Raw genomic sequence first — 71668 nt, 5'->3', positions numbered from 1 at the left:
CAGGCCAGGCTGGACGGGGCTCTGAGCAACCTGATCTAGTTGCAGATGTCCCTGCTCATTGCAGGGGCTTGGACTGGATGACCTTTGAAGGTCCCTTCCAACCCAGACTATTCTATGATTCTTTGAAATTAGTGGGGCTGGAGTGTTCTGGCTAAATGAGTTCATGGGTTTCAACTCTTGCCATGGTGCTCTTTCTTCCCTCTTCCCCTGTCAGCATCTCCCAGAGCTGCTACAGTGCCAGTTTTTAAAAGGTCTGGGTCCTCCCACTGCATCTGCATGGGCCTGACCCCTCTTCCCAGGGGGACTCTGCTTTGTTTCCTGGGCAGGGGCCCTGACATGCACACTGTGAAGAACACCATGACTTAGAAACACTCAGTCCCTGCCTGTTTGGCCTCCCCTGGCCAGGGTCCTTGCTGCTCCCTGTCCTTCATCTGCAAGCGGAGAGGTGTGGGTGCCTCAGGGAGCAACCTGTGGCTGGCTGGCACCAGTCCCACCTGCAAGCAGCTGAAGTGGGTGCCCACTTACCCCTGGGGCTGCAAGCAGCTGCCCCTGCATGTCACCCCACAAGTGCTTCTGGAGGGGTTTTGTACAGAGGTTTTTCACCTAAGCCATGAATCTGCATAAATCATAGAATCATAGAATGCTAGGGATTGGAAGGGACCTCGAAAGATCATCTAGTCCAATCCCCCTGCCGGAGCAGGAGCACCTAGATGAGGCTACACAGGAATGTGTCCAGGCAGGTTTTGAATGTCTCCAGAGCAACAAGGCTCTGTGTGAGCCTCAGCCCTGCCCAAAACCCAGCTCAGCAGGGCTTTAATCCGAAGCACCATTTGTCTGGAGAGATGCCCACACACTCTTTTTATATCCTGTCAACCAACATTAGCTCAGAAAGGATGCAGGATGGAAGGTATGGAGGGCAGAGGAATTCCTGCCTGGTTTCCAGGTGTCGCAGCCTCACAGCTGGCACAACATAAGAAACTTCTCCTCATCCCCATGCTCTATATCCCTCACCATCGGAGTCAGACAGGTTTGCAATGCAGCTCTGCTCTTGCCTTCCCCTTTTGTGATTGTTTCAGCAGCACAGTGAGGGATACAACATCATGCCCTCTAAAAGCAGCCTGCTAAATGCGCCCTGGGAAAGAGTTACACAGTGGGAAGCAAATCAAGGCATTAGATATCAGACTAAAAAACCTGCGGAGCTACTTCCTAACACCTCCCAGCATTATTTTCTCACCTGTGAGAATTTGCTTCTGGTCATCTATAATGTATTTCTCCCTTTTCCCCCAAATTAGGGCATAGAAGGAAGATGAACCACAGGTGAGAATGACTCATTAATTGCTCAGGTGACTCACTGATGAGGAGAAAAAGTTGCCAATAAAAAGGTTCAGCCTCAAGGGTAAAGGGAACTATATTCTATAGCTTGCTATAGGAAAGCACAGCCTAGGTCAAGGTAAGAAATTCTAAAGGTAATAGGATATGTTTTTCATTTATAATACACAGTAAAAGATTTGAGGTGATTATGAGCTTCATGTTATTTTGTAAGTTAGCTGCATTTGTAGCACAGTATGCCTGTTGTAGGAATAATCAGAATATGAAAATTGTTGTCTGATAATAAAGATAAAGAATTATGGCTTGGTTTACTTGGAGTTTATCATGGACTGAGCTATTTTATTTTTGTTCCTCTCTCTGACATTTTATTATGATTTTTCTTAAATATTTAATTCTCTCTATAAAAACAAAACAAACAAACAAAAGACCCCTTATATGTCAATCTGGTGATGGATGTTCTTGGGAATTGGAAAGAGCTGTGCTGGAAGATAACTATTCAACTTACTCATAGATTAGAAATGTTATTTAAATGAGTATTTTTGCTACTCCAACTGTAAGAGTACTCTAACTGGACTGAATTTCCTAATTCTGGAGTAAATAGATGGTAATTTCTATTCTTTAGTCTGCATTGTGCTGTCCAAGTCAATTCTTTGTTTTTCTGGTGCAGAACATCTCCAGTTCTATTGTAGCAGCCAGAGATTATCCCTTGGGGAATTAATTGAGAACTTCGTGTAAAAACCTCTTGGAGTTTGGTTTGGTGATGTTTTTTTGGTTTTTGCTGTTTTGGTTTTTGTTGTTGTGGGTTTGTTTGGGGTTTTTTTTTGTGTGTGTGTGTAAGATGCTGTGGGCTGCAGGAATTCTTCAATTGCTAGAAGATTTAAGATTTAAAGATTTAAAATGAAAGGAAGATCTAACTTGATAATGGTAGAAGTCAGAATACAAATTTTTCTTGGAAGAAGAGGCAGGCTTGGGCTCAAGTGAGCTTTGAGGTAACAGTTACAGAGTTTAAGAAAAATATAATTGAAGAAGACCTGCTGTGCATCTATGTCAAATACATTCCAGGTAGTAGGGGAAAATCCTCTCTTATTTTGGGCTCTTCATATCTACTTCAATGAGCCTTTCTTGACAAGTTATCAGATCATGTTGGTTTTATGAGGCTTCTCTCATGAAAGGTAGGCTGTAACAGGCTAGTAGTTAAAATCTGAGCTCTGCTGTTAATGAACTGTGATGTGTAGCTCCGTCTCCTCAAGTAAAGAACAAGCTTTCTTCTTTATGTGGAGGAGCCAAAAGTGTAATTCACCTTGCTGTTGTCTCCTCTTGCCATCAGCTATCTGTACCCCGAGTACCTGGTTAATTTGAAGATCTCCAACCCTTTGTGTGTCCTCACTCATCAGAATGTCTGGACGTGGCAAGAAACATGCAGCAGCTGGCAAACCTGAAGCTGCACCGAAGAAAAACAAATCGGCCATGGCTGGTCTGCAGTTCCCCGTGGGCCGTATCTACGGGCTCCTCAAAAGGGGCAACTACACGGACAGGATCAGTCTTGGTGCTGCTGTCTACCTGGCTGCGGTGCTGGAGTATCTGACTGCAGAGATCATAGAGCTGGCAGGGAACGCTGCAGAGGAAAACAAGAAGAAAAGGATCACGCCCAGGCACATCCAGCTGGCTGTGAGAAATGATGATGAGCTGAACAAGGTCCTCTGCTGTGTGACCATCGCTGAAGGAGGAGTGTTGCCGAATATCCTTTCCCAGCTCCTTCCCAGTAAAACTGCCGGAGATTCTGTTTCTTCTCAGCAACTAGATGATCAGAAGTGAAATTTGCTTTTCCTGGTCTGTGCATGTATAGATGATTGGACTCAATAGCACTTATTTATGTGTTTACTTCTTTGTCATGTATTTTTCATGCTAGTTTTAATACATTTTTAAAGCTTGTAATAAAGTTCCTAGAAAGCAACACTGCTCTTTTTCTTTCTTTTCTCGGCTCCCCTTCTAGGGATGCAATAACACAGAAAACGTCCAAAAGCATCTAGCATATCACCCAAATAGCTCTTTAAAAAGTCAAGTACATGTTTACTTTTGAAAATGTGTTACGAGTAACTGTTGTGGAGCAGCCAGAGTCATCCAGATGTGTGCTGCTATTCATGTGAACTTTTCCTCCACCATGGATTCATAGTGCAATTTGTTCAGTGTCTCAGAGGTTGTTTAACTCTACTTTCAAAGTTAGTAATTCTGTGCTTTAAAGTCTTATTGCTTATAAAGCTGAAAGCAGTACTGAACAACTACCTCTCTGTAGGCTGCTCTAGTGTGACACTAAACCTGTATCCCCTCCGTCTCGTTGTAACAACTACAGGCAGTTTACTTAAAATCCGGTGCAATATTTGTGCTGTTGGTAGAGGTGACTGTCTTGCTTCTGTCTATAAGTGCAGGAAAACTAGAAGTTTCTATATCCAAACAAACCCCCAGGCTTTTCCTGAGTTGGTTATCAAAAGTCTTCTTCTGTTCGTAGTGGGTACCTGAGGCATGTTGTTGAGCTGGAAGCCAGGGGTCTGATGCAGCTGCATTAGGATCAATCTACCCCTAAGGCCACCACACCTGACAGATTTCATAGCATCTCACAGAGAGAAGAGCTGGTTAGAACCAGCTTCCTAAACTGTAGCTGGAGCATGAACTTTTTATTTGAAAATAAATCTGTCTGTCCTGTTGAGTTTGACTTAGCTCCTTCACCCCCTTAAAGCATGACGGTGTCAGAGCCTACTGGCTGGGTTTTAGGATGCTGATAGACATCATATCTGTGTGCAGCTGAGTTAATGACTCATGCCAAGCTTTGCTTACACAGAAATGGGAAGAGAGGATAACTGGCTGAGCAGACACTGATTTCAGGGTGGTGGGCAGCTGGAACAGTCATTGTATGCTGCCTGGTTTTCAAAAGCAACTATATGAGATATTGGGTGGCCTGCAATTAACCCAGTGAAGTGAGAAAAAGTGGAGGATGCTGTAGCAATGAGAAGTAAATAAACATCTGAGGGCAGATCTTAAGCTTTGTCTATATAGTGAAGATGTGCTACATATAACTAGCCTTGTGCTGAGTGTTTACACCTGTGAATGGGGAAGGAAAAAAAAAAGCTTTAAAAAAGGTACATGAGAAATGAACACATGAAACTCAAATTATTTTCTCCGTTTGACCATGACAAGGGAAAGCAGGCTTTAGAATGATTATTTCTTTGGACTAAAGCAAAATTCTAAGGGTTTGAAGTAATGGTAGAAGACTCAAGCAAGGTACTAGTTTTGTGCCATTTTAAACATAGCGCTTACAGCACCCTTTGCTAATCTGGAGAACAGTGTGTCAGTCATCATGCTGCTCCTTGATGCAAGATGCTCCTGTGAACCTGCTCTGCACCACGCCAAATAGACCCTGCAAGGCATGGCCAGTGCTCAAGTAGCTTCTAGAAATGCCTTCACCTGCCATTTTCTGTGAGATAAAGAATACAGCTCTGTCGCCCTACCTCTACTTACAGCCAAAGGCAGAGTTTGTGGTGAAGTATGGGTCCAATTAAAAAGTGAATTTTTTGGAAGAATTTCTTTGATCAAGAGCAATCTTCTTTGCTTTCTTCTAGCCAGTAGCTCAACTCGTTTGTAAATTAACCAGATAGCGTAGTGATCTGAAAACTCACCTCTCTGGCTTCACAGTAACAAAGGGTAAATATCTCCTAATCCAGATGCTCAGCAAAAGTTTATTTTGGGCCAGGGCTCAACTTTCTAGCACTCGTATATTAAAGAAAAAAATATTCAGCTGTCACCAGAACCTTGACTCTAGAAAAGACATACCCTGCAACACAGCTGTGCATGACTTTGGAATACAACTGGACTGTGTGACAGATGGGGACAACTCCTAGAAGAGAGAGAACCTGTTGTCAGAGATCCTGAGTTTTACCTCGGCTCTGCAGCATGATCACAAAGTGGTTTGGCTACTACTGGCAGCACAAAGAACAGTGGTACAGGTTCCCAGTTTTAATCCTTGATGCCTGTAGCAAGATGAGCTGTGCCCCCTTCCAGCTGTAAGAAATTAACTGCCAATCAGAGAAACTGAAGTTCCCTGAGGCAGTAAATATTAGGCTTGTTTCTAGAGAAGATCAGTTAACAAGGTGCTAAGCAGCTCTGTGAGGAGTAGTGACAAATTCTGATGCTCTCAGAGATTGTACTGAGTTGCTCTTGTGTTGGGACCTTGATTGTTTTTTATTTTGAGTGGCTGAATTATTGCTCACCCAGAAGGTATTAAGTGGTGCAAGAGCTGGTAGTGATATGGCTATCACTGTGGAGTTTAAAAGGGGTAGTGCTTGCCAGAAGTTGTGGTTTGGGGGATTTGGGTATTGGTATTGTTGAAAAAGAGACTAAGTCAATAGCTTATTTGGGTGAGAATTTGTTATATAAAAAATGACAGCATGTTTTCTTTGTGTTAGATAAACTCCTGCATTTGTAGTATCCTGATGTACAGTGTGCTGAGTGGAGCAATTAAGGCATCTGGTGTAAAACATATCTTCCCTTCTTCCCGTAAATCTCATTCCTGATTGTGGCCTGCTATCTTGCTGCAATAGGTCCCCTCACTTCTGGAAAGAAAGATCAATTTGAAGTGATATCCAGTAGATGAAGTTCTTTCCTGTTGTTCTTATTTCAGACAAAGAGATGGATTTCTAGCTCTGACTATCCCAAGTTGATGATTGAAGAAGCTGCGTAGGTTCTTACCAGGGGTAAGTTCAATGATGCTTCCCTGTGTGGTTTCTCAACACTTGTAACTATCCTGAAGCCTAGTTTGTTTAACCTTTCTCCTTAACAGAAGTTCTCCTTTGATACTGGGTCAGAAGACCTTGCTCCTAAGTTCTACCTTCCTCTCTTGAAGACTTTTTGGAAATGTAGCAGATGGCTGACCTGCTGCTCTGGCTGAGTTTGTAGATTTCTCTTGCCCGGGAACTTGTCAGGCTCTCCTAGAGCAGAGCCTGACCCATCTGCTCCTTTAGACAGAAGTATGAACAACTAGCAAAGTTTCTGAGTGGGGAAAACTGACTTGTAAGGTTCTTTGGAAGGCAGTGGAATGAGGAGGAAGAAAGGACTTAAATGCTTGATTTCTGTGTCTGTTTTTGTTTTTTCAATTCTTGCTCTTTTTATAATAGATTGGTATTGGAATGTCTGAACATGGGAAGAAAACCACAGACCTCCTCCTTGTACCAAGGAAAACCAAATCAGTGAGGGCTGGTCTGCACTTCCCTGTGGGTCTTGTCTACAGGCTCCTTAAAAGAGGCAACTACACTGACAGGATCAGTCACGGTGCTGCCATTTACGTGGCTGCGGTGCTGGAGTATCTGATCACAGAGATCATGGAGCTGGCGGTGATCGCTGCACGGGAAAACAAGAAAGCCAGGATCACACCCAGGAACATCCAGCTGGCTGTGAGAAATGATGATGAGCTGCATGAGGTCTTCTCCGGTGTGACCATTGCTGAAGGAGAGGTGTTACCTAATGTTCTTCCAGAACTTCTTCCTAAGAAGACCACATCACTTAAACGACCCCACAGATATGTCCAGTTGCAGGAGTTCTAGCTGCCACCAGGCTCCTGACCTTGTGGTATTGTTAGCACTGGCTTTCTTCACAGCTCAGAGTTTTTTCATGCTGCTTAGCATTTTTGATCTAAATTGGTGTGTGTGTAACTGTGCACATGTCTGGAAAGCTGCTAAAGATGGGGTTGCTAGTTAAGTTTTCATAGGTAGGTCCTTCAAAAACAAAAAGTCAGCTGATGACTACTATGAATAAATGAGCACTCAAACGACTCATGTCCTTCTTATTCCCTTCTATAAAATATTTGTTGCACTGAACAGAAGATTTTTTTTCTTTGGTAGCGTACTTATCTAAGGAAACCTGCTCTATGATCTTTAAAGCTTGTGTCTCCATGTGCGTGGCTGGAATCTCCTTATTTTGTATGAGCAGAAGTCTGCTTCAGACTTCATCATGGGCACAGTTAACTACTCAGGGTAAGTAGATGCACCTGGAAAACTTAAACTGGACTGCCTTATAATGAGGATAAAGTTGATGAATTATCTTCTCTAACATCTGGATACAAGGTAGAGCTGTGCTGTAACTCAAGAATGTTGCTGCACACACCTTGGTCCAAAGATTGTGTTGGAATTGTCCTGAGTTTCTGCATTAATGGAGTACAATCCAAGGAGTCTTCTACAGACAGTAGATAAACCTTGTCAGTGCTTGAGCCTTAAAGATCTTCTAGAAACTGTTCTTAAGAAAGAAATTATGTTTGGATTCAGTCTCTCTGGTACTGAGAATCCCCTTTACTACTTTGAGGCTTGTTCCATTAGGATCCAGATCAAGGAAACCTGTGCGTTAAAAGGCAATTCAGGGAGTAACCTTCTCCAGGAGCCTCCAAAACACTTGTCTTCCCCCGAAGCAGTTTGAAAGGCTACCTGAGCCCTATTAGATTTGCCCTCAGGATTGCAATGTTATGGTGGACACACACTAGTACTAATCTGTTGTGCTGTGGAGAATTTTGTTTAACAGCTTCACCAGCAGGATGCCACTCGAGCTTTATAAGTGCATTACTAGGCGTTTGAATTATTCTGTTCATAACACAGAACAGGAAAGAAAAGGAATGCCCTGGTGTCCTCCAGCTTCAGATGTAGTAATTCAGCCAGGTAAAAAGGCTATTTAGAGAACTCCATCAAGACTGACCATACCAGCTCAAGGTTTGAAAGATTCTGTTTCCTATATCTGCCCATATCTGCCTATATCATACCCATAGTGTGCTGCTGCTTTTTCTCCAGTAACTCCAATATCTCCCTGGTTTTCTGGTCTTGTGAGAACTGGGACCTTTTGAAGAATGGGCTGCAGAGTTCACCTCTTTGTATAGGCAGGCTAGGGAATTTAAACGAAGGGCAAGAAGCCAGGAATGAGGTTTTGTGGGACTGCAGCCAGAGGACTTTCTGTATGAGAAACCTCTAGCGTGTGTGTAAGCTGCAAATACCTACTAGAGGTCATGCTATGAGAAGGCAAAGAGAGAAGAGTGTTAGTATTGGGTCAGCCCCAGTATGAGTGGCTGCTGTGGGCTCTGCAGGTAGGTGATTTATAGTGTGAACAGTAGACAAATGTAGTTCTGAGGGCAGCCACAAGATCAGCTGTTGCTGCCTGTGGCAACTTTGGCTACAGATCTAGAGGGTGAAATGGTGCTGAAGTGCTGACCTGCACCATAAACCAAACCCTCCAGCTGGTGTCTTGGAAAGCAAGAGCAGCTCCTTAGGGGGCTGCTGCATGTTCTTCTGCAGCAGTTTTGATCAACACTGGCCATATGAGCTGCATCTGAAGAAAAACAGTCCCATTTCCCTGTCAGGCTGACAGTTACATTGTGCACTGTGTTGTCTCAGAGGGCTGCTCCTGGCCTGTCCAAGCCAGCCAGCCACAGCACAGGTGCCCAGTGGCAGCATGGGCTCCTGCAGCTTCTGCCACACTGTACTGTTCCCTCTACTGTGCCAACACAGCTGCTTATGGCACCTGCTGCAAACCAGCTGCTGCTAGGCTCAGGTGTTAAACCTTTTCTTCTTTTCAAAAAGCAGAACTCATGTCAAACTACATGTGTGTGCCTTTCACAATGGTTCTGGTACAACTCCAGGGTTTGCATGGGAGCAGGAAGAAGAGGTTGAGGGTGGGATGATGGCTGGAGCTGCTGAGGCAAAGATTGCCTCCAGTGCCTCCACAGCATGGGCTCTGACTGAGAAGTTCTGTGGGCATTTCAAAGGCCTCTGCCTGGAGAGAAGCTGTATCACACCAGGTGTGTGAGTTGAAATGACCCATGGAACGGGAGGTTTCAGCAAACCCCTGTGCTTGTAGAAAAAATACCAAAAAAGGGAAAATTAATGGAGACCTTTCCCCAAGTCTCAGCTCTTCCACAGAGGAAGCAAAGCTTGACCCTGGCTTCTGTAAGGGGTTGCCCCCAGTCTTGAGAAGCTGTATGGCCTGTGCTGGGACAAGCTGGCCAAGAGGTGCTGCTGCTCAGGGTACAGGACTCAGCCTGAGACCCAGTCAGAAGGAAAGCAACTATTTGGGTGGTGCTGGCTGGTCTCGCTGTCTTTGTTGCCAAATAACTAATTTAATACATCTTATGTTAAACTGATCTAGCTTTACCAGAAAGTTTATGTAGGTTTAAGCATGACTGCAGGGTGGCTGTCAAACTCAAAGCATCCTGTTGCTCTAGAAGCAGCAAGCTTGGGAAGATGTGGTCTGTCATGGCTGAGTGCCCAATAGATGCTCAGGTGTCTGCAGCTCACATCTGTGAAACTGCAAGGTAGGGAGAGGCATCACCTTCAGCAGTGGCTCGCCCTCGCTTTCTCGGTAAAACTTAACAGATAAGAACAAACTGCAGGAATACAGGCATGGGAAAGGGGTGTGGGGCACGGGGCAGTGACAGGTCCAGGGAGAACCACAGGGAAAGAGCATCCCTGGAGTGCACAGGAGTCCCAGCAGCCATCAGACATCTCTGCTTTGTCTTTAACAATTGGAGCTGACCTACAGACATACTAGTCCTGAAAAATGCCTCGCTGTGGCTGTCCTGATCCCTTTGCTCACTACTACAGCTTGTATGTTGCACTTCTAAATGTAGAGCCACCAGTGCATTTGTTCTTGCTTTTTTTTTGGTGATGTTTCAAGACAATTGAAAAGATAATGCCTAATGCTAAGATATTAATTTTGGGGAACTCAGCCTCCCAGTTCTGTTTCTCTCCTGCAGCTGTGAAGCCTATTTTGTCTTTCTTTTGGAGATACATGTGCTTACAAAATTATGCATGCTTCAATGGGGTATGTTTAATCTTTGATTGAAAATATTCAGTCAGTTTAAATACATAATAAAACTTCTATTCCATCTTCTTGTGTATCCTTAGACCTATTCATTACCAGGTTGTGCACTGCTCTACTCCAAATGTATACATGGATTAATATGTGAAGCACATGGTTTGAGAAGGCTGTCCTAGCAGCTGGGTCAGACTCTGCTTCTGTTTCTGCCACTGCTGCCAGCTTCACTTGGGAGGTTGGGCCAGATGACTAGATGACCTTTGAAGGTCCATTCCAACCCAGACTACTCTATGATTCTCTTTTAAATTTTAGATGCCTGTAACAGCTTGGCAGCTGGGGAGAGGAGTCAGTCATGCTCTTAGAAATGATGAACCATTTCTAAGAACGATGGTTCATCTAGAACAATGAACCAGCAAAATATGCAAACTGACCTTATGTTACCTCTGTGTTCTGATATTCCTTGAAAACAGTGAATGGAGGACATGGTCAATAGGCTGAGCTAGATTTTTAAATGCATTTGTCAAAGCAGCAGACCCACAAAGAGCATTCATGGCATAAATTTGCTAGCTGCATCCTGTGTCAGAGTGAAAGCTCCAGAACTGCCAAACTAAGGAAGGTGTATATGTTTTCAAACATTTCCAGGTTTGGGTGTACCTGTCTTCTTCCAAAGTACCACAGTTTAGATGCCTTTCTACTCATGCCCTGATCCAAAAAGTTTTCATGAAGCTGCCTAAGGTTCAGTTTGGCTGCTGTTCTTTCTGTTAGCCCAAGGCATTAGTAATTTCTATTGCTAACAGCCTGCCCTGGAGCTATGTTAGCTCCTTGCTGCGTATCACTTGTTAAATCCAAGGCTCTGAACTGCCACAAATTTATTTTTCCTTTTTCCAATGTCTAGTCCAGATGTGATCTCAGCCCATAAGTACGCCTCTAGGTATCATGGCATGTAGAGATAAAAGGCAGAGTTGACAGGCTTACCTTGCATAATGCAGCACACAAGAGATGTGAAAGTCAGTAACATGAAAATAGCTGGTTTTCATCTATGTCAGAGGAGAAACTTGTATCTGTCTTCTTGTAGCATGCACTGAATCCACGGCACTGGTTAAGCTGGAATTAATGACACAAAGGAGGAAACAGTGAGGCACTGTGTCAAGCCATCACAGCACTTGGCGAAGTTTTTCTTTTGAAACTCAGATATAACTGAGTCTTTCAGACATGCCCAGAAAACAGCGAAGATTGCTGCTTGAACTAGAAAACAGAATTTTTTATTAGCTTCTCTATTCATTCAAACATCACGCTGTTGTTTGATGAGGCTTAAATCATACTTCGCTAGCTGAATTCACCAAGGAAGGTGCCCATTGCTGTAAGGGAACTCAAACATAGCTCATCATGCATCTGTTGGGAAAACATTAAGCATCTGTCACATATTCCAGTCCCTCTTCCTTCCTTCCTTCCTTCCTTCCTTCCTCTTCCTTTAACATCCTTACTCATTTCAGATTTACTTTTCCTTTACTGATCTCTCCTATCAGGGTCATTGTAACACAGCAGATAACCTACCTAGGACACAACCTGTCCAGGGTATCCTAAACACACACCCTGCTCACGGGGACACCATCCAGCAGTAGGCCTGGAAAGCTTGTCTCAGCGTGCTTCATATTTACCAGTCTGGGAGCTTCTTTCTACATGTTATTGCGCAGGCCTTATTCTCACTTATTATTCACTTGTTGCTAAGTGAAGCATTCTTCTGAGAAATTCAATGATGTGCACATTAGGACTCCTCCTGTCTTTAAACTTTCTCTTTGCAGGTCACTCCCACTTCAGGTAGACCTAGTCTTCCTTCCTTTGAAATCCTGGCAAAAGATCCAGAAACTGGTGGAGCTTTGTCTTCTCTTTTAACACAGATTGCAAATTCAGTACTGGTCTGTGGCAGAAATAAGTATGCAAGTTATTAAGAACCTTAGGAAGGGGTCTACACTTCCTTCTACCTCCTGTAAGCTATCTCTTCCTCCACAGATTAAAAAAAAATAAAATAATAGTAATTTTTGTGATTTTTTTTTTTTTAAGTAAAATTACTCTTCCACATTCAGGGGTTTTAACTATCTCTCACTACATTCATTATCTACAGTTCCTTTCAAAGGAAACTTGCTCCAGTACCTGCTTCACAGCATGTTCCTCCACAGAATACATCCTTTGCCACCTTTGTCTGGACCAGGACACAGAGCAAACAGAGGAGGAAGGGCTGAGGTAGAAGTTGTTGGGGGAAATCGTGCTGGAGCGACGAGAAACTATTAAATGGGAGAACTGAGAAGAAAATGCTGTAAAAATAGAAACATGGATAGTGAAGGAAAGAACAGCATAGATGTCAGCAGGAAGTGAACATAAAATTTGTTGTGTGAAGTAGCATTTAATCATAGAATAAAGCAAAACAAAGAATAATTCCCTTGGTGACAGGAATTACTGGGTGATGTTCTTTCGTTTATGCTATAAAGGTTCTCAAGCAAGATGAATGTCAGGGCACTTTCCATCCGTTCTGGCAGTGTATTTGTACCTGCTGTCCCATTACTCAAGAGGACCACTGATATTTTCCAGGCATATCGTTCCTTCCACAGGACTTGTTAGAAGTGAATGCAACTCATTAAGCATCATACCAGCCCTGGCAAGGGCCACCAAGAGATCAAAAGTCTGCTGCTGAAGAGGAGACAAACACATTTATGACATTTCACTGCTACCTTACAATGCATCAGCAGAGAAATGAGAGATACTCAGAAACCTTGGTATAGAACAACAAGAAAAGGGTTTTTTTCATTAGATGTATTACTGCTGTGAACAGGATGAATACAGAACTGGGCTTTGGCACATGGTTTCACAAAATGTACAGTGAGGAGTACTTAAACATTTACTGGAGGAACGCTAATTACACTGATGAATAATGATGCATTAAGGTAATAACTGCTTTTATTTGAGGATAATCTAAATGTAAGGATAAATTCTCTCATTTGATTAGAAGATAAACTCTGTGAATTACTCTGTCTATTACAGGAATTAATGTCATTATTTATTCTAGATATAGTGATTGGGAACAAATTCAGACAAATATCCAGATCATCAACATTTGGCTTCCTTGGAAGGTCGGGGGTTTATCCACATTGATTAATAGGCACTCTTGGGGATTTTGAAGCTATTTCTGAACAGAAACAAGGTAGGTATCATAGCAAAACTTTGAGGCTAAGTGACCATACCCTTGTTTCATGAAGGGAGAAGCTGAGTCAGGTGGAAAGGTGCCATTTCGGTAGTGCCCATGCTTCACTTCGTACCCCTGGGTAAGCCTCTGTTCAACAAAGAGATTGGTAAGTATGGAAATCTCTCTCTTAAGTGGTTCAGTGAAATGTAGAGTTACCATTATATATCAAGAGAGACAGAACTAGAGTTCGGACATCCAATTTCCCATTTTATACACTCCCTACTCACCTCCCTTACTCTCTTCAATTTTTGGCCTTCCTGCTAAGAAAACAACAGTTATGGCAGCACACCATTTCCTTGCTAGTCCATTTGTCCTCCTCTATTGACTTCTGAATCTGCTGAACAGGTCTAAGCAAATATGATGGAGACATGAAGCCACAAGCTGATTCCTAGCAGTTTCATGGAAATAAGTAGCTCTGTAAAGGAAAGAGCTCCAGTGTATGCTCTGACAGAAATAAGGGCCACAGCATGAAATTATACTAATGAAATGGTAATAAAAACTGTCTTTCATTAGATACAATCGAGGTGATCCTTCTTGAAGTAAAATATGATAGAAATAACTTTGCTAGTCCTGTTGATCACAGAAGTGCTCATTTATTTTGGTAAAACAAGACATTAGTTGCATGGTAGTTTGCACATGACTAGTTCTCTCATATTCCATGTTACAGATTTCAGCTTAGGTCTAGCCACCGGTAGCCGAGGCTGGTACGTGTCTTAGTTGTAAAGCAAAGCAATGAAAAATTTCAAAACACATCTCCTCTGCCACCTCTTCTTGTTACTGGTGCTGCAAAATGCATTTATCTTAATGTAGCATTGCTTTCCTAACTTAACTGTGCTATGGTGCAATTTTCTTTCAAGGAAAATGGATGTTTTCAATAACACACTTTAGAAAATGTGTCTACGTGGTACTCCACAATTCAATGAAGCTGTGGGCAGATGGAAGCATGGAAATGAAATGATGCCTGGAAAAGCTCATCTTCATTTTACCTGCCTAGAGGACTGATGTTGTTGATGGATGTCTCATTGTGCACAGTGCCTGCAGTTCACTCTGCGCTGAGATTTGTGTGTGTTTACAAGCCTGCTTTCTTCTGTCACCTTCACTTTCTTTGTAAGGAGAGGAAACATCCCAAGTTATGGCCTCGGAGAGCTTTGTCCAGGTGGGTACAAGAGCTGCGTAAAGTCTGAAGTCATTTGTTACTGGAGTCAGGAACAGATCAAACACAGAGCACCAACAGCCACTGCTCAGCAGAGCAGGATAGGGCCCGGCGTGCCTCTGCTTTGAGCATCGTAAATTTGATATTAGCGTTGCCCTCTGCTGACCAGTCCCAATATTGCAATGCTAAACATCCTGGTCCTCTTGGGAGTCAAGTGCGTGCTCTACTACAAGTCACAAACCAGAGACTTTGGGTTATCTTAGCTTATGCATAGGCTGTGGAACTATACACAACCATGGTAATGAAGGAAAAGGTGTGCTATAAGACTCCCAAGTTATAATCAAAGGCTTTTCTTTGGTGTTTATTAACATAGCAGAATCTCCAGTCTAGTCCCCGGAGAGGCCACGCTGCCCAGGAGGGTGGGTGGCTGTGGCACATCCTTCCACTTTGAGGTCTCAGGAGGGAACATGAGCTCGGTCCTACACTGAATGAGGCTCTGGATTTTGTTACTTTTCTGATGGGTCACACGTGATTGCCGGTCCTTTGTGATCTGTTCATGTGTATGTTCTAGTTCATGTTTAGGTGTTTTTGTTTAGATAGCTATACTCCAGAAGCATGTATTTATGTGCATCCATACCCCCATGCAGTAATTCAGCAGGCATTATCTGTACTGCTGTATAGAAACCCCTGGGTGCAAAAGCTTTGTGGGAAAGCTATTCAAAGCTTCCTTCTTTCAAGTTTGCTATATGTTGTCCTTCAGACTTTCTCTATTGATCTCTCAGCAAGTTTAAGGCTAATAGATAGATGATGTTTGGTGTACGAGGTTCTTTGTCCCAGAGAAATGTCGACATTTTAGGTGGTGAATCACAACCAGCTATGAGATCAGTCACATTTTTGTTTCTGCGCTGTGAAGTAGAACCAGAAATTACCAGAGAAGGAAATGTGGCAGCCACTTCTAGTTCAGTGCAGAAATCTATCAGGGTGATAGATGTTTAGATTAAGACAGTTTATGCAGGCCAGCCCTGTCAAACATACGCCTTTATCCTATTTTATATGGTAGAAGGGTGGCAATTGCAATGTGTGAGTTGTCTGGAACAGATAAGTAAGACAAGTCTTCAGAGCAATCTCCACATAAACATCCATCTCAGCCACCAGTAGAGATCCTGCAGTCACTGTTTGACTCTAATATCCCAGCAAAGAAATAAACAGTTTATTGCTGTATTTAGAACAATAAGCATATCCACCTTGTCACTAGAGTTCAGTTGGCAGCCTCACGTGCACTCAGGAAAGCTGGAATGGGATGCTGGCAGCTTTTGGCCAGCCTGTCAAGCAGCTGCATATTATCTGCCAAACTGGCTATGTTAAGCAAATGGTTTTAAATCTCCAGCAGATAGATTTGCAATTTTTGCACCCACTTCTGTCTCATTACGTGTTGAACTATGAAGATGAGACAAGCAGTTAGCTGATGTGGTTTTAGTTCCTAGATGATATTTCATGCCATGCATACACAGCAGTTAACTCACTTGGCATTGGTCAGTCCTCATTGCCATTCACCTGAATCCACTCTCCATTTTCAAAGGACTCCAGTTTGTGTACAGTCCCAATTTGCAGGCCATGAATGGGCTTTTTTTTATTTTTCTTTTTTTCTTTTTTTCTTTTTTTTTCTTTTTTTTCTTTTTTTTTTTCTTTTGTAATCCATATTATTCTTTTTTCCAGGCCAGAATGTTTTCTCCCATTTTACACAATTTTACACAATCATTCCATAAGCCAAGACAATGGCCTTCCCAGGGCTGCCCTGCAGCTCCAGGTACATAAAGCTCTGGGCATCAAATGCTACTTGTCACATATGTTAGTAACATGAAGTAAAAAGTATGTAAAGTGCTGGAATCTCTAAGACTGAATCTTCCACTTCTCCAGAAGCAGCCAGAGCAAATTCTATCTGAATTATGGTAAATATTCTACAAAATAATTGTCCTTATCTTCTATTAAATGAAACATAGTTAGGAGTAAACATTGCACCATGATGTAACACTGAAGAGAAAAAATGCTGCTGCAGTTTTTTCAAAGCTGGAACTTTTGTAACTTGGAGCCCGAGTGAGGTGTCACTTCCCCTGGAGAATTTTTATGACCAAGAAAAAGTAACTCTGCCTATCAATCAGTGTTAATTCTCCTGATTGTCAGATTTGATGTGAATCTTTCTTCATTTTAAGCTTACCTCTCCCAGCTGTATCCATCCATGGGCATGGTGGATGCTGCCAGGAATGGTAAGCTTGAAATGAATCATTTGATCTTTCCCTCTTGCAAACCAGCCCCGCTTTATTCAGGGTACTGACTTTCCTTAGCCTCTGCCTTTACTCTCTGCTGGGCTCTCTCCTTTTGGTCCCTCTCTTCCTTCTCCAGTGCTGCTTTGTACATGAAGTCCCGACAATCAGCAGTGCTACACCTTCCGTGTCAGAGTCTCTACAGCTTCTTATTCATTCCACATCGTATTTTTGTGTTCTTTCCAACACCGTGATACTTGACTGTCTACAGTTACCCATCCCCTTTGCTCCAAAGCTGCAGCTGATTATTCTTCAGTGTGTATAAGTGAGCAGTGAGCCATAAGTATTTTTTTCCAGATGCATCTTTGCCAAGACCACTCTGAACGCTGACTCTGTCCTTCAGTACTTGCTGTCCCTCACAGCTTGCCGCCGCCTGGAGATTTAGTAAGTGTGCTCTTCCCTGTAGGAGCCAAGAATAGAGCGAGGCTGCCCAAGAAGTAAATCATCAAGAGAACTTTCCTCTCCAGCCTCGTGGTTGAGCAGCAGGTCGTGAGACCAGGCAGCACTTGCTCCCCCACCGGTGAACACATTTCCAGGTCCCTCACTGTGCGCTCTGCTGAGCAATGCCTTGTTGAGTCCAGCTTGAGAAAGCCAGGCTTTTAACACAGGAGGTTCTAGGCCAGCCTGAAGTGATTTCTGAGGCAAGTTAGGCGTCATGGAGATGTGTGCTCCTGACTGTGCCTGCCTTCCCAAGAATGAAATATAACAGAGAAAAGTGTAGTGTATTGCATCTGGGCAGGAACAACCCCAGGTTCCAGTATAAGTTGGGGAATGACCTGTTAGAGAGCAGTGTAGGGGAAAGGGACCTGGGGGTCCTGGTGGACAGCAGGATGACCATGAGCCAGCACTGTGCCCCTGTGGCCAGGAAAGCCAATGGCATCCTGAGGTGTATTAGAAGTGGGGTGGTTAGTAGGTCAAGAGAGGTTCTCCTTCCCCTCTGCTGTGCCCTGGGGAGACCACACCTGGAATATTGTGTCCAGTTCTGGGCCCCTCAGTTCCAGAAGGACAGGGAACTGCTTGAGAGAGTCCAGTGCAGGGCAACAAAGATGATTAAGGGAGTGGAACATCTCCCTTATGAGGAAAGGCTGAGGGAGCTGGGTCTCTGTAGCTGGGAGAAGAGGAGACTGAGGGGTGACCTTATTAATGTTTACAAATAGACAAAGGGTGAGTGTCACGAGGATGGAGCCAGGCTCTTCTCGGTGACAACCAATGGTAGGACAAGGGGTAATGGGTTCAAACTGGAACACAAGAGGTTGCACTTAAATTTGAGAAGAAACTTCTTCTCAGTGAGGGTGACAGAGCACTGGAACAGGCTGCCCAGGGAGGTTGTGGAGTCTCCTACTCTGGAGACATTCAAAACCCACCTGGACACATTCCTGTGTAACCTCATCTAAGTGTTCCTGCTCCTGTAGGGGGATTGGACTGGATGATCTTTTAAGGTCCCTTCCAATCCCAAACATTCTGTGATTCTGTGAACCGGCAGAGCCGTCTCTCACTGCACAATCTAAGCTATGGCAACCACTTTTGGGAGTTTATTAAGTCTTAGAAAAAGCATTCCCCTTTGTGGCTTAAATGTATTGCTTCTCAGTGTAATTGAGTCTCCCTCTTTGCTCCTTTTTATTACAAGAGGATAGATAAGTGTCAGATTTACTCTCCTAAACACACTCATTACTTTGTATACCTTCTCATGTTGCTCTCAATTTGTTTCTTTTCTTGCTGACAATGGGAACTGAGCTTTTACTTCATTTTCTTGCAGAAATTTTTCTGTGCTTCTAATTGTTATTTTTACCTGTGTTTGTGGTCCTCAGTTTCTGCTATGAGTTTTGCAGTGGGATATTCAGAAATAGTTTCAGGCCAGTGATGATCTTTACATTTCAATATTATTACTCTGATGTTTGTATTGCTCCAGGGAGCAAAGGTTTCCACTGAGCAGTGAACATGAGATCTCCTGTGTGCTCTACAAAGGAGCCATTGTCACTACAGAAGTACAGCTGAGGAGCCTAAGCTAGTTCCTTACCTGCAAATTACCACCTATTTATCAGTTTTATTTAACCACTTTTAAGGCCCAAGTATATGTTATCATTGAAACCTGCTGGAGGTGGAGGAAGACACTGCTAATAGTGAGGGCACAGCATGGGTTGCCTATGGTACAGTATTGCTGTGGTTTAACTCCAGCCAGCAGCTCAGCCCCACGCAGCCACTCATTCACTATCCCCTGATGGGATGGGGGAGAGAGCTGAAAGGGTAGAAGTAAGAAAACTTGTAGTTTGAGATACAGACAGTTTAACAGGTAAAGCAAAAGCCACTCATGCAAGGCAAAACAGGGAATTCATTCACCACTTCCCATGGGCAGGCAGGTGTTCAGCCATTTCTAGGAAAGCTGGGGTCCATCATGCATAACAGTTACTTGGGAAGACAAACACCATCATTCCAAATGTCCTCCTGTTCCTCCTTCTTCCCTCAGCTATATATACTGAGTATGACATCTTATGGTGTGGAATATCCCTTTGGTCGGTTGGGGTCAGCTGTCCCAGCTGTTTCTCCTCCCACCTACTGAAACACATCACCCCACTCCATGCAATGTGAGCACAATTGCCTGCACCACAGGTTTAAATGCATTATTTCAGTGAAAAAGGGCAGATGGTCAGGGCATCTCTCTCATAAGTGACTCATTTGTACTTTATGATACCCAGTGAGGTGAGGCTGAAAAAAATACAACTGATGTAACGGTGTCTGTGTGTAACAGCAATACTTGTTCCCCTTCTTTCAAAGTGCTTTGGAGTCATCAGGTATCACACTCAACACCTTAATTATTCAAACTAAGAATTAAATTGTTAACATGTCCATGATGTTTTTAATATCTTACCATACTGTTTGGAATGCATGTTCTGAAATGCTGGTGAAATATTTTCTAGTCAAAATGGCAAGTTTACAATCCCTGACCATATTAAAGATGTTATTAATATAAAATGTACTATTGGATTTGAAAATTGTCAATATTCAGATGATCAATTTCTTTTGGATACAGTTGGAACCAGGCAATGCTACATTACAACCCAATGAAATCTAGTACCCATTCCAATAAAAAAAGGACAACAAGAATAATTAATGATTGCAAATTTATTACATGGAACAGCAAATTCCAGACAACTGAGTCACATAATAGACAGCCAGTGCAATGGGGAGTCTCTTTTCTATATGTAAACCAAGTCATCAAGCTGGTAAATTGACCCAGGAACTTCAAATTCCATGATGTTCTGAAACAAATTAACAGAGTGTCATATTTTATGTTGAAATGTTGAAATAATATGACTTAGTATTCAGTTCTATATGTCTTGTCCTTCTCAAAAGTTAGGAAGGCAATAGCTTCAAATTCTAGCACCAGAAGATTAAGATCAATTAAAGCCCGAAAGTTTGGATAAGGGCTCAGATCTGTTATTTGTACTCAAACACAAATCCTCCTTCACACAGTACTCCTCTCTCCACCATGTCCTAACCCCACCATCCTCCTTTTAGAGGTACGGAGGCATGGAGTGCATCTTCCAAGCAGGCTGGCTCAGGGTGCTGAGCTGGAGATAAAATCTGCTACTGTATGTAAAGCCAGGGCATGATTACAGAGTAGTGGCTTCTACATGAGCACTTTCATGAGAACTGGTTGATAGCTCAGCAATGCTCCAGCCCAGAGTACTGGAGTACTCTGCATAGGGTACTTTGATGCAAATTTATTGTAATTGGTTTTGAACTGTTTTGCCCAAAAGCTATAGGGACTCTCTACCCGTTCGTTTTATCTTAGTGGTTATGAGCTCATGCTTCCAGTTACTCTGAACAAATCTGGGCAGCACTACCTGTTCCTACATGCAAAACATCTCCCACGCACATGCACACCTAAAAACGCAAGAACAGCTGCACTGGCTAAAACCAAAGATGCATCTAGTTCCTTATCTTCCTTTCATCCATGACAAACAATGTATTCCCAGAGCAGTGATGCTGCCCTGCAACACTCTTCCAAGTCTTTGGTTCCTTTCTTCCTGAAATTGTTTGATCCTGAATATACAGCAGAGTACAACAAAGGTATTCTTTGTGTGTGTTTTCTTTGCAGTTTTCCTTTCCTATCTTCCTGGCCTGATCCAGAACAAAACAAAATAAGTCAAATAAAAGATAACCCTTCCAGAGAACAGTTGGGAATAATTCTTACATCGCAAACACAAAATGGTGATCTTTTATCCTGAGGTAAAAGACTGGAAAAAGGAGGGGACACATGTACATTTATTGTCTTGTCCACTTCCCACTGAAGCTCACTAAGATCTTCAATAGACACTTTCAAAGATGGATATGTAAGTGCTAGGTGATGATATTAGATTTTACTGTCTTGTATCCTTACATCCCCACCCCTGCTCTTCCTGTTTAATGCTTACCCCAAGAGAGGTCCCTAGTTCTAATGTAAGAATGACTCCCACCTGCATGCAGAGATCTGTCTTAGTGGGCTTCTACATGACATTAGGTGACTGAAGGTCTCTCAGAGGAGAGAGGAGTTCATGTGAAGCTTTTGTGTTCCAAGTGCAACTTACACCCTCTGTTTTTAAACTTTGTCATTTCTGTACCATTTCTATCATTTTGCAGAGGATGAAAGCTCCTCCTTACTGAACCTTAAAGAGGGAAGAAAACAATCCTTTCATCAAAAAAGTACGAAGCAGGTCTCTCAGACTGAAGAAAAGCATTTCTGCCCAGACACCTCCCAATGACCATATGAAACATCCAAGTAGGTATTTAGGTTTGTGTTACATTTGCAGTACTTCTCAGTAACTCCTTCTGTTATGAGGATCATCATTATTGAAAAAAACAGAACAAATTCTTGCCACTTTTGGATGCCTACTTACCACCATTTTCAATAGTTCTTCCATTTCGAGGCTGAAAAATATAATAATTATATCGTTGTACAGAAGCATTAGATGCCAAAATTTATAAGCACATCTAAATACACCATCCATCTTGCAGGCAGAGTATATAAGAAGGTTGCAGTAAGATTTGCTTTGAAGGGAAAACATATCAAATACCAGGGGACCCATAGAAGGTGTGGTTTGCCTTTGAATCTGAGAAACATTCACTCAGTCTCTGTCCAAACAGCTGAACAGTCTGGCTTTAATTATTCTCATTATGGGCCTTGGTCCTAATTCATTGAGGTACTAAGTACATGCCTAAGAAAGAGCAGATAAATACCAGCACCAAAAGTACCTGGCTGGACATACCTGAAGTGAGCTAAAATGTAAATGACAGCTGAATTTGAACTCTGGTTAGTTGCCATGACCTACTTTATAACTTTTTTTTTTTTTTAATGTGTTGAAGATATTCCCAAAAACTAGTTTGGTATTAATCATAGTGTGTCTAAACCAGCATATTCCACATTACACCATACCATAGTTCAGCAAGCCAGCAGGTGAAAAAAAAAATCATAAGAAGTGATGATGTCCATCATTTTGCTTTGGCTTTTCACCCCAATATGCAGTGTGCCATGCCTTAGGGGTCTGACCTTTCAGACCAAGTGGACATTCAGCTCATGCACATGTTTTATCTGATGAATTTAGCATCGGTGCACCTTGGCAGTCTCAAAGATCCAAGCCATGTGCTACTTTGGTCTTTAGAGAATCTAGCTCAAGATAAAACATTTGCAGGGTCACCTCTTCAAATAAAAAATGTTTAATACATTACTACCCCAGATCTCATTATCTTGTAGTCTTTTAGTTGAACCACAGTTTTTAAGCAAATAGCTCCCTAAGCTTTCAAGCAAGAGATATTTGGCCTTTACTCAAAACAAGTGCAGCAAGAATTTGTAAAAGCAAACAGTTGCTTGTCTGTAGATATATAACATTGTTTGTGATTCAGAATCTTTAAAAAGTAAGAGATTCAGATACCCTGAAAAGGAAGAAAGGCCGTCCCAGAGTCCCTTTTCTATCCTGTAAAATAAAACACAAAGCTTTAACAGTATGCTTTAAACTCAGTTCCATAGATTTGTTGACAAGTTTCAGTGTCATTCCATCAGAATATCAATAATTCAAGGCCTTTTTCAGCAGCATGTGAACGAGTTGTTGATAGTCCCCAATGCCCATTCATCTGGAATGCTGATTAAAATTAATACCCAAAGGGCATTGTCAAGAACTATCCATTCTGTCTAGTGTAAATATACTAAATTACCATAATTAAAGATTCGAAGGCTTTAGAAAACGTATAAAAGAAAGCTTTACACATGGTGGATTGCTTTGCAGAAGCAGGGTCAGCACAGCTCTCGTTACACCCATTGAAAAACACAGTGACTTTAAAAAAGCAGCAAAAGAAACAGGGAGAGGGCGATACTTCCTTGTCCATTGCTACTTGTTTGACTCCACATTTACATACCTTCTTTGTAAACTTTGCAGTAGCAATCTGTGATTCCTGCAAGTGGACAGTGTAAGTTAATCAAGATGCAGTCATTTCTTTGGTTTGTTACGGTAACCCCTCCATCACTGATGAGGTTGTTCCACTCCATGTGGGAAGGGAGAGAACATTACACATATCACAGACAGACACAAGAACAGCAGCAAACAGATCTTTTCGAAGACTGATTTTAAATCTTGCCTTAACCAATGTTGCCGCATTCATTACCAGCACTCAACACATGTCCCTCACTGTACAGTGAATCACAGCTGTGTTTTGGGAGGTGAAACAGAACTCCGCCTGGACTGAATGTAGCAGCTCCATTCCGCAGGCTTGAATTAGAATCATAGGTTCATTTTGGCTGGAAGAGAACCTCAAGATTATCGAGTCCAACCATTAACATAACACTGGCACTAAACCATGTCCCTAAGAACCACATGTCTTTAACACCTCCAGGGATGGTGACTCCACCACTTCCCTGGGCAGCCTGTTCCAATGCCTGACAACCCTTTCTGGGAAGAAATTTTTCCTAATACCCAATCTAAACCTCCCCTGGTGCAACTTGAGGCCATTTCTTCTCATACTATCACTTGCTACTTGGGAGAAGAGACCAACACCCTCCATGCTACAACCTCCTTTCAGGCAACTGCAGAGAGCGATAAGGTCTCTCCCCAGCCTCCTTTTCTCCAGGCTAAACAGCCCCAGTTCCCTCAGCTGCTCCTCATCAGACTTGTGCTCCAGACCCCTCACCAGCTTCGTTGCCCTTCTCTGCACTCTCTCCAGCACCTCAGTGTCTTTCTTGTAGTGAGGGGCCCAAAACTGAACACAGGATTCAAGATGCAGCCTCACCAGTGCCAAGTACAGTGGTGCAATCACTCTCTAGTCCTGCTGGCCACACTATTCCTGATACAAGCCAGGATGCTGCTGGCCTTCTTGGCCATCTGGGCACACTGCTGGCTCATGTTCAGCCAGCTGTCAATCAACACCCCCCCCATCTGCCAGGCAGCTTTCCAGCCACTCTTCCCTGAGCCTGTAGCGCTGCCTGGGGTTGTTGTGACCTAAGTGCAGGACCCAGCACTTGGTGTTCTTGAAGTTGTAGCTGCAGAATTGTTGAATTGTATGGATAGCTCTTACCTTGTTAAAATGTGGCTGCTCTCCACCTTTCAGACTGTCCTTGGTTTTCACTCAGACATGATCGCTCATTTTAAGTCTTCCCCTGCACCCTTTAATCTTCAGAGAAATTGCTCATTTTTCTACTCAAAGCCCTGAACCTGCAGTCTGGTACATCTCATTTCGGAGCCCTCCTGCCTATGGCACGACTGCCTGGCTGCATGATCCCAGCTGTGACAGCCACAGTCACACCAGTGAAAGGGTTTAGTTACTTGGGGTGGGCTTGAAAAACCAGCACATATAATGAGCAAGGATGTGAAGGCAGGGGAGAAGAACACAGGAAAAGTATTTGGATGGGAAACTGGGGAGGAGGAATTAAAAAAAAAAAAAATATATATATATATATATATATACACAAGCAAGAAGGAGGGAACCAGGATTCAGGATGAGGATTTCCTCTTGTTAAACTGTTCTTGGTTCAAGCCTCAAGGCAATGATTCATAGAGCAACTGGCATCAATTTACAGGGCTCTGAAATTCTATGGAAGAAAAAAGTGCTTGCTCAGTCAAGGTGCTTTAAAGGATGCAAAGGAAGAGACTGCAAGAAGAAGATACTGTGAATGCTAGTTTTGTTCCAAGATGATTATTACATACCAATCATGGACAGACTGACTCATGGCTAGCCTGCAGTTTCAAATATCCTAGCTAATTCACAGCAGATGAGAGTTTACTATGTGAAAAACTGAGCTTCTAAACAGTGTGTTGGCTCGACTTTAGGGTGGAAATTTCAAACTCTCATGGAGGTGATTGCAATGTAGCTGGGTTTAGATATTTAGTTATTTTTGATAACTTTGAAAGTGCCATATGCCAGATTTACCCAAAGATTAGACATTGAAACAAAACAGTCTGTTAGCTCTCCCAAAAGATTTTGTGTTCCTCAGATGGAGTTCAAATCACATTAATGCTACAACTGCCACTGACTTTGCCTTTCGTAGTGCTGAGGCATCACTCCTCTTGAAACACCATCTACCTTCTCTATGTAATCCACAGCTCTGACTGAATTATTTTTTTTTAATCCACACAAATATGGGATCATGCAGCAAGTTGAAGTCCAGCTGAAATCAGTATAATTTTGTAAGTGTTTCATTGGGTGCACTACATAAAAATTCATGTTTGTAGTGTCTTCTCAAGACTCCTCATGGTCTGAGAATGTACAACTTCATGTTATAAGAGATTTGACCAGCTGGGTAAAAATCTTTACCTTTTGCATAGCTCTTTTTTCCATATCTCACATTCAGATTTGATCTACCACTTAATGAGACCACACCAAGAAATACTATAGATGTGTCTATTAGTTACATCTCTTGAAAGGATTCTGTATGAGATTCAGCTCCCAAGCTCGAGGACACATAAGAGAGGGTGAATTTTTTTGAAAGTTAGTAACTAAAATAGTAACCAGGAATAGGGCTCCATTCAAAGTTACCTGATGATTCTGGATATCCCCTCATTAGCTAAGCTGCAGAAGTAGAAGACTCAATACTGAACTCAAAGCATTCATTAGGCATTTAAGACTGAAATACTAGACTTTTTTATACTATTATCTTCTGTACTGTAGAATTTTATTGGAAAGTAGAATTGGAAAGTATGCCTGGAATTACAATAAGCTGAAGACACTAACAAGAATAGATATTGAAATACATGTAAAAATGCTTTCTATTATTGTCTTGAAGGCACTACTCATTATTTGAAAAAAACAGAGGACTCATAACCTCCACATTTTTAACATACCCAGGGGCTGAGTGAGTTTTATGGGAAAAGCTCTTAATAAAATGATGATAATAAAAAAGTGATATAAGTCAGAACTGGCATTGAGCTAGGTCCTAATATGACTGCACCAATGAGGAAGAGCTCTAATCTACTTAATCTTTTGGACCTGACTGAGAAATACAAAACAAAAACCCAAGCTCAAGTAGAGTATTAAAACCAGTAAATCAACTAATATGCCTTCATGTTTAGCATTAAGTATGCTGTTGATCCAAAGTTGCATATATTTTTAGCATATTTAACCGTGCCTTATTCAAAAGTGAGGGTCAAGTTAAAACATTGACCCCAGGTGTAAGTGGACGTTTTGGTTCTTGAGCTCTGAATTGGTGAAAAACAGTGAATTCATATATAATTTAATGGAATTAAGAATTACATGCAAGTTACTAAGGAGAAGAAAAAAAATCTTTCACACACTCTCTTAGATTTCCTAAACCATGATGATATTGGATTATACATTATTGTTTGGAGAGAAGTATCAAGAAGTTGGTTTTGGAGAGGCTGCTTTTTTAAGTTTAAGGAGGGAGGGGATGTTTTGAAGTAAAAGAAGCAATTACACCTTACCTCATTTGTACGCATGCTGTTGAATATGGAATAACAAAGATCCAAAACAGTGCTGGAGATCTGCAATACCAAACAATACTTCAATACATTTACTGAGACCATGTGTTATACATGGTTTGGCAGAGAACAGCTCGATCTTGATCCGAGCACGAGGTAAATTGAACATGGTTCCACTAAAACCACTCAGAGCCAGGCAAGACTTACTGAAGTTATTGTGAGTTGAAAAACTAGGATTTTGTATGAGCAGCATACACACTGTACTACTAATGACTACAATATAGTCTTGTGCTCTAAAGAGACCTAAAGCAGCTGCTTACATTTAAAATACATTTTCCTGTACTAAGTGTTCTACAAATAGGTTTGGGTTTTGGCATATTTAATCTACATTCAATTTCATCTATAAGCATTTCAGTCCATCACTACTATAATCTTCAACCATATGCTGAAATATACTGTCCCATACTCCCTACCACAGGACATGCAATCACATAGATAAGAAACATCCACAGCTCCAAAGGAAGTAAAATGTAAGGCACCTGAACAACTACCTCTGGGAACACCACAAACAAAACAAAAACCCACAAACAAAAAAAAAACCACACCAGCACAAAATGCTGAAAATTTACAGATAATTGGTGATCCTACAAAGATTTTTCTCTCCCCTTTGAAAATGAAAATGACACCTGGGCTTAGTATCAAATGTGGTGGGGCTGCTCTTCCAAAGTTACTCAGTAGTCTGAAGTGTTTGCAAGCCCTGGGACAGAGACGCAACAGCAGAAAGGAGCTGTGAAACCTCCCTCTCACTCCTCTCTCCTCTGAGCACCATCCACCCACCACTGCAAAGCAGGGATCACACAGCACCCTACCTGTAGCCCTTATGCTTCTTGCTTCATTGCTCACTACCACTGTGATGGGAAGAAAAGCACATTTATTTTCTTTTTCTAGGTCTGAATTACCTCTGCAAAGAGGAAAGCGCACACACCAGCACACTTGCTCTGCTCTCTAGAGCTGCTGGCTCTCTGGGGGAGGCTCTGCCGCCTGTAGCCACTGATGCTGAGGGTTACATGGGGCAATTAGTATGTCTGAAAGAGAGCCCCAGCATATCAAACAGATTATCAAAGTCAGTTTACCTGGGGTTGATTAGATAGTTCCATCCACTGACTGAAACACAGCGCCAGTTGCTTTGAAAAGTAAAGATTAGACGTTAACGGCGGGGCTTTCATACCCTGAGAGCTGCCTTTTAGCTCAGGGAGTCAGGCTGGTTATTAGCCCGCCCGGCTTTTGCTGACCCAGGTACCCTGTTGTGCATCCAGCTGCACATCACACTTCTGCCCCTACCCGTCCAACCTAGCTCCCCGGGTAGCAAAGGGCTTCAGCCTCCCTACTCTCTTTACCACCCACCCCAGGGATTTCAGGACGTATTTCCACTCGGTTGCCAATTTCCTACCGCAATCGCCCGCCACGGGTGAGGCTCGTTTCCCAAATCCCTTGGCCAGCCCGGGCTGGACCGGCTCTCCCCAGCACCTCCATCGCATCGGACGGGCTGGCGGGGAAGGCAAAGACGGACAGACGAAGGCAAAAACGGACGTACCTGGTTTTTGGGCAGGTCCACGCCGTCCCTGGAGCGCGAGTAAGGCTGAGGGAACCCTGTGGGGACAAGGCGGGGGGACGGGGGACACGGCTGTGCGGAGCTGCTGCGGAGCCCAGCCCCGACGGCGCCCCTCGATGGGAGACGACCCTTTCCAAAGTTTGGGGGATTCGCTTGTGTCCCGTTACCCCCCCACCCCACCCAACACACACAGGGGCGGGACGTACCTGAGCCCCGCGGGAGGGCGCAGAGGCAGCATGCGGCGAGCAGCCAGGGCAGGGCGGGCGGGGGCATGGCGGGGAGGTGGCGAGCGGGCAGGCGGACGGACGGGCGGACCGGAGCCGCCTTTATGGAGCCGCGCCGAGCCCGGGCCGCTGCCGAGCCAATGGGCGCCGGGGCGGCCCCGCTGCTGCTCCCGCTGCCGGGTACGGCGCCCCCCGCCGCCCCCCTGGCCCGGCCCGGCGTGACCGAGAACCCCCGGCTGGCGAGAGAGCCCGCGGGAGGGTCCCGGGGTCCTGCATAGAATGTCCTGAGTTGGAAGGGACCCACAAGGATCATCGAGTCCAGCTCCTGTCCTTGCATGTGACAACCCCACAGTTCACACCATGTGTCTGAGGGCTTTGGGCACCTCGTCCTCCCCGTCCTTTGGGAACCTCCATCAAAGCTGGTTTTCCAGAAGAGGTGACGGAGAGGAAGGAGGGAAGGAAGAAGGAAAGAACAGGCTTTGCAAGAAGGGACGGAGCTGCTGGGATTTTCGTTTTAAACAGAAAATTCAGTTTTGTTGTAGGACTTACTGAGCCTTTGGAAAATATTTCTCCTCGTGGCAGCTTGGGAAATAAACGTTTGCCTTCTAATTAGAAGGAACATGAAGTTTCATATTGAACAAGTCCCAGCTCATCTTACTACACCTTCCTGTGAAATAAGGAAAACCATCCATCTCTTATTTCATTCCATAGTAGGTATGGTTGTAGACGAGACATAGATTTGGCCATAACAGAAAAGGTGATTCTCTATTCTTCCTAATTTAATAATTGGGTTTGACTTTGGAAAATCCTTCCCAGTTTTCTCTGTGCTAGTTCTGAGGGCAGTGCTTTCTAATCACATCTGAGACAGAGAAAGGCAGAGTCTCTTTAACCTCTTTTTATAGTCTTTGGGCTTGCTGAAGCAAATACATATCCAGTTGTCCAACTTCTCACATATGTAGTAGAGATTTTTCAGAGGGAATGCCTCCTTGTGGGATATAAGACATAAAAAGCTGCAGAAGGCATGACAGTCACAGCAGCCCACCTCATTTCATAATGTCCCTAGATGGCTGTGCTGTGCACTAAAAGGATGATGGCAGGACTGTTCCTGGTGGGAGCATCTCAGAGCAGCCAGAGAGGAGATGCACCAGAGGAGATGAACCAGACTTTATGTGTGACTTCATCAGCTCTGTAACTGTGTGTCCTGAGCACGTAAAGAGGCACAGGAGTGGCTGAATGACCCCAGCACCATTAGTTCACTCTTTGTTCCTTCCCCTGGGAGAGGTGGCTGGCTTCACCTCATCACATCCCTTCGGGTGCAATAATCTGAGCAGGGGCTGTCAGGAGAGGTCAGACGCTGCTGTAGCAGACACCCAGCTGTCAGCTGCTCACCCATCTTGACTGGAAATGGGAGTTTCGAGACAGGGTAGTATTCAAAGAGATTATTCCCTCTGACTGCAGAATTTTTACACTTTGTGGGAGCTAAAGCAGATTGCAGTGTGTTTTGTGATTATGGTTTCTCACAGCAGATCCTCCCAGGCTTTGAGTAATTAGGAGATGTGGGGTTCCAGGAAGCCTGCAACCCTTTTCTGCAGTGACCCTGCTTCCTGTCCATGCCCACGCAATCCTGGAGTGAAAGGACTCCCTGTGTTTGTTAAGTTTTCTCAGAAAAGAAGGGTGGGGTTTTATTTTGGAGGGCAGCAACAAACAGGTGTCTACTTGGTGTAATGTCATTTATGCCAAAGTGGTAACAGAAATGTGAAAGCAGAGCCCCACTAGTGTGAGCTGAGCCCTTCAGAGGCAGACAAATAAAGACACTCTGAAGGATTACGCAATTTCATATGAACTATCTTCTTTCTGTCTTTTGACACTTTAACCAAACTGAAAATTATTGCCCATCAACATTGTTTCTGTTGCTATGCTTATCACAGATTTTGTATCCCAATCTCTCCCATGCTACAGAAACATGGGATCTTAGAGCAGTTCTAGATTCAGCATTACTATATTTTTGAATACTAGCACATTTGATACTACTACTTTTAAATACTAATTATTTGCTACATTTTAGAATAGAATACTATTAAATGGCTCCCAAGTTGCTAGAGATGATTCACAGTAATGGGACATGGTTCTCAGGTTTTCCCTGCCTGGTAAGAAGGGCAGAGTGTACTTCATCCTTCCTCAGTCTGCCATTATCAACCTAAAATCCCACTTGTGTCCCACACAAGCTCTTAAATAATAGCCCCTTTCAAAGTATTTACCTATGTCTGAGTTTAGGAGAGTGAATTTTTTGCAATAGCACAGGGAAAGGGATGTGTGACCACGCTGGGTGGGTAAAACCTATCCATTATGAAGTAAAACAGAGGATGGTGCCTGAACCTTTCTTTCCTCTTTCTCATGCCAATGCAGGATCCACTGCCTTATTGTACCCTTTCCCACTGAGTACCCCAAATGTACCCTGTGCCTTCCTTCAGCAAATTTTGCCTACATCTTTGTCTCATGAAGCCTATGGAGTTACTAATTTGCTTCAAGTGAAGCTTATACTTAGAGATGAACTAAAAATTGTCATACAGGTTCCATTAAAAATATCAGTACAACTTATTACCAAACTGAAAATAGTACTTTGCCATTGACTGTGCAGTATGAGGGAAGAATGGGGGAAACTGTTTAAAAGTAAAATTTTAAATAGCCCAGTGTAACTTATTATGAACACATCCTCCTTCCTTAAATCAGAATTTTCTTCTGCTGCTGTACTCTTCATTTCATAGGTGTTAGATAATGTGCAGCTCTGCCAATGGATCTATCAGCACCAAGCCACATTAATGAGCCATACTTTTGCTGCACAAGTGAAATTTCTGCTTTAAGGTCTTGTGCGCAGAGAGAGAAATAGGTTAGGAGTTTTGGTGCCCATAGTTATCCACAAATTAGTTAAAAATGAAGCTTTGGTGGGGGGTCAATGAGAAACAAGAGGATTTTTTGTGGTGAGTTAGGAGGCTTGGCTTATATTTAGCAACAGCGATATACGGCACACATAATTTTAGATTAAAACATGATGTATTTGCTAAATGAAGAATAAGAAGGAAAAATAAAGGGTTCAACAGGCATAAGAGTGAAGGGCTGGCTTCCTTTTTGTAAATGATCCCTGCAGTGAAACCAGCAGGTAATCACAGGCAGCAAGGACAAAGTCAGCAAAACGTTACCACTGTGCAGTCCCTCAGTGCATCCCAACCAGCTGCTTCTGCTCCTGCACACTCCTCACTGTCTTCAGCTCCACAGTGCTGGGTGTAAAGCCTTACCCTGCTCTGACGGCTTTCTGTACCTAACCTGCCCTCCCTTTGGAAGGATGAGAAAAGCTGCTGAAGTTGGAGAGTTTTTACGAGGCAAACCTGCCATAAATTCTGCACATCTTGTATTAAATATGGGAGTGCCTGTTTATGCTGAATCCTAGGCTGGTTCACTGTGGTTTTGGTTAACATGCATTTACCTTTCCAGTCCAAATGATGAGAGCTCGCTTCATTTTTTGTTTCTACATGGGCAAGGATCCACTCAGCACTCAGAGCTGTGGTCTCAGACTTTGCTCTCATCAGCACACACTGGCCATTGTATTTCTGGTATTAAAAAAAGACTGTGGAAAAAAAAAATTGTACTTCTGTAAAATAGACTTCTCATCTATTTTTAGTATAGGTGTTGATTTGGTTGTCAGAATGTCAAGTAAGTACAGAATAGTTAATTTTATTTTCTGTTTGTGGTTGGATGGCTACACTTTACAGATATAAGGCTATTGCCTTAAAGTTCAATAGGGCAGCAAGTAAATATGTAAAGGGGATTGGTAAAAGCATGCCTCATCCACCTGGAATTCAAAAAGGCTAACCAAGAGCATTCAAATCGAGGAGAGGTGCTTATGAAGAAGTTGTGGAAGTAGACCAGGGATCTGGACATTTCCATTCTTTCAGATAGTTTCTTGGCTAATTTCTTTTATAAACGTGATTTTATGTCTCCTGAGTTCAGACAGAGAAGTGGAAATTCCTCTGAAATGAAGCAATTTACACTTGTCTGTTTGTACTGTATGGAAACAGTACTGTGGCAATGGGTTATATTGGGCTATACTGGGCTGAAAGATCATCACAATTAGTATGCTTTGAGTTATTGGAAAAGATCTTCAATACGGAAGTTTCACTTGGTTTGATTTTATTTGTTGCTTCCGCAGTAAGACAGGGAAGAAGGATGCTGTTCTGCTTAGGCAACCTGTGGGATAACTCAATTGGTTTCTATGGTTGAGCTTTCATCAAGGATTTATCTGGAACGATTTGTTCCTGACTCCTTAGCTTGTGCCTTATCAGAAATTTCCAGGTGGTCCCCCAGTCAAATACTGAAGTGGCTGACATATACTTAGCATCGACAGCTGAACAGATCTGATTTTAATAGCTGACACTCATTCATGCTCCTAGATCTGAATGATTTCATTTGTAGCTTTAATTTTCTTTGAGTATAGTTATAGGTAAAATCATAATTTTGTGGTTATAGAAGTATTACCACAATCTGTGGTAATGGATACCTTACACTGATTATTAAAGTAAATATATATACCATACCTCTCAGATTTCTGGCAAATACTCAAATCCTAAGTCTTCATTAGTGTATGTGAAGAGAATATGGAAGAATATGTTAAAAAAAATGTTTGTCTCACCAAGAGTTGGCTACAGGGAGAACCAATACCAGACTATTTTTACTAACCGACCAGGTTTCCTCAGCCACCACTCTAAACCCACCAGCCAGAGAGAAGGAACTGCCAGACAACATTAATCCACTTCAATATCACGTAAGCCAGCAACCCTCTGTTGGTGATATTGCTCATCATCTGCCTGAGTTTAAGACCATGCACAGAAATAACCCATCTAGGAAGCTGCCTGTGTAAATAACTGGGAACTCAGGCCTCTGGACACTCCAGGTTATGCATCTGTCACCATGTGAGAAGCCAGGAGTTTAACACTAAGCTTTGCTTCCCTTAGCCATATTAAGCAGCACTTACTCCTGTCAGAGATCTGAGTTGAATGTCATTCAAAATTAGTAAGTACTCAAATTCTGTCACTTACAATTATTTCTGAAGATACCTGTATTTTTGCTGTTAAGTAATTTTACTCATTTAATAGGAAAGCAGTTAATTTTCTCACTCTGTTTGAGGTCAAATGTATTTAGGCAGAATTTTACTGGCATTGAAAATGAACTGATTGCTTCCCTGACATGTTACATTTCATTTGAATGAACTCTTCTGTGTCTTCTGACTCCTGATATCTGGAAGACTTGCGCTATCTTTCATTCTCCCCTTTGGCTTAAATGGTTATGCCTAGACACTCATTGGCCTGAGTATTTTCTTCTCTCATTAGATTACAATACTCTGTAAATGCTTTACTGTAGCAAAAACTTTTCAGCTTTTAAATGATATTATCATCCTGAAAATACTGGAACTATAAGATGCATGGAAATGGCCGCTCCCGAGTCTAGCCATCAGACTAGACTGGCAAACAACAATGAAGTAAGAGCCATTAATACTAAGTCTGTTTGTACTATTTGGATTAGGGTCCAAAATAGCCTCCAAGTAGTAATGCCTCCCCTATAGCCTCTATTGAGAAATGCATTTCACACCTGAGGGGCATTTTTGGACACACCTGAGTCCCAGAGTCCTTCGTGCCCAGAGTATATCTGACCCATTCCCTAAGGCAGATCGCAAAAGATCTGCCAGGTTTGTCTGTGAGCAGCTGGCCAGAAGAGTCACTGGCAAACAAAAGGCAGGCTTTTCTTCTGAAGGGACTCTCCATTTCACAGCTGAATGTCTTTCTAAAGCTTTTAATCTCCACAAATAAATTTGAATGACATTTCAAAAATTGTCCTTTCCCAAAGGTCTGTTTGCAGAAGCACAGAAGCATTTTTAGACATAGAATTAAGGACTCTGTCCTACAGACTTTGGCTCCATTAACACCCAATTTACTCATTATCTTCTTGAGTTTCATTGTTCCATGTAGGCCAAACCTCTAATTGACAGGATTCTACCTGCTCAGGGCAGGACCCCGTGCCTCCAGGAACTCCAGACCACCTGAACGAGCCCTTCTGCTCACTTTGGTCTCTGCTCTGGAGACAGTGTGTTGCTGAGCCACTGTTGAGCTCAACAGGGACCAAAGTTTCCAGTCAAATATCCAGAGCCAGTGTTGGAAATAAATGTCTAGAAAACGAATTCTTCTAATATGATGCAGCAGCTAGACACGTGAGAGAGAATGATAGTGCGGTGACAGGAATACAGTTATATTGTAAGCTCCTACTCCCTATCTGCATTTACTTTGTCTTCTTTATAAGTCTTTATTGACAGGAAAATGTTGTGTATGGGATTGCACAGGAACATGTCCAGGCGGGTTTTGAATGTCTCCAGAGAAGGAGACTCCTCATTTGGTATACTGGTTCTTAAAGAACTTGTTTAGAAAATGCTTATATAGAACTCAGTATAAATAAGTTTGCTTAGCATAACTTCTGCAAGCTGTGAACTCTTGAACTTTCTGCTTTGCTAAGTATAATAAAAAAGGCCTCAGAGTCTTCAAGCTACTAGTCAAGGGAAGCTGCATCCCTGGAGATAAGAAACAGAATGGTCTCTAAAAGAAGACCAGAAAGAGAAGAATGTTTTGGTTATTGCCAAAACTTATTTTTCTTCAGCTGCAGATGCAAAATGGCAACTGAAGGTCAGGACTTTGATTGATGGCTCACCTGATTAAAATGAAGAGATCCAATGAAGAGGAGGAAGACCCCCAACTCTACTTTTGCAATTGGCCCAGAGAGATGTGTGGGGCATGGGGGATTGGATTGCGGGGGTGTAACTGTCCAAGGTTTTCTTCTCCATTTTCAGGAGGTATGCAGCTCAAGCTGCTCTGTGCTATACCTTCCAAATAAATTATTATTCAAGAAGAATTTCTGGAATCCATGCCTGAGTCTCTGCATAGGGAAACCTAGGGAAAACAAACTTCCTTAACAGCTGTAAAATTAAAATCCAATTAATCTATGATGAAATGCAGTGAGATATATGAGTACAACATTAAATAACCCAATTAAGACTATATTAAAGCTTCATGATGCATCATAAAATTTCAAAAACAAATTCTAGAGATATATTTCCAAAATCCAAGCTATCAGTTGAAACACATTTTTAAATGTCCTGTGTTCTAGCCAAGAAACATATTTGTATATACAATTTCAGCTGGGTTTACATTAAAAAAATTACATTTCACTTTACAGGGTAGCCTGGCAGGTTCTAGTCATTTGCTGAGTTTTTGGCATGTAACAATGATGCTGCTACAGTACATGATCTTCCTTGCAAATCTGAAAGGTAGTGCTGAAGTAACTTCAATATCGAACTACTATTAATAAGCATTTTTAAGTACTTAAAAATAGGCATTTTCACCACTCAATCAATAATGTGCTTCACTTGTCCAGTCATAAAATCCTAGTGAAGAAAAGGGATTTTTCCTGATAGAAGAAGGAGATGGATAAGATGAAATCTGCATGCGCTCGCTTAAGGTTAACCTCAAACTGACTACAGTGTGACAATAAAACAAAGAAAGAAGCAATTGAGCAGACCTTCCCACCTCCAGTTTGGAGAAAACAGCCAGAATGAATTTTCCCTATTCTAATTCGGTCAAAATCATTGAGAGAACAGCAGAATTGACATGAGCCAATACATTCTGTAACAGGCACGTGCTTAGACAACAACAGCCATAGGCACAATCTACCGCCATCCAAGAGAATGAAGCCCAGTCTATTGCTGTTGTTGTAATTCGTGGAGAACAAAATAATCTGCTTTATTTTTAATATAATATCATATTAATATAATATCAACGAGTCACTGCTCAGTTAAATGGTTTCCTTAATGAAGTGAGTGCTTGAGAAAGCTGCATTTAAATTAGGAAATAAGGATGTTGCAACAAAGCACGTGCCGACTGCTCTGGTGCTTTTTTTCAAACTGGGGAAAGCTTACCAGTTAAATTATGTCAAAAATAAAAGGATCGAATGTCTAGAGGGAATCGTAAGTAGGTGGATGCATGGCAGCCTCCTTCTTTCCTGGAGATACAAGTTAAAATAAAGACAGTGTTGCTGGGGAAACAGGCCTAAATGGTGCAATGCTTCCAAATGCAGGGCTGGGGTGTCCCTCATGCTAAAAAAAGAAATAGTTGTGATTTAGTAAGATTCTTGTCAGCAGGGCTTGAAGATGAACAGAGCACCTAGTGCCCTGCACCAACAACTGACAGTCTAAAAAGGGAAAGGTTTGGCTCTGAATGGTCAAACAATATTGTATTCAATAAGAATTTATGATATTAGATTGCAAGAGGAGGAATGCTTACTACAGCTGATCTGGGTTATCTATAGTATTTATAAAGGAACTAAGAACAGAGTCAATGTCAACAGGATCTGTGCTCCGAGACAGTATCCTGGACCACTAAAATATCCACTTTTCATGGTAATACTTAGTTCACATTTGAAAACCATGTCTTTGCTTGGCTTGGTTATTTTTTCATTCATTTCATAATTTTGAGCTCAACTGTAGATTTTGCTATTTAGAGCAACATCAGCTGAAAAAAACAGATCCTAATACTTTTTTGAACACTACAGTGATGGATACAAAGCATAGCCTAATACATTAAACAACAATGACTTTTTATTTGTTTGAAGTACAAAACTGGCACCTTCAATATTGCTATTCATCAAATACCAATTGCAATATCAACAGCAACTTCTTCATTTAACTGTGTGCTTTGTAACTGAGTATATTCTAATACTTGTGAGTGACTGTGAACAGACATTTAATCTCATTGACCTTCTTTCATTTAAGTTGAATACATAGTAAGAAAATGTAAAATCATTCTCACTCTTTTTAGACAAAGAAATTCCTGGGGATAAGCCATGATGCTTCTCATGGTTGATCTATTATGGCTGATCCTGATATAAGGTTTGATGAATGGTTGGTGGACACGCAGTTCCAAAACATCAGCTGCTGTTAGGGTGAGCTGAATAAACAGAGAATTTGGTTGATGACCATCAGTTATACTTCAAGAGGTGTCAAAGCTTCATATTAAATGTTGAAATCATGCTCTCAAGCCTTTTCCTTGTAGTGAGGCTGCAAGATGTGTCATAAAACTTTCTATATTTACCCAGTCCCTCATATTTTCAGGGCTCTCCTTGGTGGTAGTTGCCATAACTGGTTAAAACACATTCATTTTAGAAATGGGACCTTTCAAATAGACAATCATGCATGTGTTCTCATCTTAGTGAGAACAAGATTTTAGTTTCAGCTCAATACTGGATATGCACTAATATCTTGGGAAACATTAAGCTGAAGGAAATAAAAATTGACCACAAAAAATCAAGGTAAAACTAGAATATCTTGTGGGCCTGACATCTAGGTTTTTCAACAGCAAGAAACTTCAACGTAAGTTTCAGCGGCTAAAGAATCCTCTTGACCTCTAAGTTGCAACTCTGAAAGCCAACTTATTTGAAACATCCAATTTCTTCCTCTTAGCATTTCTTTCTATGCCTATTTCTGTCTATATGTTGACTGGGGAAGTTCATTGTCCCTTTTTTTTCTTTTAATATTTTAGCATGTGAACATGCTCAGTCAGTCCAAGCACACACGATAACATCATTAACAGCTCACATTTGAGAAGGCAGCAGAATAATCCCCTGAAAACATGAGAAATTTCCAACTTGTGTTTCTCTTTTTTAAATAAAGAATCAAGGAAAGTACAGGCTGGGCTCAAGATTCTGGGAAAAAAAAAAAAAAGAAAAAAAAGGCTTTTAATTTCCACTTAAAACAAACATAAATATTAAATTACTCTTGGTTGAGGACCATACACTGAGATAAGATGAAGGGGCTGCACTGTGCAGGTGGCATGGGACCATGGGGAGTGACTCCTGTGGCTGGAGCACAGCTGCCCTTGCATTGCCTTGGATGAGAGGACATGCCAAGAAGGGCTGTGAAGTTAAGTCCCAGCTCTCACAGACTTGCCTTCCTGAAGTTCGCAATGTAGAGTGGTGCCTGTCATTTTAGGATACCCTTCTAGACTTAAATCCCCAAGAATTTCTGGCTTATACATTTTTTTCTTGCCTTCACAAGAGTGGTGCTGTTCCTAGTTAATTATTAGGCTCCTGCGATATGGGAAAAAATGTTCAGATTCCTCCTGATAGATACCACATCTGCCACCTCCCAAGAGTCAGCCCCAACCAGCATATTATAAATTATTTGAATCACTCAATGTCCCTCTGAAAGCTGTTCCACTTAATGTAAAACATGCTGATCCTACCCACATTCATTAGCAAATGGGACTCAGGTTCTGTGCCTGTGCCTTCCTCCACCTCTCTTTTTCTCTTCTCACACTCCTATGACCCAAGTCACTCCTCAATAGTCCCCCAGGTGTTTCTGTCTTCCCCAAAACTGGTCAGTTTTCTAACAGGGTGATAATCAAGCAGAAGACAACAGCTCTCCCGACCCTTGATGGTATCAGATCAGTCAGGAATTGTGTCCTCTGCTTAGCACACTGTCCTTACGTATTTCTTTAACATCAGAGAACGTGATCTCAGACACTGTCAAAGTAAAGTTTTAGCTCAGCTGCCTCCATCCAATGCTCCCTTTTGAGAAATAATGACCAAAAAAAGCCTTTAAAACCTGCCTTACTTCTTTATCTGTGCCCAGAGCAGGTCTTGTGCTCTGTGTGTTGCCGATATTGCACAGCACAGCAAGGGCACATGCAGGTTGCCCTCACTGAAGCCTAAGTCACAGATGCAATGAGAAGCACTGTATGTGAAGTGTAACAGCAGCTCTGTTACCTGGAAATAGCATGAAATTAATTTGTCCTTTGGTGGATCAAACAGCAGAATTTAAGACTCAGCTGCTTGCCAATTTGAGAGAAATTAAAGTTGGTAAATCTGGCTGTATGATTCAGGGCATGGGGAAAGGGGATGGTTAAAAAAGAGCAGCATGTTACTTTAAAGTAAAGTAACTTGTTTTGAATACTAATTGATGGAGTGAATTGTCTTAATTTCACTACTTTGGACAATATCCATAACTGGGTCTTAAAACTCAATTGTTATTTCTGATTTTTGTTTAAATAATTGACTTATTTGATTGTTGGCTGCACTCATTTTATGACTTATGCAAATAATTTTGAATTATTTGGTTCGCTTTTAATTGACATTTATTTGATAATTAAATGTAGTTCTTAGCTACTCTAGCCCAGGACTGGCAACATGTTCAGCTCATTGCTGTTAATAAATGCCACAAAACTGTTTTCCCTTTCGAACTTTCAGCTCAGACTGTCTCAAGAATATAAGATAAACCAGATGGTTCAGCTAATGATCTGCTTACCTCAGTCTAAAGTTTGTCTCCTGCTCAGAAGGCAATCAAATGGTGTAATGATGTAAAAAGATTTAACAATTTCCAAGGCACTTATCATGAGATAAAACTTGCTTCAATCCTGAAATAAAAAGTGGATTTAATTTCCAAATGAAAATAAGTCTTATCTGCTGCTTATGGATCTGATCTTTCCCCTACTACAGCCAGTCTGATTTAGTGGCAGGTATCAGCCCTAAGCCCATCCCCAAGCCCTCCACACACCTCAGTCTTTCCTATACACCAGTTATTTTAGACATGCACCTTACAGGTCACTCCTTGCTCAAGTTACTTTATATTAAAAATAATCCAATAATTAATATTAATACTTTAGTGTATTATATTACAGGCAACACTTCATAGGAATTAATATTTACACCATAGTAGTAAATCCTGCATCTGTATGAGGTTGTACATCCCTGTTGGTATTGCTCTATTCCTCAGCCTGATTTTTGTGACTGCTGCAGTGTCTCTTAATGACTGTAGAAGCCACAAGGTATTCTATATGTTCTATCTTATATCAACCAGATCCACATTTAAACTAGCTTGCTCAAGTTCCAGAAAGAGAAAGAATCTGGTGATAAAGATCATGCCTGAAGAAACGCATTACATGCCAGAGGTACCTTGTCTGACCAGTTGCAAAGCAAGGTATTTGCCCACAAGAGATCTCCTGTGGTCATCAGTCACGTCTCAGAAATGCAGCCATGAAGCAGATCAGTGATTTCACTAATAACGGCACTGCACTAGGAAAAGCCTCTGTTCCTGACGATTTAAATAAGATTTATTCTTCCCAAGTACTTGATGCTGAACTGGTGACTTGTCTTAAGTTCAGCTCTTATGGAGGAAAAGCACGACAAAAAGCGCTACCAAGACTAATCTCAGTAATTGGCATTGGATTAAAGCCTGAAATAACAGCAAAAAGGAAAAAAAATAGCATAAGTTTAACAATATGGGCAAGCTTATGCTTCTGCTGAATAGGATGAGCTTGGAAGGTCAAGGAAAATGAGAGTGTCTTTAGTGTGATTAGGCTGGATGTGTTCAAATGCAAACTGCAGTATGGATGATTACTTGTCCAAGATAGAGGCTCATTTCAACATTCTGGTAAGCTTAAATACTATTTAGTATTAATTCATACTGAGGGCAGTCAAGACAGCCTGCCACTGACAGACAATAATTTTTTTAAATGTTTCAATGTGCTTTTGCAGCTCACGTGTCCAGTGCCACACTTGGTCCTCCTGATTGGCCAAGCCGCTCTTCCAGGAGAAGTGTCAAACTTGGAATCAAGATTTACAAGAGTAATTAGGACATAAAATCTTTATTAATGGTACAAATATTGCATATGTTTTGAAGATGAAATTTTCCAGTTTAGGCACATGTCCCTACAGAAAAATGGGTGCGTCACTTCCATTGGATTCAGTGACATATCTCTGAGGAAGCCACTAGAATGTCCCAGAGAGAGGAGGGTGACTTTTCACCAGCACGATTGTCCTTTATATTGCTCTGGCATTGTAAAAATTCTCTAGTATTAAAAAGAAACCAGACTCAAACATTGATTTTGCTGCTTATTTAAAGCACTAAACCCCAGTACAGTTTAGCATTATTACTTGCAAGAATCCTGTTGGCCTGAACTAGCAACTGTATAATCCAACTGTACAGTTGCCTATGCAACACATTCTTCATCAGACACTTTCAGGCCCAATTACTGACAACAAAGCTTATTAACTGTGCTTAGTTTGGAAAACTGGTTCCTTTTATCTGGATTAATTATTATACATGTCAGTAACAACGTACTTGAAAGGTTAAAATACTTGGGCTGAACTTGATAATCTGGCAGAAATTGGTTCCACAGCCGGAGACCACTTATTAATAAATCTGTGTGGCTGCAATTGCGGTCATTCACTCTGAAGCATGAAGAAAAAAAGTAAATTTCTAGCCTGCACAAGACTCAAACCAGAGAGAGTCACAGATTTCCTGTGTGCTTTGCCAACAAGGTAACTATCGCTCTCACCATTTCTACTTCACAGGTAGAGGAAGGGAGGCACAAGGATGCAGTGTCCCAATGTGCTGGTACAAAAAGCAGAGTCAGGCAGAGAACCTGGGTTTCCGATCACTGTTTTCACCACTGGTTCACATTGAGGTCTATGTATCTGCTGCTTCACTGCTGGCTCCCGGCCATCAGCGTAGCACTGAAGGCACCATTGTTAATGCATTTGGATGAGCCTGCTCCATGGGTCACAGCATCCATACCAACCGCAGCGTCCTTGGGCTTCCTCAGGTTTCCTTGGTCAGGCTCCAGCGTAGCTCACTGTGGTAATCAAGTTTGGAAAGGCACAGATCAGAGGGACTAAATCCCCCTCAACAGGGAGGGGTGCAGCCCCTTGGTCATTCAATAATGCACACACAGAGTCAGACTACCCACAACTCAGGATTGCAAACCATGCACGTTCCATGTGCTCATTTGCCACCGAGCCTCAGACTCAGGCTCCACACAGTGACACAGACTATAAAATGAGAGGGTGGGAAATACATAATGTGAGGATTTAAGTTAAGGTTGCCTCTTCTAACCCGTATTTCTTCTCCCTTGTTCTAGAACAGGCACTAGTTTAAATTTGGTTGTATCAGTTTTGATTTGGACTCTAGTAAATTTACAATACATTTTTTAGATGTGAAAGCATTTTAAACTCTTCTTCCATTGGATTATTTTCTTTATTTGGTAACCAGACACACAGAGACAGAAACTTCGGCTACAATTCTGTCTCTTCTGAATTTGTCCTGTCTTGAACTGCTGACCTTGATCCTGCACCAAGCTTCCCTGCACTCCTCACAGACTTGATTAGGGTTTAGGGCATGACTTTATTACCGTCCAACTCTTCTGTGGCAGATCAGCTTCAACTGGATGTTGTGTAGGTATTTACTTTATTCACACAATCCCATTAATGGGCAATTTTACCTTATGTTTTCCATGAAAGACTTCACAGGAGAACCAGAGTGAAGGGCTGTGTAGCACGAGCTGCAAGCCTGCTGCAGGAGGGGCCCACCTTGTGTAGTGTGGACACCTGAGAATCTGGCCTGGGATTCAGGGATCACTCCTCAAACCTAAAAACGCACTTTGATTTCTCAGTCATGTCTTCTTCCATGCGTGGACTTTGGGATTCCCATCTCTCCCATCACTGAGCTCAAATTATAATGTTTGTGTGGGTCCTTCCAAGGACAGAACGTGGGCAGAGATGGAAGACAACATGAAGGCTGGAAGCAAGGGCTTCTCATGCAGCATGCCTGTGTGACTGCTTTGGACTGATCAACAAGACTATCTGTTGGATGCTGTTTATTCTGATTCTCTGCTTGACAGATGGCATTTTCCTGTGCTCCTCACTCAGTTTACCAGTTCCCAATAGGCAAATCAATTCTGGTGACCAGACGCAAGGGGACACACGTATAAGACAATTTTTGTGTTGGGTCAGGTAACAGGAGCACACATTTCAGGGTCAGGTGACAAAGCCCATTCTTTGTGTTACACCACCTGATATCATACTGGAAGATGTGGCCCCAGCAGCTCAGTGTTCAGTGAGCTGTAAAATGGGGTGGCTTTGCTCTGGTGTCACCCCTTTCTCCAGGCACTGTGCAGAGGTCCCTGCTCCACCGTCTCGAGTTTCATCTGTGCAGAGTTTAGGAAGCACCACCTCAGCACTGTAACACGTCCCTACAGCCACACACTGCCATATATCCCCAAAATAAGTTGTTTAAATAACTGTTAAAAACAGATCCAGCACCTGTTTTCGGTGAGATTTGTGGGTACTGGAATCCTGCAGGTGCAGAAGAGTCGCATTTTCAGCCTTCTTTTTCTTCGGAAACACGAGTGTTAAAGAACTATTAAGGATATTTTAGCAGTTAAAACAAAACAAAACAAAAAGCCAACGAAACAAACAAAAAACCCCCAAAACAAACCAAGTATACACGTGTAGATAGCGAGTCCAGCTGAGCGCTGGCTGCGGGCCGCGTCGAGAAGCACCGGCCGCCCCGGGAGATCTGCAAGCCACCGGGGGACGGCCGGGGCCTGCGGCGGGGCTGGACGGCACGGTGGTCGCCCAGTCCCAGCAGTGGCAGTGCCGCCCTCCTGGCCGGGGGTCGAGCCCGGCCCGCCGGCTGAGGCGGCCCGCTCCTGCCGGGGCGAGGCGGGGCTAAGCGGAGAGCGCCGCCCGCCCTCCATCCAGCCCTCCTTCCCTGCCGCCCCCAGGCGCCGCGTCTCCTCGGAGCCGAGCCGTCTCCGCGGCGGCCTTCGCCTTCGTCTCCTTCCCGGCGGCAGGGCTGCAGGCGCAGCCGAGGCCTGCCCGCGGCTGGAGGAAATGGAGGCGGCGGCGGCGGGGCCGGGCGGCGGCGGCAGCAGCAGCAGGGGCTGAGCGGGGGCGGGGAAGCGCCGCCGTTGCCGCTGCCGCCGCCCGCAGCCGGGCGGGGAAGGATGCAGCAGCAGCAGCTGCCGCCGCGGCCGCCTGAGCGGGCCGGCTGCGCCGCGGAGTGAGGCGGCCCCCGGCGGGAGCGGCGCCCCGCCGCGGGGGGGCGAGGCTGTGGGGAGCGGCGCTGGAAGGCCGGTAAGCCGGGGAGGGGGCGCTGCGAGGGAGGCCCGGTACCCCGGGGCGGAGCCGGGGCTGCGGGGGGAGGCCTGGCGGCCGGCAGCCCCGGGGAGAGGCGGCTGCGGCCGGGCGGGCGGGGAAGCCAGCTGGGCGCTGCAGGCGTCTTGTTGTCTTTGCCTGCCGGGGGTCAGGGGCAGCCCGCCCTCCTTCATCCCCTGGAGCGGGGAAAGTTGACGCCAGTTCAGCCCGGGTCCGTGGGGCTGGGCTGTGCCTCAGCTGGTCCCGTGCCGCTCAGACCACCGCCGTGTCCCGTCTTCCTGGGGGGGATCCCTCTGTGTGCAGTGCATGGAGCCCTCAGGGAGCCCCGATGCTGGGGAAGGAGGAGCCGCTGCCATTCCCAGCTGTAAAGAGCGTGGGGTGCCCTGTGGAGTCGGACCTTGCACCTGCTTGACAGGGGGCAGGGGTGGGGAGGCAGGGTCCTCTTCCCGGCCTGGGGTGGGTCCCGCGGCAGTGGCAGGGGCTGCGGCCCGGCTGCCTTTGTTCCCACGGACAGGTGAGTTGTGCGTGCTCAGGGGACGCTCCGCTCTCCAGCGGCGGCTTGAGGAGCAGGGACGATGGGCCTGTTAACGCTGTCAGCGTGGAGGAAAGCTTTTGGAAAGAACCAGCTTTCAGAAATGCCTATTTTAATGTCTATTATAACAGTTAGCAGCAGCGTACGACTTACCAAAGAAGTGTGTAATAGATTTTAGTCCAACATTATTATTTCTTTTTTTAAAGTGTAATAAGTTGTCTGGGTCTCTTAACTTTTAAGGTAAAACAAAGGAGGCCTTGATGAAAATGGATTAGGTATCCCAGCTAGCTGTTGTTTGGCTTCGTTACCAGTTCCATTTCAAATTACATCATTAGTCATGTGCCGATGGGCAAGCAGTTGGTAGTTTGAGACTATGGGTGTGCTGCTGTTGTTCACGATGTGTGCAGGGACTATCCTGCCAAGGAGACCCTGTCCGAAAAGCATAGGCTGCAGAGCAGGGACTGTGCACTGAGTTTTAATGTTGTTTAAATCGTGTACGCTTTGTCCTGTTGTTCGCATGGAGAGCAGCAGTCTTCCCCAAACTGCAAGTGGTTTTTCCAGATAACATGTTACTTGCAAGCTTTGTGTCCTGATCTTTGGTTTGTGTGTGATCACATTTTTGCTCATGCAAAATTGGCATCTGGCTGATCTGAGGGTTATGTGACTGTTTGTCTTTGGGATAAGTAGCCTAGGGAAGGAAGCACAGAGGAATGGATGGTGAGACGTGTTTGGGGGATCTTGTACTCCTAAAAAGTATAGAATTGCAATAACAGGGAAAAGGAGCACCCTGAAAAATGGGACTAAACCTTCAACAGCTTTCTTGTTTCTTCTACTTGTAAAGAAAAATGTTTTAGGCAAGGAGAACTAAAAGACACATTTGGAAGCTGTAAGAAACTATTAAAGAGAAAAACCAGAAGCTAGTACGTGTATTCACAAGAAAATAAGTAACAGAAGAGGCAACAGAAATGCAGTAAGATCAGAGAGATAACAGTAAGTACGGCTACCCTATGTGAAAATAATAAAAATATTAAAGAAGCTAGAGAAAGGGAAACAACATAAACATGTTATTTTTAAAATGTTACTGGTCATTGTATTTGAGTCAGTACAGTAGTTGAGTTACTCCTGTTACGTCCTGCTTCCTGAGATAGGTAACGTGCTGCTGATAAAAGTGTAGTTTTGCTTAGGATGCTAGAAGTGAGTAACAGTGCCAACCACTGTAATTACATTATGACAAATACTCTGACAGGACTCTTGCATCTATGACTACGGTTGCAGACTTGCTGTGTGCATGAAAAAAAGGAGTAGACAAAACTGCTTAATATTTTCCTCTCAGCTTCAATGTACCGAAAGGTAATAGTGGTTGTTTTTAGGGATGTGACTGCAATTCTGTCCCCTTTCTGGTCTCAGAGTCCAGTTCTTGAGGTCAGTAGTGTACTGCTCATAGGTGTCTTTGGCTGAAATGTTGTTTTCCTGTCCCTAGAGCACAGGATCTGGCAGCAGGGCCCTGTGTGCCATAACTGCTTTTCAGGTCAGAGCACATGGAAACTGCTCTCCCTGTGTCATTTAACACAACTTCTTAGAAATCCAATGCGTAAATTACATAAGGGGATATAGATCAATAATCCTTACTGGATGGTGTGCATCCATCACCATGATAAAAGCAGGCAGACTAGCAAGGAAGCTACGAATGTTGTAGGCTGTTTCTATCGTTCTTTCTGTAGAACAAATGTACTAGGTTAGACAGAAGGGTCCGGTCCAGACCATTTGTCATGTCTCTGAAAAGACCATAGCTGATGGTCAGAAAGAGGTTTTCCTCATGCAAAATGTTCTCTGCAAGCTTCTGGCAGTCTACTGCCTTGAACACAGGTTAAATTGTATTTTGAATGGTTCTCATGGTTTTAGCAGAGCTACCTAAAAAGTAAAAATATCGTTGCTATGGTTTGTGTCCTGACATCTATTTTGCATTTTTCTCATTTGAGAGAGTTTGAAAATTTTCCAAGCTATTGTGATGTCTGAAAGCAAGGGTGGTAAATTTTCATGCTCTAAATGGGAGATGATGGATGTTGTGGCAGACTGAAAAATGAGGACCTTTGAGACCTGGTGGTTTTCAGCATGAACCTTAGGGCAAGTTTTGCAGGAGTGCAATGATAGGATGACAAAAATTTGGACTACTGAGGTAGAAAGAGGCCAGTGCTCTAGAATTCACACGGTATTATTTGCCCTTCCTGGCCAACAGTTTTTGATGTTGAAGAACAGTGTATCTTGGACGTTGCATGCTCAGTGGGCAGCTAGCGAATTGCAGTAAAAAATGGGAAACAATCAACGTAAGCTTTATAGAGGTCAGAGCACCTGCAATTATCTGACAGTTGATGCATCTTTTTACCTAAATGCAGCATTTTCAGGAGAAGTTCTTAAAAATGAAATCATAAGGAAAAAGAGGACCTCTCAGAAGCCAAACTGAAAAATACTGCACTGAGAAAATAAAAATAGGCCTGAACATGCCATCGCAGCTAAAAATTATGAATTCTGTTTTTCTAATTGGAGATATTCTTTTCCTCCTCTCACCCATTTCACATATATCCCTAAGGTCCCAAATCTGTTTTGAACTGCATGTCTGCCAGCACAGGCGTTTGACATACCCTGAAGACATTTCACTTCTGTCAGCTACAGTGAGAACCCGTCCTGGAAACATTTGCATTGCTGGAAGGCAAAAGCTGGTTGGAAAAGTTAGCAGCCTCTGTAGCAATAGTACTGATGTCGCAGATGGACGCGCTGAAGTAACATCAAAACCAGGCTCACTTCTGTTATTGAAGCTTCGTGGGAATGAAAAAGGTGGAATACTGGTATAGAACTGAAAAACTTAGCACAAAGTTTGCTTAGAAGTATTAACTAGCATGTTTTTGGCATCTTAGCTGGGAATGAGTGCGTCTCTTATTCCCTGACAATTCACTCAAGTGGCTCTATAGAAAGTGTGATCACAAACCACACAGATGTGACTCTCATTGAAGTTACATGTGACTGCTTTAGGACTGAGCTTGCTCTTATTGCTAGTTACGTGGGTGATTTTGGTGTTTTGTTCTTCTTGAGGCCACAAGCACAAATGTCACAGGATTGTTGAGAGGATCTCATTGTATGAGATATTTGTGTTACAGCCTCTTTGGTTAAGTGTTCTCAAGTTATGTTATATGTACCCTCAAGAGGAAGCACTGACTTGTGTTTGAACTTTCCAGAACCTGAGTTCAGGCCCTTAAGTGTTTTATCTCTCCAGCAACAACTGAGGCAATGGAGCTTTGTATTTTTGCGAGATAAATATTCAAGCCTGAGGAGTCTCAGGTTCTGGTAGGTAGGCTGTGACATTTGCTGTTAGGTTTTAGTTGTTTTGTTTTTAAGTCATGGAAGCTCAAATTTTGCAGTGTGTCTTTCACAGATCTTTGGTGTCTGCCTCAGTGCTCCCCTGGGTGCCTTGCCCATCAGAGGCTGGAAATTCAGTGAAAGATGTAGCTTAAAATTATACGTTTCTCTTAATGGCTGGGGACTTAAATTTATTTTGTAATTGGTTTCCTTATATTGCATTGTAACTTTTAACCATAAAAAATAATTTATTAGGATTACAATTTTTAAAATCAAGCAAAGGAGTGCTCAGAGCATTACAACAAACTTACCAGCTGTGTGAGGTAGGGAGGACACCATGTGTTGGTAATACTGTGTGGTATTCTCACCCTCACTCTGCTTGGATTCAGTGGGTACCTGTGGTTTCTTTGCACATTTAACCTGTGGTCACATTTTGGGTAACCCTTCCTGCCTTCCTGGGTTAGTCCTGTCTTTAAGGCTTACCTGCAGGGATGCAGCTACAGGTAGTAGACACTACTGCAAGGGAACTCCTTTTTACTATTTATATGAATAGTGCTTAGCATGATGGAAATAAAAAAACTGTTCTAGGACCTATGGTTGATACTTTGCTGGCAATAAAAGTGACAAGATAAAAAGATACATTAATATATTTCAGTATTTTATCGGGTTAAGCTCAGTGTCCTGGCTCAGTAGCTTCCAGCCCATAATTCACGTAGGCTGGGCAAGGGATGAGTCCATGTTACATGTCATGAGCTGACTTGGGATAACTAAGAACATTAGTTTATGTTACAGCTTGGTTGATCTGACTAGCTACCACTGAGAGTGCAGCTTTCTTCATTCTCTCTTTCCTACAATGAGCCGGCTCGCAAAGTTAAATTGAAAAATAAGCTACACTTAAAAAAAATTGTGGATTTTGCTGGTCTGTCTCCATGAACAGTCAGACCAGCAGTGCTGTTACGAGCGCAAGCAGGGGACTGGGAATGTGTACGTAGGGGTGAAGGACGAGTGAAGCCTCCCTTTGGTAGCAGCTGGTGGTTACGTTGCCTCAACCTTAAGATAGATTAAAAACTCAGCCAAAAGGACCAGAAAGCAAGAAGTGAAATCTACTGCTATGTTTTGTGACACACATGCATATTAGAGTTTTGTCATTTTGGTTATGGAAAGTATTTTTCTAAACTGGAACAAAATTAATGTGTCAATCTTTCCTCTTTCAAACAGGAAGCAACAACTTTATATGGCTCATGCCTGACAACATGCACCACCAGTGGCTGCTGCTAGCTGCCTGCTTTTGGGTGATATTCATGTTCATGGTTGCTAGCAAGTTTATCACATTGACATTTAAAGACCCAGATGGTAAGTTCAATATTTGATATGAAACAGAAAATTGAATACACACAATACACACAAACTGAATATGTACAAACACTCTTTCTGTGCAAGTAGTTCTGATTATGTTACCACTTCTTCAGTAGGATTGAGAACAGAACAGCTAAATTTCTAGAAGTGACAGTGCTGACAATCAGTTTTTGCTTTTCTTGGTAGAAGTCTGCAAAATTAACTTTTCTTTTTTAATAAAAAGGTTAAGAACAGAGGGGATCATGTTTTGCAGTACTGTTTTGTGGGATTCACTTTCTCAAATACACTCAGTTTCAGTATCTGGATCTATTAGAAGTCATGTGCAAAACAACAGAGCACAATTACCAGTTTAAAGACAAAGGAAATTCACAAGGAATTAAAGATTTCATTTCGCATGATACTAGCTTTTGTCCTCATGTGACTGCTTGTCCCGTGGCTGCAGTATTATGTAAAACTTGTGGAAAGTTTTATTTCATTTGCAATGCACTTAGCCTAGCCACCTCTGCCCTGCTTTTTGCATTCAGTTTTATCCTCTGCTCTTTGACTGACAAACAGCTTATAGGCTTTTGCTTAGCTTAAGTAGCCCAGATGGTATTAAGCTGATGAGGAATTTAAGCCATTTGATGACACCACACAGCCTGTTACAGTTTTCTGTCTGCAGAGGAGCTGCTGTTACAAAGCCATCCTACACAGAGTTTAGGTTGAAGGTGACGACATGACTTACAGTCCCCAGAGACGTGTGTTTCTGCATCTTCCAAATATATGCAAAAAAATGTGTTACTTTTGAAGCGCTGACATCACTAAGTGCCATTTGTTTCAAGGACTTGATAGTGGATAAATATATTAGGTATACCTTTATAAATAGCATACCTCTGTGTGGGGATCTATTCAGTAAGTCTTACAGATGGGAACTGTAGGCTAACTCAGCTTTCCTTGGTCCCAGCAGGTTTTGGGCCCTAGTACATCTGCAAATAAGGTGATCTTATGTTAGGTAGTTTAATCTTCCAGTATTTCATTCTAGACAAACTCTTGTTTCCCAGCTCAGGTATTGTTTGAGTGGTTCTTTCTGCCAGAATTTGTTAGGAGAATTAAAATGTGGGGTTTAAAAAAATATACTAGACTACACCATTTGCATTTACTTGCTTTTTATTATCTTGGCTTTCCAATTTTTCTCTCTCTTGTTTTGTTTTGGTTTTTTTCCTATGGTGAATCCTCCCCTTTGAATAGTTCTCTGAGCAGAAGATTTTGTGATTTCTTAAGCTCCAGTCCTGCAAAGGCATGACTATGGTTAAGTGTATGTACGTGCTGGAGATACCAGTGTTTGTACTGGGACAAATGAAGGGAAATAATGCGAATGTACCAACAGAATTTTGGAGAAAGCCCCAACAGGATGGCCAGTCCTGGAGGAACTCTTCTAGACTTAATAAAATATGGCTTGTCAGAAGTTTTCCCTATTTGGATATGTGCACTTAGCAGCTAGAACAAAACCAGCAGATGCTCAATGAATCAGTGTTCTTTTGTTTAAGCCTTTTACTTGTGTCTCGGGTGGTTGAGTAATAGGAGCTTCTTAATGAGAAGGAACAAGTTTCTGTCCATCATCTCTAGTAGTACCTGCAGGCTTGCTTTTAGCCAGTGATATTGAAAGATAGTTTAACTGCTCTTGCACTGAGTCAGCTTGCTTTGATTTTACAGAAGGTTACTATGAGGTAAGTCTGTGCACAACAGTATTTACTGTAGCTGATTGCTTAGATGCTTACATTGTTTTCAGTTTTAACTTGCTTCAGTTTTAAGGTGCTCTTTGCTAAAATCCAGTGTAGACAGCAAGTACACACATTTTCTGGACCATAAACCAATCAGCCACTGTGGATGCAGATGAAGAAAGACAGAAGAAACTCTATGAAGGGAAAAGTAGTCCGATATGGATGGAAGTAAATTTTCAAGGAGAAATGTTATTTTTGTGTGGTGGTTAGGGGCAGCTGTGTCAAATTATTTTTGATCTTCCGGCACCATGTAAAATAAAGCTACAGCCTTGTGTTATTTTTCAGTTTTCCTGTAGCATACCAGTTGCAAAAGATGCAAAGGTTTCTTCCCTTACATACTTTAATTTGGTCCCAAACTATTAGCTGCCCTGAAATCCTTAAGAAAGAAAAAGAGTATCAGCTGAGTTTGTTTTTTAATTTTGGGAGTCTCTCAGGAAGGCCATCAGTCCAGCAATAAAGAGGCAATTTTGTATTTATTGCTGGTTAGAGGTGTTTACTTAGAGCACCAAATAAATAAAAGGTGGTCCTTCGTTACACTTTTCTTCTGGTAATGTCTAAGAGTTTACAACAGAGGAAACCTGTCTATTAATATGAGAGGAGTTTTATATTTGGACATGCTTTGGGAAGTTAATTGAAAACTAAAAATCTCCTGCTGTCAAGTCCAGGTAGCTATACTCAATTGTCTACCAATCATGATATTTGGTTTCTATGTCTCTTTGCACAGTTTTGTTTAAAAAAAAGACCAAAATAAAAGATAACGGACATGTGTCTTTGATAAAACTCAACTGAAATTGCAACCAAAATTCCCACCGAGTACATCCTTTAAAACACTCGTGGTTTGTCTCATGTCTTGTCTAGTTCCTCCCTGTTGGAAATAAATCCTACTGTTTTGTAAGCTTAATACAGAAAGTGATGTTCAGTTGTGTTAGTTGTAAAGCAAAAATAGTTGCCTTTCCCCCACCTTCTGTAATTCTCTTATCTCTCTTCCTCCTTTAGGCTATGGTGCCAAGCAAGAGCCATTGGTACTGACAGCTGTGACTAAAGTGGAGGAGGTACATGTGCCAGAGGAAAAACGTTGGCCTGAAGAATTCCAGGTGCATACTGTTGAGATAAGGCTTACATGTATTAAAGAGTGGGAGAAAATAAGAGACTAAGTAAGAGCTTCCTGTTGTTAAAATAAATTGCTAGATGGGAATTATCTATTCAGACTGCTCTATTTAGATAGGGCCACAGAATTCATTTTAGCTTCACAAAGCTAGTTTGTTTCGGTAACCTGCTGTCTTGTTTCATCTGAATGGTACAACTTAATGTGTTCCCATTTTGAGGAGAAAATTGTTGCAGTATTGCTTTATCAAGTCAGGACAGTCAGTTTTGCTAGCCTTTTTAATATAATGGCCCAGTTTTGATTACTTGTATTCTGCCTTGCCATAGCCATCAGGTTCATGGTTCTTGAGGGCAAGCCTATATCTTGTCTATTCTTTTAGTTCTCCGCCCAATCTCTCTGATTCTTTTTATCAGTCTCCGTTTCTTTTTCATGCTTTGTGCTCTTTGTGCTTCTCATCTCACTATTTTTCCAAAGTAGAACATGAACACAGTAGTACTCAATACCAGCTGATATTTTAGAAGCATCGTTCTGTGATTTCAGCAATAGAGCAGAACAAATGTGGTACCTGGTAATTTACAGGGAAACTCTGAAAATACCTAATGCAAATGTAAATTTGAGACTAGTTGCACAGTGGGCTAAGGGCAATTTTTTGGTTACATAAGTCACCTTATGTATTTTTGTGATACAGCATGGAAGTTTCTGTAGGTTTCTGTATAAACATGATGCTTCTTGTTTTCATATTTAAAAAACCTGAAATTTAAGTTATCATCAGAATACTTGGAATACTTGGAATACTTCCACTTTAGTCAGTGGAAGACTGGCAGGTCTGTGTAGTTAGTTTTAATATCTTCTTTTACTTGTGTGGAAGAGGATAATAAGTTTTCTGGATCTAAAACTATTCTCTTTTGACTTCCTGACAGCATGAAATGCAGAACAATAATATTAATCCTGGTTGCATGCAAAAGGAATTGTCTTGACAGATAAGCAATCTGTCAGGCTGTTCAGATTACATTCTGACCAGGGGATATTGGAAGAGAGCAACAAAAAGAAAAAGCAGGAGATTTTTTTTCCTTATGGAGGATTGGGAGAAAAAGTAAAATAATTATTTTTTTTCATGTGTAGCTTGGACATTGTACCTGAAATCATAGGGTCACAGAATGGTTTCAGTTGGAAGGGACTGTTGAAGATCATCAAGCTCACCCCCCCTGCCATGGACAGAATCATCTTTCACTAGACTAGGTTGCTCAAAGCCCCATCCAACTTGTCTGTGAACACTTCCAGTGATGAGGCATCCGCAGATTCTCTGGGCAACCTGTTTCTGTGCCTCACCACCCTCATACTGAAGAATTTATTCCTCATATCTAATATAAACCCACCCTCTTTTAGTTGAAAACCATTACTGCTTGTCCTGTCATTGCAGGCTCTGTTAAAGTCTTTCTCTATCTGTCTTACAAGCCTCCCGTAAGCGTTGAAAGGCTGCAATAAGGTCTCCATGGAGCTTTCTCTTCTCCAGGCCGAACAACCCCAACTCTCTCAGCCTGTCCTCACAACAGAGCTGTTCCAGCCCTCTGATCATTTTTGTGGCTTCCTCTGGCCCCTCTCCAACAGGTCCGTGTCTTTCCTGTGCTGAGGGCTCCAGAGCTGGATGCAGAAATCCAGGTGGGGTCTCACCAGAGCAGAGCAGAGGGGCAGAATCACCTCCCTCAACCTGCTGGCCATACTCCTTTTGATGTAGCCCAGGATATGATCAGCTTTCTGGGCTATGAGCACATGTTGCTGGCACATATGCAATTTTGCATTCATCTGTATCCCCAAGTCCTTCTCTGCAGTGCTGATCTCAATCGGTACATCCCCTAGTCTGTATTGATATTGGGGATTGCCAACTGTGGAAATCATTAGTTGAAGGGGGAAGATTTGTCAGTAGAAATTTTAAATTTCTCATCACCTGTTGATCAGAGAAGCTCCTTTTTCCTTTCTCCTCACTAATTATGAGGCAGCAGTGGTCATGGGTTTCGTCATAGTTTCAGGAAAATGAGACATGTCGAACAGGTCGTGCCTCCTTTTTTCATTTGCCACAGTAAGCGCTGATACTCATTGTGTGAATTTTTGTCCACTTAATTTTGTTGTAGCTTGAATAAATGGACACTCTGAGTGCCTGCAGGTATTGCAAAAGAACACAGCTTTTATCCTAAATTCTTCTTTGCCAGCCAGATGGGCCAGCATCCCTCACACCCATATTCTCAGACATCAGAGCTTAATTTCTGTTGAAATTCCTGTCCCAGCCTCTCAGAAGCTTTCTTACTTGCCATTGAAGCTTTGTGGGAGGTCCAGTATTTAGTCAAGGCATGTTGCATCCACACAGATAAGACCCTGATGCTCTGCACCAGACTTAAATTGATGTATGGAAAAACTCTTACTACTACTGCATAATAACTTAAGAGTTGGATGAACCTGTACAGCAGCAGCCCATGAAGGAAACTGTGTGCTACTCTTAGTTAATACATAGCGATGTTTTAATAGTGAATCTGAGAGTAATTAGGATGCACAGTTGGGAGTAACTAGGATGCACAGTTTGGGAATTTTTATACTTTAGAATTTGATCTGAAAACTAAATGCTTGCACTTTTGTTTTTTTTTCTTTCCCCTCTGCATTTCGTAAAGCCAACTGGAAAAGCTTTTTCTGGAAATCTGATCCGCCAACCTCTAGTTCATATGGAAAGACTGGAGCTTCTCAGGAATGTCTGCAGAGACACTGCATTGAGAAATCTTTCTCACACTGCAGTTTCCAAATTCGTCTTGGACCGAATATTTGTGTGTGACAAGCACAAGATCCTGTTTTGTCAGACGCCAAAAGTGGGCAACACTCAGTGGAAAAAAGTCTTGATCGTTTTAAATGGTATCTACTCTGCTGTGGGTGCGTGGGTTTTTTTGAGGAGGAGGAAAGAACAGAATTGGTCCAAAAAGGACAACACAAAAATGTATTCTTTCTGCTTTTTTGTACATTGATACTTAATTTCAGCTTTTCATTCTTCACAGTTGCTTCTAGTCCTTTCAAAACGTCTCTTTTAAAGAAAGTGCACCTGTTCTTTCTGTGAAAATATATCTTAATATTACTTGGCTCGAAAGTTATTTGGGTCATGAAAGAGTACCTATATGCATGTGGTAGGTAGATTTTTTTACCTTTGAAGGGGTGGAACTAATTTGTAGAATTTTAAACAAGTAAATTACAAGGTATCACAATTCCCTAAGAAACAGTAATGTAAAATTTCTGACTGGAGGTCACTGACTTTTATCTAGGCTTGTTTAGCAGTGAATAAAGCTAGTTAAAACTTGGCTGATGCTGTTGGTCTGTACTGCTGAAATTTTGTGTATGTGCTATCAGTGAGCCATCAAAGGAGTTACGAAGGTTTTGAGGTGCTCAAGGCAATAGCTTGGTCAGCAAAGGTATGTTATAAAAGACTGTAAAAGGAGGAGGAGTAAAAGGACTAGTGTGTTTGAATAACAATATGCAAGGTAAAGACTGCCTGTCTATCTGTAGCCTACCATCCTCTTCTAGTAGCCTTGTATGCCAAGAAAAATAACTAATTTTCTCAGGGTTTTCTATTGTACCAGTACCTGCACTATGTAAACTTGACTTGATAATATTTAACATAACACACCTTTGTTTGATGAGATGATCTTGCCTGTCTGTGCACCAGGACTGTGAATTTGCTACTTATAGTCAGGCCAGTTGAGGTCCTTCTGAGGTTTTGCAGGTGGTGTAGCTCACAAAGACATGGGCAAAACCTGGGTATTGTAAATCCAGCTTTTTGTTACAAGCACCCTGCAAACAGCCAGCACTGCACTTGTGCTTTTATGTTTTCTTTACCTTGCATAAGCTATTCTGCACACCCAGAAGGAAACAGTCACAAATTGGCAAAGGAATGTGTCTTTCAGCAAAACTGTTGTATCAAGGAGTATGTCTTTAAAAACTTCAATATTAGTTTCAACTTTGATAGATGGATAGGAACAGAAAAGATGCATACATGTAGGTATGAGTGTGTGTCTTAAATACCTATGAAAGCTGCACTCCAAGAAAGCACTAAATATGCAACTATTTAAGTGCATTAGAAGTACTTGCTCTTATCAGAATTTAACAGAGAAAACATGCAAAGAATAGCTCAGGACAGGCAGGGATGTATTGGTTGTGTTGAGCGGAGGATAACTCATATCTTACCAGCCGGGAACCTTTTACCTCGAGCTTCCTAGTTCTGGCATATTGGGAAATGATAGAAAATTTTTGCCATATAAACATCGGTCTCTTCTGCCCTGAGCTGCCAGTGTACTAGTATCTGCTGATGAAGACTACTGCTGCAGTTGACCAAACTTTCCCCTCTTCGGGTAGTTTCAGCAGGCAGGACTGATACTTGAGGCGGAATACTTTACATCTTAAATACCTAAGTTGTATTTGGAGGTTCAGGATGGAGAAACGCAGCTGTGGGACTGTGGGGGAGCCAACTCTGCCACTGCTTGTACTGAACCTCTGCTCTGGATGAATGCAAGGTTTCAGTTTCTGAGGCAGTCTAATCTGACATCTGTTGTCTGTGTGGAATTCACCTAGAGTACCAAAAAAATTAATTAGAAAACTGAGAAGCTGAGTGGTGTGGTTTATTCACTGCTGTTCTGGAACGGAGAAGGCTGTAGAGGCTTTCACCTTAAGCTTGTTTTGTAGCACGCTGTTCTTGTTGCAGGTTGGTAGCTGTTGTGTGAAGGCTTACTCCTAAGGTCCAAGGGGTCCACATGAGAGATTTCTTAAGGTCATAAAAAGAAGTGGATGTTAAATGCATCAGAATTTAGTGACATTATTTTTCTTGTCAGCTTATGTGCTTGCAAAAATCAATATCTGGAGGCTTTCTGTTGTTAATTTTAGTGCTTTTTAATCTGTGTAGTATTGTATTATTGGAATTTTTGTTTCATCGCAGCATAGTCATTAAAAAAACTTCATGGATCCTGACAGCAAAGTGCTTTTGTGTTGAAGCAGTTCCAAAAGCAGCCCACAGCATTTATTTTTTGGTGGTGGTAGAAACTCAGCCAAAAAGCTGGTCCCTTCTTTGGAGTTAATCCTCAGTCTTCCTCCATTTGTATGTGTGGGCAGAGGGAAAGAGAATGGGGACACTGAGGTGAGGAGTTATAGGCTTAGATGTAATTGCTGATGAAATTTGCATAATGTGCTTTTCTGAGAGTTTTGAATCCATTTGATTTTTGGACCTTGATGTCACATACCCTAAAGAATTGTAACAGTTTTCAGCTTTCCAGTCAGAATCTCTCATCATTTAACAGCTTTAAACATAGTAACTGTAAATGCTAAAAATACAGAAAAGAGAAAGATAAAACAAAAAGCTGTCAGCCAAAGGCACACATACTTGCTTGTGCCCACTTTTTTTTCCCCCTTGAAAGATTCACTTGCTCTCTCTTTTTTATTTTTTTCTAGGAGCATTTTCTTCCATAGAAGAGATACCAGAAAACATTGTACATGATCATGAGAAGAATGGCCTTCCACGCTTGTCTTCCTTCAGTGACTCTGAAATTAAAAAACGGTAAGAGATTTCTTCCCAGTGGTGTGGGAGGCATTTGGAGCCAGTTGTGTTAGGGACAATCAAGAGTACAGTTGAAGTCTACATCTGGAACTGAGGACAGTGGGGTTTCTACTCCAGCAAGTGTATTCTGGCACTGTTCTGCAATCCTCACAGATGTTGCTGTGACTACCTCCCTACTGGCTTCAATGGAGAACACCAGTGTAATTGCTGATACAGTTAGGTGAGCCAACCAACTCCCTCTGGATACAGGGTTTCTGTAGCTCAGTGCATACCTGGTTCTTACATAGCTGACCTTCAGAAGAGAAGCTTTAGTTGGAAGGTACACCCTGATGCCTTGCCTACATGAAAGATAGCCATTGCAGGCAGATTTGGTTTTTGGGATTAAACTGGATAGGTTTAAAACATGAGTGCTTCCTAGCCTGAGAGTGTTGTCCTTTCAGCTGAACCACTTTATCCTCCTGTTTGGGTACTTCTGGCTCTTCCTAGAGCAGAAAACATACTTCTCTGCAGTAGAGCCCTCTAAATTCCTTTGGCTAGAAAATTTTCCTGTGTCTGCTCTCATATCTGCTAGGGTCTATGCCATATATAATCCCTGTAAGGGGTGGCAACATGGAGAGAAAAGGGCATAAGATGACAGCGGACACTTGTAAGCTTGTGCTTGTATGTTTTTTGTGTGTATTCAACCCTTGGGAAGAGTCAGCCCTTATACATGGGGTATCAGCTATGAGCAGAGCTCAGCCCAAGGTTTGTTGCATTCTCCAGTACAAATTAATCACAGCTGTGCCTGTGCAAATGAGGTCACTTGATTGTGTGCAAGAGAAAATACTGTCACCACATTCTTGAGACTGTGGATCCATTCTCCCTCACTGTGAACAGCCCTGCATAGAAAGTAGTTGTTCACATGGGGGATCAGCTGTAGCTGGGGTATTAGAAGTTGAATGCCATTATGATTTGGGTTGTTGCAGTCTGCCCAGCACAGAAGTTGTGCTGGAGATGCACAACTCTTGTGCTCCAGCACAGCTCTTTTACTAGGAATATGTCAGGAGAAGCTGAAGACTGATGCAAGTGCCTGTTGAGGCTGGAAAGAGTCCATTCCCGTATTTCAGCAAGGACTGGGCTATAAATCTTCCTCAGTTGTTTACTGAAATAAACTTGGGTTTCAGTTTACTCCTCCTGTAGATAACCTCTGATTACAGAATATTATGATTCAGTGGTATCACAAAAAATTGTGAAATTTGTTGAAAACTGTGGTCTCATAAAAATAGTGTTTTCAACCATTATTGAAAGCATGACAAAACATCAAATAAAATACCAGATTTTTTTTTTTCTTTAAGCAGTGATTTGTCTTAACTACTTGCCAGTGAAAAACACAGCCCTCTGTATGCATTTAGCTACACCAAGCCACTTTTTCCATACCTTTGTGTATTTTGCTTCTTGAGCTTGATCACATGGCATTAAACATATCTTTGACTTGGAGCTTTCAGCACCTTTTGTCTCCTGTTTATATGGATTGAGATAAACTGAGCTCTTCCCGTTTGAATAAAATGCAAAAAATAGGATGAACTATTTCCACTTTGTACTGTATACAAAGCTGTTAGTAAAAAGACAGAAATTGTTTCTGGTCCTATCGATTATAATATACATAGACTAAACAAGTGGTGTAGGATTCACGTTGCTGTGTCTGTAGTCAGAGTTCATGTACATTTTGTAAGTCTTTGCTAAACGCTCTTTAAACACTGTGCTTAGCACTTTAATCATTTATTTTCCTTCTTTTTTTTCTTCCTCTGTTTAGACTGAATTTATACTTCAAGTTTTTTATTGTTAGAGATCCATTTGAAAGACTTATTTCTGCATTTAAAGACAAGTTTGTGCACAATCCCCGTTTTGAACCGTGGTACCGGCATGAAATTGCTCCTGGCATCATTCGTAAATACAGAAAGAACCGCACAGAGACCAAAGGGCTGCAGTTTGAGGATTTTGTGCGCTATCTGGGTGACCCTAACCACCGATGGCTGGATGTTCAGTTCGGTGACCACATCATTCATTGGGTCACGTACGTGGAACTTTGCGCCCCATGTGAAATCACATACAGTGTGATCGGACACCATGAAACCCTGGAGGACGATGCTCCATATATCTTGAAAGCAGCCGGCATAGACCATCTGGTATCATACCCCACAATTCCACCAGGCATCACGGTGTACAACAAAACAAAAGTAGAACGGTATTTTTCGGGAATTAGCAAGAGAGACATAAGACGCCTTTATGCGCGATTTGAAGGTGATTTTAAACTCTTTGGCTATCGGGAGCCAGATTTCTTGCTTAACTGACACTTAGGATAAGCTCTGAAGAAGCGTCTCATGGATTAATCTAAACCTGCGTGAATACCAGCTGCAACACTGACAGAGCTGAGAATGACCATTTGTTTTCTAGCTTTTTGATGTTGCTCCACTTTTCAGTGAAATATTTGTCATATGAGCAAGCAGGGGCTTATAGTTGTTGTTTACTGACCATGTTTTCAATATGTGACATTGCAATCTGTTAGGAATGAAGTCCTTGTTATCTGAAATACAGGTTTTCACTTCTCCCCTCTTCCATCCAGGAAAAAAGAGGAAGAAGGAATGGGCTACGATCTTCCCCTCCCTCTTCCAGACAGAATGCCATTTTAAAAATGTTGTGAAGTATTTATAAAGATGGCAACTTCACTGTAGGTTAACTCTAGTATGTGGTATGTGGGTGAACTTGATGATTCATGCTCATGAGAAAAGCATGTAGTCTCCTCTGAGCTTTGAAAATGAGAGGCCAGAACAAGACTAAAAATTGATTAAATGCTTGACGGGTAAAATCATCTAGTTTCTGTTGTGTGGCTGCTATAATAACAGTAATGCTGATCTAATCCCATTTTTATTTGTCACAAAGTGAACCTAATCAGACAGAGGCTTTAGAGGTATTAAAAAAAGGGACAGGTTCCAGAGCCTCAGTTGTCTTTGTATTTTTGTCAAGTGTTTACTTACTACTGGTCTGTTGAGCCTCATAATTCTGTTGTTCATTTCAAAATATTATTTCACTCCTGGCTATGTAAGTTACCTGATAACACCAGATGCAAATGGAACATAGAAGAAATATGAAACAGGTAGGGAAACTTCAAGGAGAATAAATTTAAAGTATTCATTGTATTTGCAGGAGCACATGTAAAAGTCACAAGATGCTCTCTAAATATCACACAATTTAACTTGTTTTGTCTTCTAACAGTTAAGATTAATAAAGAAGCCACAAAAGCGGGATGTCATATAAAAGAGCTGCTAGAGTTACTGGGTTTAACAATCTACCTTTTTTCTTATATCCAGCCTCGCTCAATATTCAGTACTTCAGAGAACAGAAAATTTACCCCCCCTCTGAAAAGTCGTCTCCCTGCTGCTAAAGGAGACAGGATGAATCCCTGAATTTTCTGGTGATTCACCGCCATAGTGTCCCAGCTCAAAAATGCCCAACATTTGTGTTACCAGTGGGGTGAATTAGCAACTTGCAAGGAGTTTAAATGTCACTTAAATTTGTGTACCCATTTTACACATTAAAAAAAAAAAAGAAGAACAGAACTGAATGGATGTGGGCATCATCTTTGCCTGTGCTTGCAGGTTCATAAGGTCTCATAAAGAGCAATCTCTTGTTTTGAGTTCACCAGCAATAAAAATCACGCACTGCCACCTCATCCCACCAGCAATGGGAAAGGGAGACCACATGTCTGAAATACAGGAATTGCTCTGTCAGTCATCGTGTGAACTGTGGTTTTATAAATCTTAGTCCTGAAAGATTAATTTTCAAGGCAGCATAATGTTGCTGGCTAGAAATGCTGATGATGGCCCAGTGCTATAGAATCTGCTCTTAAATCCAGCCACAGTATGCTTTTGATAGCTTCCTGGATCAACACAAGGAAGCATCTTGCACTTGTGAAAAAGAAAAGCTGTGCCAAGATGACATGTGCTGCTGCCCACAAAAAGGAAGCCCTGTTGTACCTGGAAATGATTTCAGAAAGATCTCAACAGATTAATTGAAATAAGGGAGAATCATTAATTGGGTATCGTTATCAAGAGAATAGTCCAAGGTGGCAAAACTGGAAGGTGGGATTTTTTTCTTTTTTTTTTTTTTTTTTTTCTTTTTAAAGCCAACAATTACAATGCCCTAATTTGTTAGTTCTTAGCCAATCGTGAAAAGATGTTAACAGCTCCAGGTTTTTCTAGAGGTTTTCTTAGTATGGGAGCTTAGCAAAATGTACTGTTAAATGCATTTTGGAGCTGTTGAGCTGGTTGATTACCTCTCTGCTGATTTGAAATGTAACAGTAAATAATGTATAGTAAATTCAGGCCTTTAAGTTTAATTCTAATAAAGTTAAAGTAGAATTGTTTTCTTCTGAAAGCATAAGCTACTGATCACACAAAACACCAATGTATGTTTTTATTTTTCTTGGTAAATGACTTACTGTATTGATTTCTTAAAAGTTGCCAGGTGGAAAATGCTACATAAATATTAAGTAATAATATTTTTTTCTAATAGCTTTCCCTGCTTTGATTTCTCTCAGGCATCTGACAGCACACGTGGACAGAACTATGGATTGGGTAGGGGTGTGTACTGCTCTCCCTGCTCCCACGCTTTTCAGGCTGGGACTGGAACACTTGTTACCGTTTTTTCAATTCAAACACAAAGTTGCTCTTTTCAATGCTACCCTCTTGAGCTATGTTTTCTTTCTAGGAATGTGGTTTTTCTCCTCACATGGCTGAAGTAATTGATGTTTTGGCATGGTGCTTGCAGAAACTTGATGAACATGAAAGCCCTTGGTGAGGTATGATGTGGGTCTCCTTATCTCAGTCTGAGGCAGATAGCGTGGCCAGAGCACACTGTCAGGGAGGAGACTCTTGCTCTGCTAATTATGATGAATTAAATGCTTGTGGTTTGTTTTAGCTTAATTGTACTCTATACAAGCTATTTACAGATCTAGTCCCAGTAGTGTGCATTAACGTAGTTTGGCTGTTGGGATGTCATTTGCTTTCAAACTGCAGGTACTATTTATGTCATATTTTGGGTACTGCTGATTGTTACTTCTCTTTTTTATTGTTATAGCTTCAGAAAACAAAGTCACATCCTTTATGCATATCTCTTTCTTTTTTGGTTTCTCCTCAGCAGCTTTTGAATCCTTTGGCCCATTTTAACCACATTTTCGAGAGGAAAGTTGACTTTTTAGGGATAGTGAGTTGCAGTAGTCTTTCTGAAAACAGGAGAGGAGAGAACCATTCTTTGTGCATCAGAGAGTCCGTGCTGTATGTTAGCTTTAGGAAAGTACAGACAGGAAACCCAGCTTTACTGCTTCTGCTCATTGTGGAGCTGCTTGATTTTCATGGACTCCCTTCCCTAGTGCTCCAAGTCTTCACTCCGATCTCAGCTAGCAAAGATAGAAATAATTGATTACAAGGCTTACCATGGGTCTGTTATCTTCAGGTTTCATATAAAATTAAGGACACTTCTAGAGGTCAGTTAGCTGAAGGGGTTTTGAGGTCTTGTGGTTGTTTTTGTCTTTGTGGTGAAAATGCATCCAGAATTCACTTGCTCGTGAGCCAACTTTAAGGGCAATGCCAGTCCCCTTTTCTATTAACTTCAGCACACAGCACGTTATTGACTGTGCTTTCTGATCACGTGCCGTGAAAATGTTTTTCTCTAGTTAAAACTGTATGTCCAGTTTTTTTATTTTGGAAAGTGTTCCTTCAAAGAAGTAGCAATTCAAAAATGTCCTGAAAATACAAATTTTTCACAGATAATCACATTGTTTTCCTATTCATGCTCAGTGCTGCCCTGTTTGTACTGAGAGTAACAGCCCCCTGCTGCTACCGCTTCTCTCTGTCCTCAGATCAAGGAAGCCATCAGACAGCTCTGTCTTTTGTGTAACATTACTTTTTCCTTGAAGTGTTAATAACTTTGTTGACTGGGAAAGCCACCTTTGATCTTATCTGTGCTTCAGAAAGTTTGCTGATAAAGGAGTGATTGTATAGGAATTGCTTAAGCTTATTTCCTCAGATGAAAAAGGATGTCTCATAAGTGTATCTGCCTGTATCAGATATCACTTAATTGACAGAGAGAGGGTGAATGATTCTTCTGCTTAATGGCCTTATCATGGTTTTCACTAAACCTCTGTCCGATTATTACAGCAACGTGAAGGGACCTGGAAGGAGTTGTAAATTCAATGTGTGCTTATTTAAAATGTGAGGGTGTAAAGGAAACTTGACCCAGGAGTTGGGCCCTGAAGATTTATCTTGACCAGTAGCTTGTTACATGTTATCTGCAGAGACTGGGACAATTTCTTTGTGGCCTGCACTTGAGAAGATTTATGTAAGTTAGAAAGGGACTTGTAGGTGGTGGAAAATTCCCTTTCAGCCTCACTTAGCTGTGCATGTTCCTGGGCTGCTGCCATGGGGAAGGTTTTAGAGGGAAATGATCCTATTAGCAGCAAAACCCACAGTGCTTGGGCAGGCAAAGGCAGAGTGCCTCCCTCCTGGCGGAGGAGTTCGGCTCACGCTGATGTGCGCAGCCGACACTGGTGCTGCCTTGTATAAATCTCTATTTTTGTGCTTTTAATGCAATTGTGTGCAGCTGAGCTGTCATCTTCCTTCCCGGCATGTGGCAGTAGCCTGAGGTGCCTCAGCTCATCACCACCAGAGCAGTTTTGAAAGGCCGGCAGCCTGTTTTGCTGTGCAGTAGGAGACGTTTACCTTATGAAGGGAGCAGAATTAGGCCTGCAGCCATGCAGCTGGTGGCAACAGGCTGGTGTAAGCGTGGAAATGGTGCTGTTAGGAATAGCTACTGTAAAATAATAGAATAGAATAATAGAATAGTTTGGGTTGGAAGGGACCTTCAAAGGCCATCTAGTCCAAGCCCCTGCAATGAGCAGGGACATCTGCAACTAGATCAGGTTGCTCAGAGCGCCGTCCAGCCTGGCCTGGAATGTCTCCAGGGATGGGGCATCTACCACCTCTCTGGGCAACCTGGGCCAGTGTTTCACTGCCATCATTGTAAAAACGTTCTTCCTCACATCTAGCCTGAGTCTACCCTCCTTTAGTTTAAAAACCATCACCCCTTGTCCTATCGCAACAGGCCCTGCTAAAAAGTCTGTTCCCATCTTTCTTGTAGACTGCTTTTAAGCACTGAAAGGCCACAATAAGGTCTCCCCAGAGCCTTCTCTTCTCCAGGCTGAACAACCCCAGCTCTCTCAGCCTGTCCTCACAGCAGAGCTGTTCCAGCCCTCTGATCATTTTTGTGGCTTCCTCTGGCCCCTCTCCAACAGGTCCATGTCTTTCCTGTGCTGAGGGTCCAGAGCTGGACACAGGACTCCAGGTGGGGTCTCACCAGAGCAGAGGGACAGAATCACCTCCCCTGCCCTGCTGGCCGCGCTCCTTTTGATGCAGCCCAAGATACAATTGGCATTCTGGGCTGCAAGTGCAAATTTCCAGCTCATGTCCAACCTTTAATCCACCAGTGCCCCCAACTCCTTCTCTGCAGGGCTGCTCTCAGTCCCTTCATCCGCCAGCTGGTGTTGTTACTGGAGGTTGCCCCAGCTCAGGTGTAGGACCTTCTACTTGCCCTGGTGAACCTCATAACATTAGCATGGGCCCACTTCTCAAGCGTGTCCAGGTCCCTCCGGATGGCACCCTGTCCCTCTGGTGTGTCAACTGCACCACTCAGCTTGGTGTCATCTGCAAACTTGCTGAGGGTGCACTTGATCCCACTGTCTATGCTGGTTTTCCATTTTAATCCAGGCAGGAGAGAAAGGTGAAAAAGATGAGTGTTTGCTTTGAGTCATAAAAATGAACCATGCTGTTAGAAATTCCAGACTGGTAAACCGAGGCAAGGCAATACCTGTGAGAACAGTGCTGAAAAAAGCCATGGGTGGTCTCTTTAAAGCCCGTGGAGATGCTGAATTCCATGTTGAAGGAAAGTAGCTGAAGCTTTATGGGATGTGTTAGAGGAGCAAGTGTGTTCCACTGTGTGCTGTATGTGCATGCCAGAGAAGCAGCTGCCGATGGGACAGCATGCACATGGTGGGCTGAAAGCCTGAAGCATCTGCTGCAGGTGTCTGTTTGAAATCACAGAAAGGAAAAAAAAAGTAAAGTGCAAAGGAAGTAATTAAAAAATAATCCTAAAGGCTGCACACCTGGAAATGCAGTACCCACCCTAACTGCCAGAGGTATGGTGACCACCCCAGTTGTGTACAAATAATTTCTGAGCAGTTTGTAGGACAAAAGCAAATTTGCAAATAGGAGGGTAAATGAGTGTCAAGGTTTGATTGCAGGGTGACAAACTGTGGCAGATGCTTTGTTAAGTCCCTCTCTCCCCCAGTCCCCCACCTCCCCACTAAGTACAGGTGATAGGAAGGCAAAGAAGGACCAAAAGAGAGAGAGTTGGAAAAAGTTAAAAATGCTACTAATAAAATAGAGAAAATAATACAAAATACACAAAACCAAGCTTGAATTCCCCGCCAAAGATCAGCAGGACTCCAGCAGCAGCACAGCAAGCCCCCGGAAGCCCTGGGCTGGACTCTGCAGCAAACTGGAACTGGATTCAGTCTGTCACTAGGCCTCTGTTCACAGGGTTGGCAAGCAGGGTCTTCTCCTGATGTCAGCTGTAGCTGAAGAAGAGAAAAAAGGACGAGATCCTCGTGATCTCCCACTTTCATATGAAGTATCATGTGAATGGGATGGAATACTTAGTTTGTCAATTTTAGTCACCTGTTCAGTTCGCTCCCCCTTGACCCTCTCACGGGACATGCATCCTTATCAGCGACCTTGCATTCCATTGCTATGTCTACCAAAACATGTATCCGACTTTAGAAAAGTGCAGTTACTAAGAAGACTTTAGCTGAAAGGAAAATTCACTAAAAGAGAAACTGGTCTTGTTTTTAACAAAACCAGGACAACGAGGACCACGGGGTATCTATACACGTTCTGGAAAGTGATTTAATACTGAGAACCTAGCCAAGGCCCTCAATCACGCCTAAGTAAATGGGTCTCATCTAGGAAAAATGTATAGCTATGCTGGAAGCGTACAAGGAGAAGAAATAAGCCCTTGTGAAATAACTGGCTCTTTCAACAGCTATATGTTATGCACCTACTGTGATTTAAGAAGCAGGAACATTTAGCCTTGTAGGGCTTTTGTTCCTTCTGTCTACAGCCTTTTTGTTTTATTCAGTTTTCTTCCCCATCTCCTGAGAGGTCTTTGGATGATACATCACAGTATGACCCATCATTCTTCTCTTGTCAGAAGTGCGGAAGAGGCTGTAGGAAATACAAAATGTTCTCCGTAATTCTGAGGAACACAAAGAGAAAATTCAGGGAGTTGTTATCAGTCATGAATGACTTGTGGTGACTGTGAAACATGAAGATTGCACGAGCCACTTCCTAGATGTTTCATGTGTTGGTCAGGAATTCACTTATGGAAAAGTCATCACTCTTCTGTATTTGGCATCTTTGTTCTTATGTTATGGGCTTCTAGTGAGGTTTTACAGCAACTAGAATTTGAAATCTGCCGTACTGCAAAGCTTCACTTTGGATCTACCTATTTTACATTTATTCTGCTTTAGGTATTTTGTAGGGTAAGAGTTGACTCTTTGCACTTAGTTTCCTTGGTTTCTGGTTGTTCTTTGCAATACTGTAGCATTTGTAGTTTTGAAAAAGCAGTGAGCAAGAACGCTTAGCAAACACTGGAGAGAACGGGACTCCAAACTGGACCTTTATTTGTATGCCTCTGTCCACTTCACAAGCTGTTTTCATCAGCCAGTTTTCCTTTCACTGCCTTTTCAGTCTAGCTCTTTGCTGCAAAAAAAATCAGGGTATATATTTATTATTAAAATAATGGATTAGAAACATGTGAGAGGAAAGGGATTAGGAACGGAGCTGCAACAATAAAGAAAGAAGCAGAACGAGCAATGGGCTTCCATGGCCCCTCAGTTCCACACTATTTGCTCTGTCTTGTATACTCTTGCTTTTAGGACCTAGGTTCTCGGCCTTTTGGCTAAAGTCAGGTATAGTGTGTAGAGTAGATGGGTTTCCCATTGGTGTCTGGGTTACATGCATACACTTGCTGTTCTCTGGTAAAATCAGAGTAGCTTCTTGTAGACTAGATCTGTGTCCCATCAAGCATTATAGAACTGCATAGCAAACATGGAGAAAAGGTGTTATTTCCTTGCTTTCTAAGCAGTGGCAGTGTGTTGCTTTACTTCTCCTGACTGCTAGACAGTATAAACATAATTTCATTTTTCTGGAAGCTAACCAGTGATAACAACAGTGTTTTAATCAGGTTTTAATCTCAGCACACGTTTGAAGTAAATCTCTGTGTGAGAGCAAGGTACTGCAGTAAATTGTAATTGTTTTTTTTTGGCTGACTTAATAGGTTATTGGAAATGACATTCTGATGGAAAACAACTTATGCGCACTGCTGCTATCTCCATGTAAGGGCCCGTCATATGATTGCTTGCCAGTCAGAGAAAAATCACTTCATTAGATAGTGATACTTTTTTATTGTAATCCTCTTACTGGTGGATTTGGGGCTTAAAATACAGCATGGTAGATTTGCTTTGTGCACTCCTCTCCTGTTCTGAAGTAATATTGGCAGAGTTTTCATACCTCTGTTATTTTGGGGCCTCTTTTCTGCAGCTTCTCTTTGGAACCATTTCAGGTTTAAACATTTTCCATTGGAAAAGTATGTAGCTGGGCTATAGGCAGACCAGAAGGACGATTGTGGGGGCTTTAATAAAGAGTTATAAGCCAGCAGCATCATGTGGCTGTGAGGAAGCTACCACCTGATTTTCACAGAATCACAGAATGTTAGGGATTGGAAGGGACCTCAAAAGATCATCTAGTCCAATCCCCCTGCTGGAGCAGGAACACCCAGATGAGGTTACACAGGAATGTGTCCAGGCAGGTTTTGAATGTGTCCAGAGAAGGAGACTCCACAACCCCCCTGGGCAGCCTGTTCAGTGCTCTGTTACCCTCACTGAGAAGAAATTTCTTATATTTAAGTGGAACTTCCTGTGTTCCAGTTTGTACCCATTACCCCTTGTCCTATCATTGTTTGTCACCGGGGAGAGCCTGGCTCCATCCTCCTGACACTCACCCTTTATATATCTGTAAACATTAATGAGGTCACCCCTCAGTCTCCTCTAAGCTGAAGAGACCCAGCTCCCTCAGCCTTTCCTCATACAGGGGATGCTCCACTCCCTTAATCATCTTCATTGGTCTGTGCTGGACTCTCTCCAGCAGCTCTCTGTCCTTCTTGAACTGAGGGGCCCAGAACTGGACACAATATTCCAGGTGTGGTCTCACCAAGGAAGAGTAGAGGGAGGGGAGAACCTGCATGCATCCAGCTAAATATTTCCAATAATAGCCAATAGATACGAATATGGTGACTGTGGCTGTGGAGAGCCCTTGCCTTGACCCCGTTTCCAGTTCTCATCAGCTGTGGTTGGGGAATCTAGCAGAGATACAGAGGAGCTGCTGGTGCTGGAGTGGAACGGAGAGCCCACCTCCCAGGCAGTGAGCAGAACTTGTTCAGCCTAAGAAAGGAGAAGGGGTATAACTGCTACCTGAACCTGTAATGGGGAAATGAAGGAGTGTGAGAAGCTTATATCTAGAGAAGGAGGGGAGCCAGAAGATTATGCAGTCACTAACACAAACCAGTCTGAGTTGGCCAGGAGCCAGCTGAGGCTGAAAGCTGGGAGGAGATTTCCAACCTTGAGGCACTGTCATAGTTGTGTTCTATATAAAGGAAGCAGAATAACACTAGGTTGGTATGCCACTGTCTGTTAAAGCAGCTGAGACTTGATGTCCTGGCTGATCTTCAGGTCCCGTCTCTCCTCTCAGACTAGTGAGCCTTGGCTGTGAGCACAGCGAAACAGGGCTGGTGTGTGAGTACTGGAAGAAGGATCAGCAGAGGTAGGTGGGGCCAATCTCACACAGCTGTGGACATCCAGCCCAGTCTTGTATCCCCAGAGATGGGCTATAGCAGGGAGCTGTTGTCATCTCCTGCCTCCTTATCTTCTTTAGCTCATATCTCATATTGGGAGATGATGGCAGAAATGTCACATTTTCAAGGACCCAGGAGTACAGAGTTAATTCCCTGACCATGTTTCTTTAGTACAACACATACAGTGCTTCTCCCCGTCCATGTTTTGAGTTAGATGTCTGACACAAACAGAAGTGACTTGGTAGGAAAAAGGAGAGGGAAGGAAAAGTCTATCATGGAGTGACTTCTTCATTTAAAGTTTCTGGGATCCCCTGGCCCCCATCCCTTCCTAATCCAAAAGGGAGAGGTTGGGCAGCAAGCTGAAAGTAAATTTCTGCTCAGAGTCCAGATATCCAATCCCTAACTGGCCAGACTGCCAGCATAGCCCAGTGCACACAGTGCTCCATGCAGTGTCATTGCTCAGGAGGACCTCTGCAGGGCATTGCCATGGAAGGCTCTGCCGATCCTGCTCAAACAGGTATCGTCTCCTGAAAAGGAATCACGAAGTTTCAATCCACCTCTTCTTTCCCATCCCTGAAGGGAAGAATACTGAGCAATTTTTGCAGAGGGGAACTGCCATTTTCAGACATGAAGAAGCTGTTGCTGGGGGGACAACATGCCAAATAAGCTTTATTGATGACCAGTCCTTGTAAAACAAAACTTTCCCTGTGAGGCTGGGAGTATTGAAGATATTTGTAACATGTTTAGAGAAGGTGAAAAGTTCCTGTAGGAGACAGAGTGGGAATAAAATATTAATGGCTCTACTACCAGCAGGTATCTTTAAAAGGCAATTGTAACCTCTGGGTTCAGTCATGCAGAGTGAAGTTAGCACGTAGGCTGCCAGTGCTCACAGCTAATACAGGTTACATGAAATACTGTCAGGAGCTTAATTTGATGCATTACTTAAATTTTGTCCTGGCACACGAACAACCAGAGGTGTATGTGTTTGCATTCGGTGCAGCAACCTAATGCTCCAGACTGCAAGCGATGCTTGCATTAGCCACCTGAAACTTTAACGTGTAGTTGAGGGCTTTCTTTGTAGTGTATTATTCTGAAACACAGCGCATCTGCTAAACACTTATTTGAGCCAAAGACACAGAAGGCTTTAGTGTATTCTCTGCTCTACCTGATCAGGGAACTTGGGGTTTTTTTGGATGTTACTTGATTTTGCTTCGTTTAATTCCTGTGTTATTTGAGGTGAGTTCTGCAAGTGGAATTGGATCCTCGAGCACCTTGGCTTCAACTTTGAGGAGCTTATAAGTGATTTAGGGCATTTGGCTGAGGTAGTTTCTTTTACAGGATGCAGAGCTGAT

At 42.5% G+C, this 71668-nt stretch overlaps 4 protein-coding genes across 4 annotated transcripts; 3 read left to right on the top strand and 1 right to left on the bottom strand.

The window, feature by feature from the left end:
- Window positions 1–2724: 2724 nt before the first annotated feature.
- On the top strand, window positions 2725–3144 carry LOC308052698 (histone H2A-like; the record flags this gene model as incomplete). The annotated part of the gene is made up of 1 exon (XM_080363291.1): window positions 2725–3144. One exon carries the CDS (start codon window positions 2725–2727, stop codon window positions 3142–3144), a length of 420 nt encoding a protein of 139 aa, XP_080219417.1.
- Window positions 3145–6506: 3362 nt separating this feature from the next.
- Window positions 6507–6920, top strand: LOC308052672 (histone H2A-like; the record flags this gene model as incomplete). The annotated part of the gene is made up of 1 exon (XM_080363261.1): window positions 6507–6920. One exon carries the CDS (start codon window positions 6507–6509, stop codon window positions 6918–6920), a length of 414 nt encoding a protein of 137 aa, XP_080219387.1.
- A 14394-nt stretch (window positions 6921–21314) lies between these two features.
- NMS (neuromedin S) lies at window positions 21315–28663 on the bottom strand (the record flags this gene model as incomplete). The annotated part of the gene is given in 9 exon segments (XM_080363248.1): window positions 21315–21396; window positions 21398–21452; window positions 21757–21787; window positions 22789–22830; window positions 23270–23305; window positions 26782–26841; window positions 27912–27962; window positions 28373–28428; window positions 28597–28663. Coding segments are annotated over 9 exon segments (480 nt in total).
- Window positions 28664–44599: 15936 nt separating this feature from the next.
- On the top strand, window positions 44600–60646 carry CHST10 (carbohydrate sulfotransferase 10; the record flags this gene model as incomplete). Its single annotated transcript, XM_080349439.1, has 6 exons — window positions 44600–44616; window positions 49739–49873; window positions 52633–52730; window positions 55402–55636; window positions 58211–58316; window positions 60109–60646. The coding sequence occupies exons 2-6, from the start codon at window positions 49762–49764 to the stop codon at window positions 60644–60646; spliced, it is 1089 nt and encodes a 362-aa protein (XP_080205565.1). The 5' UTR covers window positions 44600–44616; window positions 49739–49761.
- Between the last annotated feature and the right edge of the window lie 11022 nt (window positions 60647–71668).

Source organism: Nesoenas mayeri (genome assembly GCF_963082525.1).
Source record: "Nesoenas mayeri genome assembly, chromosome: 1".
NCBI lineage: Eukaryota > Metazoa > Chordata > Aves > Columbiformes > Columbidae > Nesoenas > Nesoenas mayeri.
The sequence above is the reverse complement of the archived record's forward strand: the minus strand, read 5'-3'. Positions and strand labels throughout refer to the sequence as shown.